Here is a 72089-nt window from a genome sequence, read left to right on the forward strand (position 1 = left end):
CGGCGCCAAGCCTGCTTCACCAGCAAGGGGAAAAGCCCGAGCGCGACACGGGCTTGGTGCCCTGTTTGGGACCTGCCTCAATGCCGGCGCGCGCCGCTTTGTGAGCCGGTTCGAGTGCGCTGGGAAGTGGATCGCCACAGCCCCTCCTATTCACAGCCAATGATTACATGATGTGATGCCATGTTTAAATTTAGAGAAGATTCAATGTTCAATCTCTGAATCTATTCAAGACTTTCAAACATTGTGGGGACCTTTTCTGAATTATTTTCAAAATCTTTGATTTGCTGTTAAAGCACAGATAATGAAAAATTTTTTCCTCCTTTTTTTTCTTTACTAATCAGCTTCGGTCTTGGTTGCGGGTTAGATTTTTTTAATATAATAAAATCACTATATTTTAATGTTACGAGTTAATTAATCTGTATGAATATAGGGTAAGGAGTCTTTATATGCAATTTAGTATAATGTATTGACATATTTTCTTGTCCTCTGTATTCTTATATGTAAATTAATAAAAATATTAGAAAGAGAAAATGTCATGGGATTATATAATACAAGTCTTGCTTTGTCAGCTTTATATCTCAAAAAGGCAGTGTCCATCATTAAGGACCTACATCATCCAAGCCATGGCTTCTTTTCATTTCTATCAACAAGGAGGAGATACAGGAGCCTGAAGACACATACTCAACATTTCAGGAACAACTTCTTCCCCATCACCATCAATTTTCTGAATGGACAATGTACATGTACACTACCTCACTATTTTTCCTTTTACTACTCTCTTCTTGCTCTACTCATTTAATTTAAACATTTTAATATATATTTATTATTGTAATTTATATATTTTTAAATTGTATTGCAATGTATGTCTGCCTCAAAACAAAATATTTTATGACATATGCAGTGATATTAAATCTGATTCAGATTTTGATTCCATTGTTGTACTCATCTGCTCTCTCCCCATAATGGCAGAAAATTTTCCTTAACTAATTCCCTTTTGAAACTTATTCCCAAATCTGGTTCCCTTAGGCAGTGCATTGCAGGCTATAATGATCTGCTGCTTAAAAATGATCTCTTTTAAGGTATACAAAATTATAGGGGTATAGATAGCAGGCATTTTCCACTGAGGTTGAGTGAGATTTGAGGTCATCGGTTAAGGGTGAAAGATGAAATGTTCAATGGAAACATGAGTGGGAACTTCTTCACTCGGAGAATGGTAAGAGCATGGAATGAGCTGCCAGCAGAAATGGTGAATGCGGTTTTGATTTCAACATTTAAGAGAAGTTTGGATACGAGATGGATGGGACTGGTATGGAGAGATATGGTCCAGAGGCAGAATGATGGTTCTCAGGCAGAATAATAGATGGGCTGAAGTGGCTGTTTCTATGCTGTAATGCTTTATAACTATATGGTTCTTCTTAATTACCTTGTCCTTTTTTGACAAGAGTTTAAAATCTATACTTTCTCATTACTGACTCTCCGGATGGTGAAAATATTTTTCCCTCATCTGCATCATCAAAATCCCAAATTATTCACAGAACTTTTGACAAAGAAATGCCAGTATTGTGGTGATTGCACCATCTGCCACACTGGTTCTGTTGTTACAGTTTGTGATTAAAATGCTCAGTAGGGACTCAATTGTATATTAAATAACAGAAGATATCCTAGGCTATACATGTATGCTTGGAATATCACAATCCTTCCCTGGATAAAATTTGTAGTTTTTCAGCAATCATTGCTCAAAAAATTGTTTCCTTATTAAAATTAGATTTGGTTCTTTTTCTATAAAATGTACAACAGAGCTGAAATTGAAAGGAATTTAAGTAAAGCCTGCAGCCAAACATTTTTTAGTCCTTAAAAGTCTCTTCAAATTGTCAGCAGAAAGTGATAAGGTCCAAGGAAAATAATTGCTCAGCATCATAATGCAGCCCTTTTGGATTTGTGAAGCAGTGGGGTCTTCATTAAAAATGTGATTAGTTGTAATTTCCAGCCATAAATGAGCCAATGCATTTTGGAAACAAGCTATCAAATGAGTAGAGATTTGTGCATGTGTTTTTTTTCCAGTGTGCCCATCATTTGCATTGAGTCAATAAAACAAGTAGCTAACGTAAAGGTCAGGAAAAGACAGTTTCGGAATTGAGTTGGAAGGTCTGCAGTACAGTTTAACAGAATGAAATGAGCTATTTTCAGTGTAATACTTACAGAGTTAGCACTCCTGGATGAAACACTCTAGTCATTAACATGAGTATTTTGAGAAGGCATTGAAAATATTCCCTCATTAGAGCTGATTATATTTCCATTTAGCTAACCCCAAAGAATATTATTATCTATTGAATAATGGTAGGGATGCATGATGAGATTCATTTGATTGCAATTTTCTCTCTTGCATTTGGACTTTAGCATATATTATTTACATATCACAAGTACATTACCATCTTCTTTTTATTCATTGCTTATAACCCAATTCAAAAAATAAATACTCAAACAACAAATTAATGATTTAATTTATCCTGACAGCTTTCTCATCACTGATCTATTCTTTATACTTCAATCTATGGCTAAAATCCAGGAAAATGTCAGACAGGCCAACAAATTGGAAATTTAAAATAGAGTCTTGGCACTTGCACAGATGCAGTGGCTCTCCTAAGTTCCTATTTTCATCTCATAAGCAACCATTAGTGCCATGTTTCACAGAAATACTCAGTTTTCTGCCAGACCTTTATCAATCCTTGGTGACTTTGGTACTTCATCTTTTCCATATAAGTCTGAAATTTATAATGTCAGCCTGCTTACAGTTACATCCACCTGTTGCTTTGGTGAGTCTTCACCCAGTGGCGATGACCAGGAGCCTAACTGGATTTCTGAAGATTAGAAATGGACTCTCATTTTAATTTCCACCCAGAACAAATTTTCAAAACAGGTTTGCAGAAACTAGCCAGCAAGATCTGACCTCCAACTTTTCTGTTTCAGTAGGCAATAGCATAAGTTGGAGACTGGTTCACCTATGAGGAAGATATTAATGGCTATTCTCTCTGGGACATGCAGGCTTGATCCAGCACTTTAGTCCACTGCCCCTGCTGTTATAAGATTATTGAACTGACCGCTTGTATGGCAGGATTGAGTATTCACCTCATAATTTACCTAATCATGGCCTTGTATTTTATTGTTTGCCCCCACTGCACTTTCTCTGTAACTGTAATTCTACAGTCAGTGGCCACTTTATTAGATACACTTGTATACCTGATCATTAATGCAAATATCTAAACAGCAAATCATATGGCAGCAACTCCATGCATAAAAGCACGCAAACATGGTCAAGAGTTGTTCCAGCCGAATAACAGAATGGGGAAGAAATGTGATCTAAGTGGCTTTGACCATGGAATGATTATTGGAGACAGACGAGGTGGTTTGAGTATTTCAGAGACTACTGATCTCTTGGGATTTTCACACACAATAGTCTCTAGAGTTTGCAGAGAATGGTTCGAGCAACTGAGAAAAAAACCTCTGGTGAGTGGCAGTTCTGTGGGCAAAAGTGCTTTGTTAATGAGGGAGGTCAGGGGAGAATGGCCAGACTGGTTCAAGGTGATAGGAAGGTGACAGTAACTCAAATAACCATGTGTTGCAACAGTGGTGTGTAGAAGAGTATCTCTGAATGCACAACATGTTGAACCTTGAAGTGGATGGGCTACAACAGCAGAAGATGATGAACATGTACTTGGTGGCCACTTCATTAGCACAGGAGTAATAAACTGGCCACTGAATGTATGTTCTGTATTTTGCCATTGCCCTTCCCATGTATTACCTTGATGTACTAATGTGGTGAAATTATCTATAAGGATGACATGCAAAACAAAGGGTTTTCACTGTATTTCAGATGGGGGAGTCTAAGACCAGGGGACACAGCCTCAGAATAGAGGGGCATCCTTTTAAAATGATGATGAGGAAGATTTAGGGTGCTACTGTAGCATAGTGGTTAGCACAACACATAACTGTATGGATGACCTGGTTTTAATTCCTGCTGGAGTTTGTACTTTCACCCCGTGACCACATGGGTTTCCTCTGGATGCTCCAGTTTCCTCTCACAGCCCAAAGACCCACCGGTTGGTAAGTTAAGTGGACATTGTAAAGTGCCCTGTGATTAGGCTGGATTAAATCAGGGGATTTCTGGGCGGCATGACTCAAAGGGCTAGAAGGGCCTATTTCACAGTGTGTCTCAATAAATAAATTAATTTCTTTAGCCAGACAGTGGTGTATCTGTGGAATTCATTGCTACAGGTGGCTGTGGAGGCCAATTCATTGTGTATATTTAAGGCTCAGGTTGAAAGATTCTTGATTAGTCGGGGCATGAAGGGATATGAGGAGAAGGCAGGAGATTGGAAAAATGGATCAGCCACGAAGAAATGGTGGAACAGACTCAATGGGCCAAATATCTTATGGACCTGGGGTCTTATATGACAATAATTATTATTGATTATGATTAACAAACTTCTGTAATGTTTGTAAATGCAGAAATATCACATTGAACTGGGCTCTCCTGATCTGTCCTGCTTATTACATCATATTTGCCAAACGTGACTTCCCTTTCTGAAAAATTAATTGCTAGGTATATCATGATTTCTAAGTGCCTCACTAATACATTGTTAATAATCAACTCCAGCCTTTCACTGGCAACTATTTTCAATTTAACTGGTCTTTAAATCTGTACATCTCCCTTTCCTTACATGAATGCCAGTGCTTGGTTTACTTCCTTATAATCTGCTAGAAATGGTTTAAAATCTCATCAATCAAAGAAGATCATCACTAAATCATCTGTTATTGTGTAGATGTCTACTGTATCCTTTGTTGCCTTTTAGTTCCCTTAATTCTACCAGAACTATTTCTTTTGTGACATTAATTACATTAAACTCCACTCTATTATTAGACACTTAGTTTCCTATTATTTCTCCTGCAATAGATACAAAACCTTTTAACCATGGTTGTAATTTCTGACCAAAATACCATCATCAAATAAACCTGCTGACAACCATGGTTCTATTGAACCCTACATTGTAGAGGCCAAATGCCATGTTTTAGATGCATAACATGCCTTCCCTTAGGCCGGGGGTCGGCAACCTGCGGCTCCCGAGCCATTTGTGGCTCTTTCACCTCTGTGCTGCGGCTCCCTGTGGCTTTGGGAAATAATTGGTCAGTATTTAATTAAAATGTATTTTATGTTAGTTTGTTAGCTTTTGAAATGTAATTATGGTGATCTTGTACAACCTAAGTGTAGCGACACATTTCCTGCCACATCCGAAACGGCTCACAATTAGCCAGCATTCCGGCTAAGGGAGATAGCCTACGGGGGTTTGTGAGTACGCGTCTTTTGCAGCATCTGCGTCCATGGGGGCTGGGTTGAGGGAGGCTTAAAAGCAAGGCTGTTTAGTTCGAATAAAGCTATCTTTGACTGCAGTTTACTGACACCGCTACAAAGTGTTTTTATCGCTGGCTGTCCAGACGGAAGGTGCTGAAACGCTTTGTCGCGTGTCTGGAAGAAGTGAAAACTTTCCTGGGCAGCAAAGGGCTCACCTTTCCTGAGCTGGAACAGCCAGAGTGGCTGGAAAAGCTACACTTCATGGTAGACATGACAGCGCACCTGAACACGCTGAACACAGCTCTTCAGGGGAAAGGACGTACAGCCCTGCACATGTTGGAGGATGTTTTGGCATTTGAGCGCAAGTTGACAGTGCTTGCCAGAGATTTACAGAAAGGCACTTTGTCTCACTTCCCCAATTTGAGAGAGTTCAAACAAGGTCACGACATGATAATTTCGGAGTATTTACATTCTGCAATCATCGCAATGCAAACATCGTTTGGGAAACGCTTCTGTGAGTTCAGAGAGGAAAAAAACACATTATCCTTCCCGGTCACTCCCTTAAGCATCGATCCTTCCCTACTGAATACGACTGCATTGGCAGGTGTGAGTCAACCTGATCTTGAGATGGAACTGGCCGACATAGCCGACAAAGACATATGGGTGTCCAAGTTTAGACGCTTGACAGCAGACCTTGAAGATGTTGCCCGTCAGAAGGCCGTTCTTGCTCAGAAACACAAATGGAGTGATATTGAAAACCTCACAGATGACAGCTTGCGATCCTGTGTAAAGATGAAGGTGACATCATACAGCCCTGATGTGCAGACGCTGTGCGCTGAGGTCCAGGAGCAGAAATCCCATTAACCAAGTATGATAAATATTTTAATTGCCTATTATTTTACTTATATTCATATTTTTTCATTGTTCAGTGAAATAGTCCTTTCATTTTTCAGGATGACAGCTGGCTGACGTTATTTTTGGTTTGCTGCTGGCGGAAAATTTAAGTTCGGCGTTTTTCATAAATACAAGAAGGACTCAAATAGACATTGAATATTTTACTTAAAAGTAACTTTCAACCCAACGTCTTTTTTTCGGAGTTCAAAATGTTTTTGTTGCATGCAGAAATGTAATTTCGTTTTCTCTGCAGGAGTTCATCAATTTCATAAATGCAACACATTATAGTTTGTTTATACATAGCATAAAGGCAAAAAAAACGTTGTATGCAGTGTTATTTCATTTTAAATGTCAAACGGGTTTTGCGGCTCCCAGTGTTTTCTTTTCTGTGGGAAACGGGTCCAAGTGGCTCTTTCAGTGGTAAAGGTTGCTGACCCCTGCCTTAGGCCAACAAACATCAACATACATCAATCCACAGAACTGTGAACCTCCTTTCCTCAGAATTTTCTTCCACAAACTCCAATCTTATAGTTGGCATATGCATTCATTCAATGCTTAACAATTACAATTTCCCTTTCTTTCCTTCCAATGGACACATTTTCTTCTGCTTTCCAACCTTGCCACATAGTTGTAATAGAAATAAAAAAAAACAGATAGGTTATTTATAAACACATGAGATTCCTGCAGATGCTGGAAATCCAGAGTAACATGCACTTGCAAAGTAACATGTAACATGCAGAGTAAATGCTGGAAGAACTCAGCGGGTCAGACAGCATCTATGGAGAGGAATAAGGACAATGTTTTGGGCTGAACCCCTTCTGTTGCTAATGGGAGCTTTCTCTGTGCAATTTGGCTATTTTAATTTCCAGCAGTCATAGAATGTGCCATTGGTCAGAGTGAGGCCAGTAATATTAAGAGAAAGGTTTTTATAAAATGCTTGAGATTCTGTCAAGGCAACATTCACCTTAGGATTATGTGATTCATTGTTGGATCTACTTATATGAAGGGAAAATATCCATCCAATGTTCACAGTACTGAATCACCCAGTAAATATTACAAAATATTATTGAGCCTTTTGCGGTAAAATTTTCTGTTTTAAGAAAAAGAAGGTAAAGTTCTTACGTTGTGATCCTATGACCTCCACAGAACATGGGCTGAGTATTTTGGCTTTTAAGATCACAGTCTGTGAAGCCTATAAATTTCCAGGCTGCATTGGCTGGAATAGTAGACTATAGTTTCCCTCTCAAGTGTAATATCACCTGGACTTTACAGCTGATTTCTTGAGATGTTTGTCAACTTTGTCGCACCAAGATCCTATCACAAGTTGAAGTGTGTAATATCTCAACACCCTCAACAAGATCTTCCGTTTACTTCCTTTGCACGTACTTTGAAGACCTTGTCTCCTATCAGTTTTTGGGGCTCACTTGGCCTTCCCCTCTTGCTTTATGAGTTGCTTTATCTCCATCAAATTGCTTTTAGATATAAAAAAGCAGGTATGTCAAAAGAAATGATAGATATCATTACTTGTGCAACTTGATGAGAGGAGTCTCAAATGAGAAACTGGGAAATGAGTTACGGTCATCTCATGAAAAGTGATATACCACCTGGCTGACAATGACATTCAATCTGTTATACTTGTAATAGTTTACAACTCAACTGACAAAACAAAAATTAATCAGCGTTTTTGTAGATTTTTTTAAAAGGTCACCAAAAAATCAATTGATATTGTGTTTGTGTAACATTACGCCCGTGGAAATATATCTATATACATATATATAGTATGTCCTTTTGTTATTGCCCGACCATTGTTAGCTCTTGTGGTTAATTTAGCAGCAACATTATCTTTGTAAAGTTTGTATTTAAATTGGAACTCTTTCATGAACGAAGCATCAGTTAAACCCACAACTGAAGAATCTGATCTGGTTTCTAAATAGCTTCCAAACTTTTGCAAAGTATAGTCTGTTTCCTTGTTTTGAGCTTGCAAAAAGAAACCAAAAACAAAGTGTCACAGATGCTGGAATTCCAAAATGAAACAGAAAATGCTGCAAATATTCAGCAGGTCAGGCATCTGTGGTTAAAGACGCAGACGTAGCATTTCAGGACTAAAGGTTTTGCACTGAAGCATTGCAGTAGATTCTGAGAGTTATTTCAGAACTTCTACACAAGCAATTGGGAATAAGAACATGACATCAAGACTGTCCCTCTATTTAACACAATCTAGGCTGATCTACCCTTGGCCTCAACTCCTCTATGGTGCCATATCTCGGTATCCCCTATTCCTCAGTCTATCAACTATTTATCAACCTCCACCTTAAATACTTCTCGTGATCCAGCTTCCACCACCTGCCCGTGTAAAGAATTCTAGAGCTTCATCTCTGGAAGAAATCATTTCTATGTCCTTCAGTTTCAAAAGGTTGTCCTCTTATCTTGTAGTTATATTCTGTGGTTCGAGACTCTCCCACCGGTGGAAACATTGCAAGTCCCCTTAGGATCTGATATGTTTGAATAAGGCCAACTCTCATTCTTCTCAACTCCAAAGAATATAGGCCTAAGATATTTAATATCTCTTTGCAGGACAATCCCCTTATCCCTGGAATTATCCACGGTGAATTTCTTTTGGACTGCCTCCAATGTCTTTTTTTAAGCAAGAGGACCAAAGCTTTTCACAGTATTCCAGGTGAGATTGGATTAGGTTTTACTATTTTACCTAGTCCAATGAAATATCATGGGCTGAAGGGACTATTCCTGTGCTGTATTGAACTTTGTTCTGAAAATGATGGAATGTGTTCACCTCAGCAATCAGTAGCCTGGCCCAGTTTGAGCCTGCATTGCTTTTCAGATTTCCCTCAGAACCGCCTAGGATTTCATTCACTGTAGGAATGGAGAGCTTTTCTCCCTCTCTCCTCCGAGCATTTTGTCCTGTACTGAATGGCATCTCTGCATCTTTCTGGTCATGGTCAATTCACAAGGAAGCCTGCCAGGCCTCCTGGCTGGAAGTTGTGTGCCACAGCACAAACCTTTGAATTCCACAGCCACCACTGAGAAATGTAGGAAGCCTCCAAAAAAGTCAAATTTTCCCATTTTCATCTTTATTTTCGATTTCATCTGAGGCTGTGCTTCTCTGTTTCACTGTATTCCTATAAATCTCTCAGCTGAGTGGCTTCCTTGAGAAAATCCACCACTATGAGCTGACGGCAATCTCTTCTGATATCTTTCTACCCCATTTTCTTCAAAGTACTTCTTAGTCAGTCTATCTGTTTGAATGGATGCTTATCTGTTCTATTTTGTCAGCATGACCAAGAAGCTCATTATTGACTTCAGGAGAAGGAAACCAGAGGTCCATGAGGCATTTGTCATTGGAGGATCTGAGTTGGAGAAGGTTAGCAACTTTAAATTTCTCAGGTTATTATTATGGAGGGCTTGTCCCAGGCCCAGCACAAAAGTGCAATTACGAAGAAAACGGGAAAGCCCCTCTACTTCCTTAGGAGTTTGCAAAGATTTGTCATGACATCTGAAACTTCAACAAACTTCTTCAGATGAGTGGTGGAGTGTATATTGACTGGCTGCATCATGCCCTGGTATGGAAACACCTATGACCTTGAATTGAAAATCCTACAGAAAGTAGTAAATATGGATCAGTCCATCAGGGGTAAAGCCCTCCCCACTATTGAGTACATCGACACAAAGTGTTGTCACAGGAAAGCCACGTTCATCATCAGGGACCCCCTCCACCCAGAACATGCTCTCTTCCCACTGCTGCCATCAGGAAGAAGGTACAGGAGCCTCAAGACTCACACTACCAGGTTCAGGAACAATTATTGATCCTCAACCATCAGGCTCTTGAACCAAAGGGGATAACTTCACTCAACTTCCCTTGCCCCATCATGGAAATGTTCCCAAAGCAATGGACTCACTTTCAGAGGCTCATCATCTCATGTTCTCAATATGATTTATTTATTTTTATTATCATTTATTTCTGTAGTTGGAGTTTGTTGTCTTTTGCACACTGGTTGAACACCCAAGTTGGTGCAGTGTTTCACTGATTATATTATGGTTATCAGTCTATGATGGTTTATTGATGATGCCTGTAAGAAAATGAAGCTCAGGGTTGTATGTGGTGACATATATGTACTTTGATAATAGATTTTCTTTGAACTTTGTGTTTGATAGCACCCCAGTGAAGTGCCTTAGAATGTCTTAGCACATTAATGGCAATGTATAAATGTAAACAATTCCTGCTAAATCCTTTCTGCTCAAAGCACAAACATGTGATTGAGAGTGAACAAAAGCATCATTAAATCAACATTACTAAACACGAAAGGTCAATGCAAAACAAACGTGTACGTTTGTCCCCAGAGCTTCCATCAAGTCCAAACAAGCTCTGAGCAATAGAGCTGTAAGTATATAATCCTTTATGCATATTGCCACAGTCAATATCATAAAAAGTGGACAGTTTGATGCATAATTTATTGAACCATTTGTCTTGCAATAGGACACATTATTACTGTTCCTGAGGTCGAGTGGTTCTATTTCATCCTACAAAACTCACAAGGTTAGAAGTCAGATTTATGTACAAAAAGTCACATGGCTAATGCATTTTGCCAGATAGCCCTGGGTGAGATTTTCATCTGCCTGGGCAGAAAGAACCAGCTGAGAAAGTGGAGGAGAAACTCCAATGGAACTTATCAACCATCTGCTTCTATTTAACAAATGGGCAATGGGGAGGCGGTGTTCATCCTGCCATTTTGCTTCCATTCACCCAGCACCATGTAGAGCATGGATCAGTACATGGAAATACGAAGTTGTGACAAGACTGAAACTTGGTTGCGAGAAGGGCAGGAATGGATGATTAATGTACCAGGTTTTTAAAACTTTAGAGAAGATAGAGAAGGAGGTAAAGGGGGAAGGACAATAATCAGGGACAATATCACAGCTGCATTCGGGAGAAGCAATGGAGGGTCAGACACTGAGTCTATTTGGGTGGAACTCAGGAATAGGAAGGGTGCAATAGGGAGTGAACCCTGAAGAAAGTGGAAAGTTGTGGGAAGTGAGGGAAAGATGTGCTTGGTGGTGGGATCCTGTTGGAGATGGTGGAAGTTATGGAAAATTATGTACTGGATGCAAAGGCTAGTTGGGTGGTAAGTGAGGACAAGAGGAACCCTATCCCTGTTGGGGTGGTGGGAGGATGGGGTGAGAGCAGATGTATGTAAAGTAGAAGAGATGAGGGTGAGGGCAGCATTGATGGTGATGGAAGGAAAGCCTCTTTCTTTGAAGAAGGAGGACACCTCAGTAGTTCTGGAATGAAACGCCTCATGCTGAGCACAGATGCAATGGAAACAAAAGGATTGGACCTGGTGTTGGTAATGAGCCTGGCCAGGTCACTAACCTTTCAGTGAGTGATCAGTTAGGGAACGGTGACCACAACTCCTTGTGGGAGAGGTATGGTCCTTGTGGGAGAGCTTTAAAGGAGGGCAATTTATGAGTGTATTGGGCAGGAACTGAGAAGAGTTAATTGGGAACACCTTTTTTATGGCAAGTCCACATCAGACTTCAAAAGGTATGTTCCTGTTAGAAGGAAGAATGGGGATGGAAAGTGAAGAGAACCTTGGATGTCTGGAGAGGTGATGAATTAAGTTAGGAAGAAAAAGGAAGAATATGTAAAGCTTTGGAATTTGGGATCAAACAAAGCACATGAGGAGTGTACAGAAGCAAGAAAAGAACTAAAGAGGGGAATTAAGAAGCCAGGAGGGGCCAGGAAAAGTCCTTGGCAAATAGGATCAAGGTGAACCCCAAGGAGTTCCATACATTCATCAAGAGCAAGAGGATAACTAGGGAGATGGTATGACCACTCAAGGATAAAGGGGGGAGCATTTGCTTGGATGCAGAGAATGTGTGTGAGGCACTTAATAAGTACTTTACTTCAGTATTTACTAAGGAAAAGGATATGGAAGGCCAGGAGATCAGTGCTGAGTGTATAAATATGTTAGGGCATTTAGAGTTCAAGGAGGAAGAAGTGGTGGGCCTCCTAATATGTATTAAGGTTGGATAAGACCCCAGGGTCTGATGGGGTTTACCCCAGGTTATTGAAGGAGGCAAAAGACAAGATGGCTGGGGCCTTAGCCAGTATCCTCATGTCCTTTCTAGGCACAGGTGAAGTCCTGGAGAACTGGCGAGTGGCTGAAGTTGTACATCTATTTAAGAAGGAAACAAGGGAAAATCCAGGAAACTATAGACCGGTGACTCTCACATCAGTTGTAGGGAAATTACTGGAGAGTATTCTTAGGGATAGGATATATGAGCATTTAGAAACCCATGGCCTAATTAGGATGAGTCATTGTGGCTTTGTGTGGGGCAGGTCATGTCTTGACAACTTGATTGAGTTTTTTGACAAGGTGACGAGGGAGATTGAGGGTAGGGCAGTGGATTTGTCTGCATGGATTTTAGTAAGGCTAATGACAGAGTCCCTCATGTGAGGCTAATCCTGATGATTAGGATGCAAGGGGTCCACGGCAAACTGGCAGGTTGGATTCAGAACTGGCTTGTGCATCGAAGACAGAGGGTAGTGGTTGAAGGAAGTTATTCCAGCTAGATGTCAGTAATTAGTGGTATTCTGCAGGGACCTGTGCAGGGTGCTCTGCTGTTGGTAATGTATATAGATGACCTGGATGAAAACATAGATGGGTGGGTTAGTAAGACTGCGGATGATCCCAAGATTGGTGGAGTTGTGGATATTGTAGAAGACTGGCAAAGAATACAGTGCGAGATAGATCAGTTGCAGATATGGGCAGAGAAATGGCAGATAGAGTTCAACTCAGATAAATGTGAGGTGTTGTATCTTGGGAGGGCAAATGCAAAGAGACAGTACACCGTTAAGAGCAAGATCCTTAACAGTATTGCTGAACAGAGAGATCTTGGGATCCAAGTTCATAGCCCCTAGAACGTGGCTACACAGGTCGATGAGCTGGTTAAAGAGGCTTATGGATAGCTTGTTTTTAGTAGTCGAGACATTGAGTTCAAAAGTCAATAGGCTATGTTGGAACTTCATAAAACTCTGGTTAGGTCACATCTGGAGTATTGTGTACAGTTCTGATCACTCCACTATAGGAATGATGTTGAGGCTTTGGAGAGGGTTCAGAAGAGGTTTACCAGGATGCTGTCTGGTTTAAAGTGTGTGTGCTATCTTCAGAAGCTGGATAAATCTGTTTTGCTTTCTCTGGAGTGGCAGATACTGAGGGAAGATCTGATGGAGGTTTTATAGATTATGAGAGACGTAGATAGAATAGACAGGGAGTATCTGTTTCCCGGGGTTGAAATGTCTAATACCAAAGGGCATGAATTGAAGGTGAGAGGGGATAGGTTCAAAGGGGATGTGAGGTATAAGTATTTTACTCAGAGAGTGATGGATGCCTAGAATGTGAAAGCTGGTATGGTGGTAGAGGCAAATGCATTGGAGGCTTTTAAGAGATGTTTAGATAGGCTCATGGATGTGAGGAAAATGGAGGGGTATGGAATTATGTAGGTAGGAAGGATTTATGTTTGGGGGTTTTGATTTGCTTTTTAGCTGGTTTGGCACAACATTGTGAGCCACAGGGCCTGTTCCTGTGCTGTACTGTTCCAGGTTCTATGGCCACTAATCCTTTGCATCTTGCTCCTGCAGGAAAAAAATACCCCAAATTCTGTTCCTCTTACCTAAAACAAAACCAAGCCACTTTTTCTTATATTAAGCATCCTGTGGTCTTTATTGAAGAAGATACTGTGTTCACAGTTAGGTATTGAAATTTCCGTAATTCTGCCTTGAATATTGAGCAATCTGGTGGAAAATCTGGTGGCAAATTGGAACGCCAAACTGCCCGGTTTGGGGATTATAGAATCTGGGGACAGGATGGAATACTGTAAGTAGGTTTGGGCCGCATATCGAAGGAAGTGTGTGTTGGTCCTGGAGATAGTCCAGAAGAGATTTACAAGAGTGATCCTGGGAATGAAATGTTTAATTTGGTTGCTCTGGGCCTGTACGCGATGAAATCTCATCAAAACCAACTGAATACTGAAAGGCCTCAATTGAGTGGATGTGGAGAGGATATTTTCACTAGTAAGAGGGATTATGACCAGAGGGCTTTAATCTTAGACTGACATATTTTAAAACTGAGATGAGGAGGAATGTATTCAGCCAGAGGAAGATGAATCTATAGAATTTCTTTCCATAGAAGGCAGTGGAGTCCAAGTCATTGGGTGTACTTAAGACAGAGATTGATAGATTCTTGATTGGTAAGGGGGTTAAAGTTTACGGAGAGAAGTCAAGAAAATGAGGTTGAAAAGAAACTCAGGTATGATTGAATGCTGGAGAAGGGTTAATGGGTTTAATGGACTAATTTTGCTCTGATATCATATGTTCTCATGGTCTAACACAGGCATGTATATATGGTGGAATGAGCTGGCTACCATACTGACTAGAGACTGGTAAACACTGGTAAACTGGTAAAATTAATTAAAGCAAGCAGATAATGTTACTCAATGTAAACCACTTGTTTGATATTAGCACTGGCATTTTGCAACTTCCCAGCTATTCTTTGATCATGTACATTGGAACATTAATTAGTAAGAACATCGGCCATGCTGGTTACGATGATTGTCAACTACGTGCATATTAATGTTGAGTTGATCTCTCTTGGTTGCCATAAAGATTCTGTGATTCTTTGATGGTTTTCATTGTCATTTCAAGATGCTTCTCTTGATCCTAAGGCTTTTACTGGAACCAGTTGCTCCAAGACATGAGTTCAGTATAATGTGTGACCTGTACATTTTTTAGATGTGGGAGGAAACCAGATCACCTCGAGGAAGCCCATGTGGTCACAGGGAGAAGGTGGAAACCTATGGGGATGGAATAGGTGCAGTCTTCTCGTAAGTTAGAAGGCAGAATGGATTTAGATGAAGGAGAGTCATAGAAATAGCTGCAAAAGGAGACCATTCTGCCCCTGGTGACTGCTCTGTCGCTTAATGAGATCTAATACTACAGTGCTACTTTCCTACAGCAACCCAATGTCCCTGATTCCCTTCATGACCAAAAACCTATCAATCTACATGAGTAACTAAGTACCACAGCCCCTTTGAGCAGAGAATCCAAATCATTCGACAATCTTTTTGGCTTTTGAGTCGCCAGTCCTTTATCTTGATACTGTAAGAGGCTGAGGATTAGGTACAAGGGCATTGACTTCTATGATTTAAGTCTGCTTTCCACCAGTGGGTATCCCAGTAAAGTCCTATGCTGTATCATCTCTGAGAGCAGAGTGTTAAGATGCTTGGTTGCCTCGGGCTGGTTGCTTCTGCCACCGGTGATACACAACCTTGCCCTTGGAGAGTGAGAGTCATGCCAGTGTGTGCTGTGTAGACTGACAGAGGTCCACGGACAAGCCCTGCCAACAATGATGGAGAAAACAACATCAACTATGTAATAACAGCGAGACTATTTGAGTTCAGTATTATGTTCTTCAAAGTGGTTGTAGATTCCCATAATGGAGAAGGCCTGTGGGTGAATTTGTTTAACGTGGGGAGGCCGATTGCACAGGTAGCTACCACATAGTTCTTGGCAAATTGGGGTTAGGGTTCAGTGGCGTGGCAGGGAAGACGACTGCTTTAGTCTTCCTTCGCCTTCACTGTTGTTCTGATGTGTCATCAGCTTACACTAGCTCGACTGTAGAGGTCTTGGTTGGATCACCCTTTGCCTGTAACCTCCCCTTTACCTTACCACCACGAGCGAGCCCTAGCAGGAGCAAAGCACCAGATCACTGAAGTCCAGACGGCATCACTCTCAGGATCTCGGGAACACACAAGCCTCTCCACCACAACAGGGTAATGATCCTCGGAGATGAATTAGATGATAATTATAGACGGATATCAAGCATCACGTAATCATTTGACTGAGGATGACTTCAGACCCTTCTTTTGCACTCAGCTGCTGACTCTAACTTTGCTGAGGATGGTGATGTCCAAGGAGCCTGTCCTTGCATTTGTTATTGAATATCCACCACCTCTCATGACCACAAATGCAGAGCAGTGATCCAATCTGATGGCCATGAGAGTGCTTACTTATACCTATCAACACTATAGAATGCATCGAGTCTGATGCCAAGTGCTCTATCACTTGGTACCTCTGACCTCAGTACTCCTCACCTAGCCAGGATTGACTCTTGACTTAATTGTACAGTGATAGATGTGCTTGTCCTTGAGATTACAGAGAATAACAAAACGATTTTACCTGCTGCAAGTACTCAGCAGATCAGGCAGCACCTGAGAAGGGAGAATGGAGAACCAGAGTTAGCATTCCAGTCAATCAAATTTTATGCAAACAGAAGCTGGGGGAAGTTGCAGTTATGGAAGTAGGGGAACTTGCACAGAGTTGTGAAAGAAGATGCTGAACAGTGATGTTAATATTTGTGTTTAGCGATGTGAGTAATACAGTACGGAGGAAGAGGAGGTTGCTGGGAATTATGTAATGATTGACAAGCACAGCAATGACCAAGATAAGTGAGAAGAAGTTTTAGGGCAATTATATAGCAAGGGAATCTCAAACCAAATTCAATAACTCAGGCTTGTGGTAAGAGAGAGGTATATGCTGTACCTCTGTCTCAGGATATTCATTGTCTATATTCTTTCTCAGTAAAAAATGTGTATTCCTTGGAAGCAGACCAGTCATTATGCTACTAGTATGATATTACAAGGCCTCAATTGATGATCTAAGAACATTCCAACCAGAGAATTTACATTCCAAGCATTTTCTAGAATAAAATATTATGGCATCAATGATAACAATAACTACATTATTATAAAAACATAAACACAAGAGATTCTGTAGATGCTGGTAATATACACAAAATGCTGGAACAACTCAGAAGGGCAAACAGCATCTATGGAGAGAAATAAAGAGTTAACATTTCAGGCTGAAATTCTTCATCAGGACTGGAAAGATACATCTTCGCCCTTCTTTTCCCAAACTGATGGCCTGAAACATCAACTCTTTAATCCTTTCCATAGATGCTGCTTGACCTGTTGACTTCCTCCAGCATATTGTGTGTATTATTATAAAATATATCTGGTTTATTAATATCCTTTAGGAAAGAAACCTGGCATCCCAACCCACTCCGGCTAATATTTGACTCCACATTCAAAGTAACATGTAGTTAACCCCCATGTTCTCTGCTACTCAAAACTAACTGGGCTTCTCTCTTTCTCAGTTACTAGCAAAGTGTCCTCACCCTGATGCATTAACTTTTGTTTCTCTTTCCACAGACACTCCCTGTTCTGTTGGGTATTTTCCTTTTTTTTTATTTTGTATCTCGAGTGCATGTAGTTTCTTTTTATTTTCACTTGCAGTTAACTGTGATTTAATTGGCCAAGCAAGTCATGTGATTCTCCTAAATCGTACCTCAGGATTCTCAGGATTAACCAATATCTGGCATGTGTAGGAAAAAGGCTCATCCTCACCCGCAGCCTCCCCAATCAACTCTGCAGAGGCTTCTCTATCCGGGGACAAGTGCTAACTGTGGGAGTGCTATACCATGCACTAATGAAGCAATAACTCCACCGTCTGTCATATAACATCATATTTTACATCTGGAATGATGAGTAGGTGTGTCCTGTCCCACCAGGAGGGTAAATTCACCCAGGTGGTGAAAAGTGATAAGCATGTCCCAGGAATCCTTAACACTGATGCAGGCTGTGGCAAAAGGAGATCACTGGAAAGGAGTAAATATGTTCAAGACTTACATGAAGCTGTTGTAAATGGTGAAGGTATAAAGTGATACAGCACAAAAGGCAGGCCCTTTGGACTACTGTGTCCATGCTTATCAATACTAACCTCATTTACCAACACTTGGTTCATAGCCTTCCATGCCTTAGTGGTTTAGTTTCTTGTCTACATGTTTCTTAAACATCATAAGAATAAACAGGGAGAAAAATCCAAGCATCTGAGATGCAAAGGGACTTGGGAGTCCTTGTGCAGAACACCCTAAAGGCTAACTTGCAGTGTTGAGGAAGGCAAATCCAATGTTGTCAATCATTTCAAGAAGTCTAGAATATAAGAGCAGGGATGCCATGCTGAAGCTTTATAAGGCACTGGTGAGGCCTCATCTTGAGCATTCTGAACAGCTTTGGGCTCCTTATGTGCTGGCATTGGAGAGGGTGCAGAGGAGGTTCACAAGGATGGTTCTGGGAATGAAAGAAACATAGAAACATAGAAAGCCTACAGCACAATACAGGCCCTTTGGCCCACAAAATTGTGGCAAACGTGTCCCTACCTTAGAAATTACTAGGGTTACCCGTAGCCCTCTATTTTACTAAGCTCCATGTACCTATCCAAAAGTCTCTTAAAAGACCCTATCGTATCTGCCTCCAGCACCATTGCTGGCAGGCCATTTGACGCACTCACCACTCTGTGAGTAAAAAAAGTTACCCCTGACACCTCCTCTGCACCTACTCCCCAGCACCTTAAACCTGTGTCCTTTAGTAGCAAACATTTCAGCCCTGGGAAAAAGCCTCTGATTTTCCACACGATCAATGCCTCTCATCATCTTATACACCTTTACCAGGTCACCTATCATCCTCTGTCACTCCAAAGAGAAAAGGCTGAGTTCACTCAACCTATTCTCATAAGGCATTCTCCCCAATCCAGGCAACATCCTTGTAAATCCCCTCTGCACTCTTTCTATGGTTTCCACAAATTATCTCTTGGCTCCTAAATTCAATTCCACGATTGATGAAGGCCAATACACCTTACGACTTCTTAACCACAGAGTCAACCTGCACAACTGCTTTGAGTGTCCTATGGACTTGGACTCCAAAATCCCTCTGATCCTCCACACTGCCAAGAGTTTTACCATTAATATATTCTGCCATCATATTTGACCTACCAAAATGAACCACCTCACACTTAACTGGGTTGAACTCCATCTGCCACTTCTCAGCCCAGTTTTGCATCCTATCAATGTCCTGCTATAACCTCTGACAGCCCTCCACACTATCCACAACACCCCCAAACTTGGTGTCATCAGCAAACTTACTAACCCATTCCTCCACTTCCTCATCCAGGTTATTAATAAAAATCATGAAAAGTAAGGGTCCCAGAACAAATCCCTGAGGCACTCCACTGGTCACTGACCTCCATGCAGAATATGACCCGTCTACAACCACTCTTTGCTTTCTGTGGGCAAGCCAGTTCTGGATCCACAAAGCAATGTCCCCTTGGATCCCATGCTCCTTACCTTCTCAGTAAGCCTCGCATGGGGTACCTTATCAAATAGCTTGCTGAAATCCATATACACTACCTCTACGGCTCTACCTTCATCAATGTGCTTAGTCACATCCTCAAAAAATTCAATCGGGCTCATAAGGCATGACCTGCCCTTGGCAAAGCCATGCTGACTATTCTCAATCATATTATACCTCTCCAAATGTTCATAAATCCTTCCTCTCAGGATCTTCTCCATCAACTTACCAACCACTGAAGTAAGACTCGCTGGTCTATAATTTCCTGGGCTATCTCTACTCCCTTGCTTGAATAAAGGAACAACATCCGCAACCCTGCAATCCTCCGGAACCTCTCCCGTCTCCATTGATGATGCAAGGATCATCTCTAGAGGCTCAGCAATCTCCTCCCTCACCTCCCACAGTAGCCTGGGGTACATCTCATCTGGTCCCAGTGACTTATCCAACTTGATGTTGTCCAGAAGCTCCAGCACATCCTTTTTCTTAATATCTACATGCTCAAGCTTTTCAGTCTGCTGCAAGTCATCACTACAATCACCAAGATCCTTTTCCATAGTGAATACTGAAGTAAAGTATTCATTAAGTACCTCTGCTACTTCCTCCGGTTTCATACACACTTTCTCACTGTCACACTTGATATGTCCTATTCTTTCACGTCTTATCCTCTTGCTCTTCACATACTTGTAGAATGCCTTGGGGTTTTCCTTAATCCCTCTGGCTCTCCTAATTTCCTTCTTAAGCACCTTCCTATTAGCCTTATAATCTTCTAGATCTCTAACATTACCTAGCTCTCTGAACCTTTTGTAAGCTTTTCTTTTCATCGTGACTAGATTTATAACAGCCTTTGTACACCACGGTTCCCGTACCCTACCATAACTGCCCTGTCTCATTTGAACGTACCTATGCAGAACTCCACAGAAATATCCCCTGAACATTTGCCACATTTCTTCTGTACTTTTCCCTGTGAACATCTATTTCCAATTTAAGCTTCCAATTTCCTGCCTGATAGCCTCATAATTCCCCTTTTTCCAATTAAACGCTTTTCCAACTTGCTTGTTCCTATCTCTCTCCAATGCTATTGTAAATTAGATAGAATTATGCTCACTATCTCCAAAATGCTCTCCCACTGAGAGATCTGACACCTGAGCAGGTTCATTTTCCAATACCAAATCAAGTCCAGCCTCTCCTCTTGTAGGCTTATCAACATATTGTGTCAAGAAACCTTCCTGAACACACCTAACAAACTCCACCCCATCTAAACCCTTTGCTTGAGGGAGATGCCAATTGATATTTGGGAAATTAAAAACTCCCATCACGACAACTCTGTTATTATTACATCTTTCCAGTATCTCTTTCCCTATCTGCTCCTCAATATCCCTGTTACTATTGGGCGGGCTATAAAAAACACCCAGTAAAGTTATTGACCCCTTCCTGTTCCTAACCTCCATCCACAGATTCCATAGACAATCCCTCCATGGTGTTCACCTTTTCTGCAGCCGTGACACTATCTCTGATCACCAGTGCCATATCCCTACCTCTTTTTCCTCCCATCTGTCCTTTCTGAAACATCTAAAACCTGGCACTTGAAGTAACCATTCCAGTCCCTGAGCCATCCAGGTCTCTGTAATGGCCACCACATCATAGCTCCATGTACTGATCCACGCTCTAAGCACATCAGCTTTGTTCACAACACGCCTTGCGTTAAAATAGACACATCTCAAACCTTCTGTCAGAGCACGTCCCTTCTCTATCACCTGCCTATCCTCCCTCTCACACTGTCTACAAGCTTTCTATATTTGTGAGCCAACCTCCTCTTCCCCAGTCTCTTCAGCTCGGTTCCCACCCCCCCAACAATTTTAGTTTAAACTCTCCCCAGTAGTCTTAGCAAACCTCCCCACCAGGATATAGGTCCCCCCACCCCCGGATTCAAGTGCAACCCGTCCTTTTTGTACAGGTCACACCTGCCCCAAAAGGGGTCCCAATGATCCAGAAATCTTAATCCCTGCCCCCGCTCCAATCCCTCAGCTATACATTTATCCTCCACCTCATTCTATTCCTATTCTTACTGTCGCATGGCACAGGCTGTAATCCTGAGATTACTACCTTTGCGGTCCTGCTTCTCAACTTCCTTCCTTACACCCTGTAGTCTTTTTTCGCACCTCTTCCCTTTTCCTACCTATGTCATTGGTACCAATATTTACCACAACCTCTGGCTGTTCTCCCTCCCACAGCAGGATATCTTGGACACGATCTGAAACATCCCAGACCCTGGCACCTGGGAGGCAAACTACCATCCGAGTTTCTTTCCTGCGTCCACAGAACCACCTGTCTGACCCCCTAACTATAGAGTCCCCTATCACTACTGCCTTCCTCTTCCTTTCCCTACCCTTCTGAGCCACAGGGTTGGACTCTGTGCCAGAGGCACGACCACTGTTGCTTCCCCAGTAGTACTCAAACAGGAGTACCTATAACCAAAGGATTATCATATGATGAACGTCTGATGGCTCTGGGCCTGTACCTGCTGTAATTTAAAAGGATGAGGGGGGATTTCATTGAAACCTTTTGAATGTTGAAAGGCCAATACAGAGTAAATGTGAAAAATATGTTTCCCATGGTGGGGAAGTTCAGGAGAAGAAGGCACAACCTCAGGATAGAGAGGTGTCCATTTGAAACAGAGATGCGGAGTAATTTCTTTTACCAGAGGGTATTGAATTTGGTACCACAGGCAGATGTGGAGGCCAGGTTGTTAGGTGTATTTAAGGCAAAGTTTGATAGGCTCTTGAATGGCCACACCATCAAAATTTATGGGGAGAAAGCCAGGGAGTGGAGCTGAGGAGGGGAAAAAGCATTAGTCATGATTGAATGGGGGAGCAAACTAGATGGGCCAAATGAGCTAATTCTGCTCCTTAGCCTAATGATCTTATGGTCTAACTCATTTTACCACCTTCTTAGGCAGTAAGTCCAGTTTCCAACACACAGTGTGTGGTGGATAATTTACCCCTCACATCTCATCTAAACCTCATAATTCTCCTGTTATACACATCCTTCTTGACTTGCGCACACCCACTGTAGGAAAAAGATAACTGACTAGTTTACGGCAATTCCCTAAGATTTTTCCAGGTGAAGTGTCAGACACCATTTGATTGTGGTTTCCTGCCAGCAGGTGTGTACAAGAAGTGTTAGTTTTTTTTCTGGCTTTATTTTAATGCTTCTGGTTCCTTAATGGTCTTCCTTTTTATTTTTAAAATTAGTTTAAAGAATTGGTAGCTAATTATTGTATAAAAAAATACCCTTTCAGTATTAACCAGAGGGAAAGCTGTGCCCCTACCCTGTCAAGGACTTTCAGGATAACTTGACCACAGCACACTCTGCTACATGCCTCAAGGGTCAACTTGTCAACAATCTAACTTCATTCTGGGCTGTCTTATTGACTGGTTGGTATGGGTCAAATCAAGCTTGATCTAGCCCAGAGACTCTGAAGCTCAAGTGACCTCCATGGTGTTAGGTCAAACATGGGGTTAAACATCTTCCTCTAATTGTCAACTGCCTCAACTCTTCAGCTATTTATTTGTTCTATGTGCTTCAACACTGTAACACTGAATGTATGTGAAATCCTGAAGAGAAAGTGTGGATAAATTCCACACCTGAAAACCTTTATAAAAGAAACCAGGATTGCTCAGAAATAGGAGGTGCAAAGGGACTTGAAAGTCCAAGTGCAGAATTCCCAAAAAGTTAACCTGCAGTTTGGGTTGGTAGTAAGGAAGGCAAATGCAATATTGGCATTCATTGAGAGGACTAGAATATAAAAGCAAGGATGTAATGCTGAGGCTTTAAAAGATGTTGCTCAGACCATATTTGGAGTCCTGCGAACAGTTTTGCACTCCATAACTGAGGAAAGACGCGTTGGCATTGAAGACAGTACAGACGGCATTTACTGGAATGATCCTGGGAATGAAAGAAAATCATGTATAAAGAGCATATGAGGGCCCTGAGCCTGTACTTGATGGAGCTTATAAGAATTGAGGGGGGGCCACGAGGATTGGGTTTTATTGAAGCCTACTGAATATTGAAAGGCCTGGATAGAATGGACATGGAGAGGCATGCATCATTAAGGACTCCCATCACCCAGGACATGCCTACTTTTCATTGCTACCATCAAGGAGGTGATACAGTAGCCTGAAGACACAGAGTGAACATTTCACGAACAGCATCTTCCCCTCCATATCAGATTTCTAAATGGACAGTAAACTCATGAACTCTACCTCTCTATTTCTTCCACACTTTTTAAACTACTTATTTAATTTTATATAATTAAATGGTTCCATTTAATATCAGAGAATGTATACTTTACATCTTGAAATTCTTGTTCTTCACGGACATCCACGAAACAGAAGAGAAACACAAAGAATGAATAACAGTAAAATGCTAGAACACCAAAGTTCCCACTCTCTCCCTCCCAGCAGCAGCAATGCATCAACCCTCCCCCCTCCCTCCCCCACTTATTTCAGTGGGAAGCATCAGCACCCACCATCCACCAACCATGCAATAGCAAAGCCTCCAAAGAGAGACAATGATCGGCAGTCCAAAAAACTATAGTTTACCTGGTAATTCGACATGTCACAGTCTCTTTCTCTCCCTAACAAGGGACAGAGAGGTGTCACCCCTTTAGCACAGTGAGAGGGGAGACCAACAAAACAACCTGCTGATTGCAAAGTTACCATCTGCTGCATCACATTTAGTCTTAATTCTCTGATTCAAGAATCAACAGCAAACTCTCTCCCATCATCGAGAAAAAGAGGGAGAGAGAGGAAGCAATCATCCAAGTGAATCCCCTACAACCAACCTCCACTGGGAGACAGCTCGCTCTCCATCCAGCCTGCTGGCAGTTGCTAACCAGTCCTGCATACTTCGATAGCTTCCTTTCAAAGGCCTCTTCCAAGCGATCTTCCCATGGGACTGTCAGCTCCAGCATCAACACCTGCTTAGTGGACTCTGACACAAGGACAATGTCTGGTCGCAGGGTGCTGGCTGCGATATTGTTCGGGAACTTCAGCTGCCTTTCGAGGTCCACCAACAGCTGCCAGTCCCTTGCAGAGGTCAAGATGCCTGCAGATGTTCTGCAGGCAGAAATTAAGCAGTTTCACAGGTGAACTTGAAGGTTATGGTGTGAAGTCACAAGAATGGAGCTGACAGGGAAAACAAACCAGTCACCATTTAGCAGTGGATCAACTCGATGGGCTGACTGGCCAAATCCTACTCCTATGTCTTACCATGACATCTTTGTGTGAACTGGAATATTCGTTTTAGACGCCTCTTCTTAATCAATATTTCCTCATGTGAAATGAGAGGATGATTCCACTAGCAAATTTCTCTTCTCTTCCTTTTTCCCAGCTAGTCTTTTACCAAAGGCACATTGACCTAGAGGGTAATGAAAACCAAAGCAAACTGTAGATGCTGGAGATTTGAAGTAATATAGAAAAAAAGTGCAGACCAGATACTATCAAATTGAAACAAAGATAACTTTTCAAAACAGAAGCACCTCCTCAGAATTGAAATTTTCCAGCATTTTCTGGTCTGTTTTGGGCTCGGAAGGTGCAGTGCACAAATTTACTACGTTCTCTGTTTTGAAGCGTTTCGCACACTGTGACTCTAGTGAACAGGAGGGTCTTTGATGTGGCCACTTTATAACAATGCAACATAGACTGGAAAATTAATTTGTAGTAGCAAACTCCACACTTATACAGGCTGTGTTCTACCTCATTAAACACCCCACAGATCTCCTGATGTAAGCATGGTGAACATCTAATACATTTGCAAAAATGTTACAAATGTCTAATGTGCTATCCTTTTCTCTGAGTCCTTCTACTCAGCTGACTTCTAATACATGATAATTTTTTTCTTTAAGAAGTAATGAGCCATTGGAGGTGAATTTCTTTGCACCTCTGACAAGATATCATTGAGCATTGATTACATAATAAACTTGTTCTCTGAACAATTTATGAAGGGATTTACAAAGTACACTGTTGCCACTTGCTGGAAGCAAGCAGTATTACAGCAAAGTATTCTGAGTTTATTAAGCCCTTCTGGTCCAACGAGCTGCACCACCCAGCAGCTCACCTACCATATTTAACCCTAGTCTAATCACGGGACAATTTATATTGACCAATTAACCCACCAACCAGTCTGTCTTTGGAATATGGGAGGAAACCCACATGTTCACGGGGAGGAAAGTAACAGTTTCTTACAAACAGCATCGGAATTGAACTCTGACCTCTGACATCCCAGGCTATTATAGAGTCGTGCTAAGCATTACACTACTATAGTGCCCCTAACTTTGTCTCAGTTGTCTCAAACCTTTCCAGGCAAACATTGAAACTTCATCTCCAGGTAGTGCGTGGCAATACAATTCATCTCCCTTTTACTTCATTCATTCTTTTGGGATCATGGAAGTTGTAGGTGAGCTTCCCCCTTCCATTACCGAAGATGTCCTTGTGAAGACCTCCTAGAGTGTTGTGAAGGTGTAGTTCCATGATTTAGATTTAGTTCTTCTACCTTTTTAAACAGCTCAACTAATCAAAAAGCTCTTTTATTTCTGAATGAACTTATATAGGGCACAAACTACATTTGGAATATTGTTTACAGGTCTTGTCTAGCAAACTTTGTGATACAGGGAATGCAAAGAAAGCTCCTGAGATGTTTAGCATATTCAAGGGGAAGATTAAACAGACTGAACCAATGATTAGCAGAATTCAGAAGAATATGAATGGTGACCCCCCCCAAAGTGTTGGATTGGGCTGTAGAATTGGCATTTTTCTTGTAGTTTAACTACAATTACTTGCTTGTAATTTTATATGATCCCCTATGTGCATACATTGCACAGAGAATATTCTGGTAATTATGGCACATTTCTTCTTTATTTTTCTGGAAACTTACTTTATTGAGAAAGAGGTGTTACACCACTTGAATCTGACTATTTTATAGGTTAATTGTTATTGGGACTACCTTTTCCTTTGTCTTTCCCTGTTGTTGATTCATCTAACACAATGAAATTGCTGGCAATAATATTTATGCTCCATTCTTGACTCCCAAAGAACCTCTGGATCACAAAAGCAAAAGGATCTAACAAAAGCTTGACAGGTTTAGTGCAGAATTTATGTTTCCACTGGCCGGAGTGCCCAGAAACAGGCCTCGCATTCTCCTCATGTGGAACTGACCATTCAGGATTGAGAAGACATTTCTTCACCCAAAGGGCAGCAAGTCATTGAAATTCTTTGCCCAAGAGAACAGTGAAGGCTCAGTTGCTGAATATATTGATAGATTTTTGGATACAAGGATCATGTTGCAAAATGGTGCCAAAGTAAAAGATTAACTATTATCTTCCTGAATGACAGCATTGATATAAGGGGATTAGATAGTCTGTTTCAGCTTCTATTTCTTACATTCAGAATCTTGTTTAGAATCAGATTTGTTATCACTGACATACATCATAAAATCTGTTGCTTTGCAGCAGCAGTACATAAAATATGCTATAAGAAATATACAGATAATTGAATCGAATTGACTTTATTACTTACATCCTTCACATACATGAGTAAAACACTGTGCATTACATCTCCATCTGAGTGTGCAATGTGCAATTTATAGTAACTTGTAATAAATAGTATGTACAATAGGACTGCCAATATAGCATAGAAATATAATTGCATCAGCAAGAATTAATCAGTCTGATGGTGTCACAAGGGGACAGGAGGCCAGATCCAAGTGCAGGACGCAGACACTGAAGTACCAGGGGCAGGACAGGAATAACTAAAGGATAGAACCAGATGGGAACACCAGGGCATATGAAAGAGACAGGGCATGCTAGGTTATCCTGGGGTTCAGAGAGAGTTCATGGCCAGGCTGGAGAGCCCCCCTAGGCAGCCACATAACTTCTGGGCAGGGCCACCTCCCAGGCAAGACACAGGACACCTGGGCAGGTAGCAGGCACAATCCATCAGAGGTGAGGGGTAGGAAGGGGACAGAGTCCCCCCCACCAGGCAACAGCAGTCCAGCCTGCTACCCGACAGAGGCAAGGGATCAGAAGGGAACTTGGTCCAGGGTGACTCCAAGGCTGACTCACAGAACTTGGGGATGAAGCCATGGGCCTTCCAAGCCAGGACAACCAGAGCCAATCAGCCAGAACACCTCAGAACATGGCAAACCAGCTCATACAAGACAATCCCCCAACAAGGCTCAGTCCCAGAGTCCCTTATATCCACCTGCCAGCTGATAGGCAACAGGTGCACCTTCTTAAGCCAAGATGATCCTATTTGGCTTAAGGGTGACAGGAGAGACGGCTGCAAGACCCAGAGTCCAGGGACTAGATCAAGACCTGGAATGCGGGCTCTGGACCGGACCATAACAGATGGCCTGGTGGAAAAAGCTGTCCGGGAGCCTGTTGGTCCTGGCTTTTATGCTGCGGCACAGTTTCCTGGATGGTAGCAGCTGGAACAGTTTGTGGTTGGGGTGACTCGGGTCCCCAATGATCCTTCGGGTTCTTTTTACGCACCTGTCTCTGTAAATGTCCTGAATAGTGGGAAGTTCACATCTACAGATGTGCTGGGCTGTCTGCATCACTCTCTATAGAGTCCTGCGATTTAAGGAAGTACAGTTCCCATACCAGGCTGTCATACAGCCATTCGGGATGCTCTCAGTTGTGTCCCTATAGGAAGTTCTTAGGATTTTGGGGCCCATACCAAACTTCTTCGACCATCCCAGGTGAAAGAGGTGCTGTTGTTCCTTTTTCACCACATAACCAATATGTACAGACCAGGTGAGATCCTCAGTGATGTGGATGCTGAGGAACTTAAAGCTGTTCACTCTCTCAACCCCAGATCCATTGATGTCAGTAGGGGTGAGCCTGTCTCCATTCCTCCTGTAGTCCACAACCAGCTCCTCTGTTTCTGCAACATTGAGGGATAAAATAAATAGGTTGTGCAATCAGAGAGCAAAAATTGTGTTTTGGTATTCATGGATTTATGGACCTTTCAGAAATCTGATGGAGGAGGAGAAGGGGGTTTTCTCAAAACATTGAGTAAGTGTTGTCAGGCTCCTGTGCCTCTTCCCTGATGGTAGCAATGAGAAGGTGGCAAGTCCTGGGTGGTGGGGGTTGTTGACGATGGATGCCAACTTTTTGAGACATTGTCTTTTGAAGATCTCTTTGATAGTAGGAAGACTAGTGTCCATTGCGGAGCTGGCTGAGGTTACATTCCTTTGCAGCTTTTTCCAATCCTGTGCAATGGCCCCTCTATACCAGTCAGTGAAGCAACTGGATAGAATGCTTTTCATTGTATATTTGTAGAAACTTGCTAGAGTCTTTGGTGACATACTAAATCTTCTTAAACTCCTAATGAAATATAGCCATTGGTGTTACTTCTTTGTAATTGCTTCATCGTTTCTCAGTTTTGTTCCTTTAGTTCAGAACATAGTCTAACTCTATGGGAGAACTAGTTATACCAACATTATAGCATATCAGAATTCTCTCTCACTATCACTAATTTTTCACTATCTTTCTCAAATCCCTCTATGTCATCCCAAAAGTACCAGTAGGAAAATTCCTGTGAACAACCCACCCTCATTACACAATCTTACAGCCACACATTAAACAAATATTTGGATGTTACTTCACTTTAATATTGCAGAGACTGGTAAGTCATACCTGACAGAATATTTCATTTGTAATCCATTTTTAAATAATAGCTTGCAAAAACTTAAGGCTCAGTCAAGATTAGACTAAACATGGTTTGACTAAATTTATCTCTTCAATGAGCTTATTTGTGTGTCTGTTATAGAACCTGTCTTAACTTGGGATGCCATCAGTATCAAGCCAAACAGTGAAATGCAACTTCTTGTAAAACCGTCATTAGTGTGGAAGATTATAACTATTATTAATTGCCAAACAAGTTAATGGGCTAGATGAGATATAACAAGGAGGCCAAAAGCTGTAACAAAGCATAAACAAGCAAATAATCTATTCCAAAGAAAAGCAATCAAGAAATGAGCATGAATATAAATGACCTTAAGACTGTAAGACATAGGAGCAGTTTTAGGACATTCAACCCATTGAGTCTACACTACCATTCTATCATGGTTGCTTTATTATTCTTCCCATTCCATTCTCCTGCCTTCTCTCTGTAACTTTTGGTGCACTGAGAAAGCAAGAACCAATCAACCTCTGCCTTAAATACACTCAGTTACACGGCCTCCTCAGCTGTCCATAGTAATGAATTCCTCAGATTCACATCCCTCTAGCACCCACCTGATTTTCCCAATCTACTTACATATTGAAATCCCCCATGACTCTTGTAACATTACCCTTATTTTATGCCTTTTCTATTTATATTCCACATCCTGGCTATTGTTCGGGGGCCTGTATATAACTCCCATCATAGCCTTTTTTATGCTTGCAGTTTCTTAACTCTATCCACAAGGAATCTGCATCTTCTAATCCTAGGATTTCATTTTTTTTTTACCAACTGAGCCACCCTACACCCTCTGCTTACCTACTTTTCCTTCCAATGCAAGGAGTATCCTTGGATGTTAAGCTCCCAACTATGATCTTCTTTCAGCTACCACTTAGCGATACCCATAATGTCATACCTGCTAATCTCTAACTGAGTTACAAGATCATCTACCTTATGACATATACTGTGTGCATTCAATTATAACACTTCCAGTTCTGTATTCATCATCCTTTTCAATTTTGTCCCCATGTTACACTTCCACTCATCCCACACACTCCAATTTTGCCCCATCATCTGCCTGTCCTTCCTGATAGTCTTACTTCTCACTGCCTCAACTTGTATATCAACTGTTCCATCCTTAGTCCCAGCACTCCAGTTCCCACCCCGTGCAAACCTTCTTGAACATCTCAAAGAGATTTGCCTGCAAGAGTATTGGTGCCCCTTGGGTTTAGGTGTAGTCCATCCCTTTTATACAGGTGAAACCCTGTAGCCTGCACCACTTCCTCCATAGCTCATTCATTATACTATCATCCTTTTCCAGTCTTGACTAGTACGGGGAACTTGGAGTAATCAAGAGATTACTAGCTTGGGTGAGCTGCTCCTCAGCCTCTTCCTATGCTTATTATCGCAGGGTAATGATGCAGCTCTATAAAAATCTGGTTCGGCCACACTTGGAGTACTGTGTCCAGTTCTTGTCGCCTCACTATAGGAAAGATGAAGAAGCATTGGAAAGGGTACAGAGAGTATGGATTATGATCAGAGATTAAGGGAGCTAGGGGTTTACTCTTTGGAGAGAAGGAGGATCGGAGGAGACATGATAGAGGTGTAGTGTACAAGATATTAAGAGGAATAGATAAAGTGGACAGCCAGCGCCTCCTCCCCAGGGCACCACTGCTCAGTACAAGAGGACATGGCTTTAAGGTAAGGGGTGGGAAGTTCAAGGGGGATATTAGAGGAAGGTTTTTTACTCAGAGAGTGGTTTGTGCGTGGAATGCACTACCGGAGTCAGTGGTGGATGCAGATACACTAGTGAAATTTAAGAGACTACTAGACAGGCATATGGAGGAATTTAGATTGGGGGGATGTGGTGAACTACGTGTGCCTGTCTGGACATGTCCCCTGCTGACTACTCCTGTGGCTCCTCCCACAGACCCCTGTATAAAGGCGATCTGAGGCCTATGCTCTCTCTCAGTCTCCAAGACGTAGTATGATGGTCACTCACTCCTAGTTCCTTCTTCCAGTCAATAAAAGCTGATATCTCGCCTTACATCTCAGAGTGAGTTATTGATGGTGCATCAATTTTATTGACTGAAGGTTTTAAAACATGGAAACTGTTTTATGTCCGGAAAGGTTGGATTTGGACCCTCAAGACCCTGAAGCAGCTCTTGCTTTTGAACACTGGCTTGCATGCTTCCAATCATACTTGGAGGAGGTTCGTGCAACTGAACCCACCGTTATGCACAGAATTCTCCTCTCGAGGGTCACCCCAAAAGTTTACTCCATTATCCGGGACCTGCCGACCTACGACGGGGCACTGGACGCCCTCAAAACACAGTACCTGCGGCCGGTGAACACCGTCTACGCAAGACATCGTTTAGCTACTCAGCAACAGCGGCCTGGCGAATCGTGCGCTGAGTTTCTCCGAGCACTACAGACACTCGTCCGAACTTGTGACTGCAAGACGCTCACGGCAGACCAGCATGCGGAGCTGCTAGTGCGAGACGCCTTTGTGATGGGACTGAGGTCAGTGTACATGCGCCAGCGGCTGCTGGAAAATGCCGATCTTACCTTATGCTCGGCGATCGAGACGGCCAACATGCTGGAAGCTGCTCTGCACAACGCTGACGCTGTCCAGTCGCGCAATTCCCTGTCGGTTCCGTGGACGCCTCAGACCCCGCCACCGCTGGCTCCCGGGAGTGAATTCGCCAACGCCGCTGCCAGTCGTGATTCCATGAGCTCCCCGAACCTGACCACGGCTGCGGCCCGTCAGAAGCCCGTGCTTTGTTATTTCTGTGGCCACAAAAAGCACCCCCAAAAACGCTGCCCAGCGCGAGAAACGACCTGCTCCTGCTGCGGAAAGCGGGGCCATTTCGCCAAGGTCTGTAAGTCTCAACTACGAGCGGAGTGCAGCGCTGCGGGTGAAACGTGGAAGCCACCATCTTGCATGCCCGGATGTGGGCGGCCATCTTTGTCGGCGTCAGCACGCCCCGCCCCCGACCCTCCGATGCTTACAGGGTACCCCGGATGTGAGCGGCCATCTTTGTCGGCATCAGCATGCACCGCCCCCGACCCTCCGATGCTGACCGGGTACCCCGGATGTGAGCAGCCATCTTTGTCGACGTCAGCATGCCCCGCCCCTGGCCCTCCGATGCTTACCGGGTACCCTGACGGTGATTCAACTCTGGCCACTGTAACTCTCGACCAAAGCGCCCCACACCAGCTTGCAAGGTCAATGATGGACATCCTGGTGGAGGGGCACAGGACTAGATGCCTGTTTGACATAGGCAGCACTGAGAGTTTTATTCACTCGGACACAGTGCAACGCTGTGGACTTGCAACGCGGCCGGTAAGTCGGAGGATCAATTTGGCTTCTGGGTCGCAGTCCGCAGACATCCGGGCGGGTTGTGTAGCGACATTGGTGGTGCAAGGCACAGAATATCGGAACTTTGCGCTACTGGTCATGCCTAAACTGTGCACACCTGTGCTATTGGGGCTGGACTTCCAGAGCCATCTCGAAAGTGTGACTATGGTATATGACGGGCCCCTCTCAGCACTGACTGTCAGGAATAATCAGTTTTGTGGGACTTCTTCACATACCCCGCTACTGACTACACACACACGGGCCCACACATCCCATCCAGAACCAGGCCGACAGCTGCGCTACTGACACCCCTTGCAGCCTCTCCACCCTCAAGGTCCCTCCTCCACCGCTGTTCGCCAACCTGACCCCTGACTGTAAGCCTGTGGCAACTAAAAGCAGGAGGTACAGCGCGGGGGACAGGGCCTTCATTCAGTCAGAGGTGCAGCGGCTGCTCAGGGAGGGGATCATTGAGCCAAGCACAAGCCCTTGGAGGGCCCAGGTGGTTGTTGTTCGGACTGGGCAGAAAAATAGGATGGTGGTGGACTATAGTCAAACCATCAATAGGTTCACGCAGCTTGACACGTACCCCCTACCCCGCATCGCGGATATGGTCAACCAGATAGCTCAGTACAAGGTGTACTCGACCATAGATCTGAAATCCGCTTATCACCAGCTCCCCATCCGCCCGGAGGACTGCCCCTACACTGCCTTCGAGGCAGGCGGCAGGCTGTATCACTTCCTGCGCGTCCCTTTCGGTGTCACGAATGGTGTCTCTGTCTTCCAGAGGGAAATGGAACGGATAGTGGACCAGTACCAACTGCAGGCCACATTTCCCTATCTGGATAACATCACCATCTGTGGTCACGACTGGCCAGATCATGACGCCAACCTCCAACGATTTCTCCAAGTGGCCGCAGCTCTGAACCTTACTTATAACAGGGACAAGTGTGTGTTTGGAACCACCCACCTTGCTATACTTGGGTATGTCGTGGAAAACGGGGTTATTGGCCTTGATCCCGACCGTATGCACCCCCTGTTAGAACTCCCTCTTCCCACCACTCTCAAAGCCCTCAGACGGTGCCTGGGTTTTTTTTCCTATTACGCCCAATGGGTCCCCCATTACGCAGACAAGGCACGCCCCCTGGTCAAGTCTACCACTTTTCCCCTCTCTGCTGAGGCCTGCGCGGCCTTCAGCTGCATTAAAGAGGACATTGCCAAAGCTACGATGCATGCGGTGGACGAGACCGCTCCCTTCCAAGTGGAGTGTGACGCCTCCGATTTTGCTCTGGCTGCTACCCTCAATCAGGAAGGCAGACCAGTAGCATTCTTTTCTCACACCCTCCAAGGCTCCGAAATTCGGCACTCTGCGGTGGAGAAAGAAGCCCAGGCCATAGTGGAGGCAGTTAGGCATGGACGCACTATCTCGCTGGCAAAAGGTTCACCTTGCTGACCGACCAGCGCTCGGTTGCGTTCCTGTTCAGCAACCAACAGCGGGGCAAAATCAAAAATGATAAGATTTTGCGGTGGAGAATAGAACTCTATGATATCCACAACTATGATATCCTGTACCGGCCTGGCAGACTCAATGAGCCCCCTGATGTCCTATCCCGGGGAACATGTGTTAGCACACAGCTCGACCAGCTGTACGCCCTTCATGCACAACATTGCCATCTGGGGGTCACCCGATTTTACCATTTTGAGAAAGCTCGGAACCTGCCGTACTCCCTGGAGGACATCAGGATGATGACCAGGGACTGCCAAATTTGCGCTGAGTGCAAACTGCACTTCTACCGTCCTGACACGGCGCAACTTGTCAAGGCCACCCGCCCTTTTGAGCGACTGAGTGTTGACTTTAAGGGCCCCCTTCCCTCCACTGACCGCAATGTCTATTTTCTCAGTGTTATCACGGTTCCCCTTTGCCATCCCCTGCCCCGACACCACTGCCACGTACGTCATAAAAGCCCTGCACCAGCTCTTCACTCTGTTCGGGTATCCCTGCTATATCCACAGCGATAGAGGGTCCTCCTTTCTGAGTGACGAGCTGCGCCAGTACCTGCTAGCTAGGGGCATTGCTACTAGTCGGACCACGAGTTATAATCCCCGGGGTAATGGACAGGTGGAGCGGGAGAATGCCACGGTGTGGAAGGCCACACTTTTAGCCCTTAAGTCAAAAGGGTTGCCAGTCTCTCGATGGCAGGAGGTCCTCCCTGAGGCACTGCACTCTATCCGCTCTCTGTTATGTACGTCCACCAATGCCACCCCTCATGAACGCCTATTCTCTTTTACCAGGAAGTCTGTCACTGGGACCACCCTACCAGTTTGGCTGACGTCCCCGGGGCCAGTGCTGCTCCGGAAACATGTGAGGAGCAATAAATACTCCCCGCTGGTCGAGAGGGTTTACCTTCTACAAGCGAACCCCTAGTATGCCTACGCGGTCTTACCTGATGGGCGGAGGACACGGTCTCCATCCGCGACCTGGCACCCGCAGGTGCAGCAGACCACTACCCTGAAGGCTCTCCGGTAACTATGAACCCTGCACCTGAGGTGACACCGTGCTCACCAGGCCCTACACAGACTCCTCACGACACTTATATACTGGGCATTTCGAATTCATTTATACCAGGCGCCTCGCACATGCGTGAGGGATCACTGGCGCCTAGTGGGCTGGAACCAGCACAACCTCCGTCTCCTGTGCAATCACCAATGTTGCCGGCGTCTGTGCCATCACAGCTGGTGCTACGTAGATCGCAGCGACAGATTCGACCACCTGATAGACTTGACTTGTAAGAAACTTCACCACATGGGGACTCTTTTAAACAAAGGGGGGGTGAATGTGGTGAACTACATATTCCTGTCTGGACACGCCCCCTGCTGACTGCTCCTGTGGCTCCTCCCACAGACCCCTGTATAAAGGCGATCTGAGGCCTATGCTCGGCCTCGGTCTCCAGGACGTAGTATGATGGTCACTCACTCCTGGTTCCTTCTTCCAGTCAATAAAAGCCAATATCTCACCTTACGTCTTAGAGTGAGTTATTGATGGTGCAGCAGGGGATATATGGCAGGCAGGGTTTAAGGGTTGGCACAACATTGTGGGTCGAAGGACCTGTACTGTGGTTTACTATTCTATGTTCTATTACGTAGGAATCTTCCCCCTTTCTACCTGTGTCATTGGTGCTAATGTGACCCATGACCTGTGGCTGCTCACCCTCCCACTTGAGCATATTCTGCAACCACTCTGAGCCATCCAGGACCCTAGCACATACAACCTTGACTTCTTTTGCAGCCACAGAATCTTCTGTCCTCCCCCTACCCATCACTACCACTCTGTCAGATGTTACCCTTCCCTGCTGTGTGCCAGAGCTGGCCACAATGCCACTGGCCTGGCTGCTGCTGTTGCTCCCTGATAGGACATCCCCACCCCCCAGTAACATTCAAAGGGTAAAGTTCCCCTTGGATAGGCTATCAAGTTCCCCTTAGATATTAACTTCCCAGCTCTTTACTTTATTCACCCCCTTCCTCCCTCCAAGTTTCACCTATAACCAGCCACCTTGTACTTCCTCCCCTCCCTCCACCTTCTTACCCTGACTTCTGCCCTTCCTTTCCAGTACTGAGGAAGAGTCTCAGCCTGGACCATCGACTGTTTTCTCTTTCCCAGATGCAGCTGGGCCTGGTGAGTTCCTCCATCATTTTGTGTGTGCCACCTTGGACTTCTAGCATTTGCAGATATTCTTGTGTTTGTCAGCGCCAATGTGAACCTCCACTCAATACCAGTATAGGCCTCGCTCTAATGCCAACCTTATTTAGTTTAGGTCTCACTCCTGTCTTTTGCCACCTTGACAAAAATGCACTGCCAGTTAGGTTTTTAATATATATCAAGGCAAAAAAAAAATTCTGACACTCAGGCAGCATTGCTGCAGAAATCATCCTGAAAACGAAATGCACACAAAATGCTGGAGGAACTCAGCTGGCTGGTCAGCATCAGTGGAAATAAGTACAGTCAACGTTTCTGGTCGAGACCCTGCCCCATAATGCTGATCTTTCTGTGCCGTGATGGAGTCCTTAATGTATGGAAGTTCTCTGCTGCAGTAGGCTTATTGAACATCATGACTATACTTCTTAGGCTAACTGTGAACAATCTGGGACACATTGAAGATACAAATAGTGAAATACAGATGCTTGGTCTTTGTTTCAATTCTATTGTTCATCGCCGGGTTAAAAAATGGTTGTCTACAACATGATTGCAAATATGTGCTTTGCAATTTGATTCTTAAAAGCAGGATTAACTCAGTTTACCTTGTCTACAACCCGTTGACCACAGTCAACAGAAACCAAGCTGCAAATAATTTCTCCCCCAAATTCTCCAAAAGCTCTCCTACTATGAAATTATTCTAAGCTGCCGTATCCCAAGGTAAATATTGCTTGAAGCTTTGGCTGTGTCAGTGAGTGAAGTGAGTAAATGAAAGGGCAAAGATAAAGGAGAAAATGCTCCTTTGCTTGGAGTCTCTGGTGGCATTCTTACGGAGTGAGATCATGGAATCCGATTTTACATGTCAAAGGATTCATAAATGTTTTGAAGTATCTGAAGTCACTCTTTAATAAATGGGCAACGGTTCTGAGCAACAATGCCAATGGATTTATCCAAAGGTTTCATTAACACTGACACTGTAACCTATGGAGATAATTTCAAAAATGAATGCCATGTCTGTTGCTTGCCATCCAGTTACCATTTATGGTCTTCAGAAGTCAAATTCAGCATTTAGTCCGGTTTTGCCGAAGAGAGGATAAGGAAGACAAATAAAACTGTCTCTCTTCATGTGGGGATTGAGAGGCAATAATTTAGTTGTTATATTTTCTTCTTGCCAAGCTTATTTTTATTCATGTCTGAGTTAGTTATTTCTGCCTCGTAGATTTGCCACCAGCAAAGTGTTCCTGATCCATTCTTCAATTCAGAAGTGTCATGTACAGTCTCTGTGCTTCCCGGTTTCTGATTCCTTTTCCAGACTCCTGCCCCACTCTGTCACTCCCTCCTCAGCAAATTTATTCCCAAGGTATTGTTTCAATTCAATGAAAAGGCTCTCAAAAGGAGACGGTACTTCACTACGGGCAACACTTGGAGAGAATGAGCTCCCTGGACTATTTAGTTGCTAAACTCTCAAATAAATTGGTCACTGTAAATTCCCTTTAAAGTGCACATTTTGAGTGGCAGAACGTGAGGTATGTGGGGTAAATTAGGAAGAGGGGTGAGATGATGGAACAACTCCCCAGTGGTGCTTTCACATTATTAGACTCTGAATTCCACATAAAGTCAAAATCCAGTTTATTGTCATATGCACAAGTACATGTATCTTCATTTTATTTAGTGATACAGTGCAGAACAGGCCCTTCTTGCCTTTCAAGCCATGCGGCCCCAGCACCCCACAAGCCCAGTTAACCCTATCCTAATCACGGCACTATTCACAATGACCAATTAACCAGCCTGGTACGGCTTTGAACTCTGGGAGGAAATCAGAGCACTGGGGAAAACCCATACATCCCACGTGGAGGAAGCACAGTATTCCTTACAGAACGGTGCCAGAATTGAACTCCAAGCTCCGGACCGCCCCGAGTTGTAATAGCATTACACTACACTTCTGCCGCACCCATGGTGTATGCACGGGTGTAATGAAAACCTTACTTGTAACACCAGCACTTGGTTATTCCATTACTGTCAATTTAGCATTTCTGTTTGGACTACTTCAGAACCCACTATTATCTTAGTACCATTCTGTTTTTTTTGTGTGCTTATCACTGTACTTACTGTTGTATTTATTGTTACCGTGTATAATGTTTACTCTATTAGCCTTATGAGACCAAGAATTTCATTGCACCCTGATGTATGCGGCAATAAATTTGAATCTGAATAGTATAAATGAGGCCTGATAATGGGTCTCTATTCAACATGTCAACTGTTTATTCCCTTCCGCAGATACTGCCTGACATGCTGAGTTCCTGCAGCATTTGCTCTAGTGTAAATACAAGCACAGTGTCAGGGGGGAAGGGGCTGCTCCCCTGTGTATGATTCGATGACCTCTATATCTAATGTTAACTGCCAGAAGTTTGTTGCAAATAAGCAGATATCACTTCCACTGCAAACTTAACTATTTCTGACTTTAGTGGGTAACATTTTAGTGCTACTTCCTGTGGATACCTCAAGCAGGTGGGAATCTCATCAGTTAATGCAAACAGGTGTTTCATTACATCAGCAGGACCTTACATCGGCAGTTCAGCAGCCACTATAGGTTCCCTTGCGTAGAATATCCAGCCTATTCTGGCAGGTCAAAAAAATATCTATTGGTGGGCAGGAGAACAAAAGCTCTTTACCAGGTGTTTTGGAGAATGTTATGGCCTCCCCTGTCCTCACTGCAATCCTCCCCACAACTCATCTGGAACTTGGGTTTTCAACCACCTGGTCTTTGCCTGCAATCCAAGGCCAGTCAAGGAATGGACCACTTTTACCATCAATGCTCTTCACTTACCCTTTCCCACTGGTTCCCTTTCCTGCAGCAATTCCCTCCCTCCACACTGCTTGAAGACTAAACTGGCATTTGAATGCCTGAGTTCTCACTCTAGCCAGCCAGACAGTAGGAATGGAAACCTGGCAGCAGTCTTGGTCTAAATGTGGACATTAAATCTTGTGTTATAAGCAGACATGTTAAAGCTTGGAAAAGTTGTTATTCAGCCAGAATAAGTGCAGATTCTTTAAAAGCAGGACTGGTAAATCAGATGTGACTTGAGCTTTCTGACTATCAGCATCTCTTGCTTTTCCCCGTGATTTACAAGCTCAGAGTCAGTCATCCATATAGAGTAAATTGGCTTTGTCACTGTGCTGAAGATGCAGTCAGGATAACTTAACATTCTTTGGCTGTGTAATCTCACTTGTCTCCCAGTTCACCAATTATTCAACAGAGATACAAGAGACTTCAGATGCAGGAATCTGGACCAACAAACAATCTGCTCTAACTCAGCAGGGTGAGCAGCATCAGTGGAAAGAAAGGAACTGTTGATGCTTCAGGCCAAACCCCTGGCTTTCACCTCTCCACTCTTAGTCCTGATATAGGGTTTTGACCTGAAGCATAGACAGCTCTTTTTTTCACACATATGCTGCTTGATCCATGAGTTCCTCCAGCAGATTGTTTGCTGCTTTCCCAATTATTCAAGTTAATGTTTAAACATCACTTCATTCACATCTCTCCTTCCCAACTCGACCTTATTCTGTCCCAACATATTCCCAAATTCTTTGTTCCTCAAACATCTCTCCCAACACTTGATTTCATTGATTTGAAATAACAGTAGCCTGGGTGTCCACAACTACCTACATCTGTTAATCTTGTACTTCCCACTACCATTCATTCCTCTATAATAACTTTTGTTATAGGTAGCATGGTGGATTAACTAGTACAGTTGCTGCTTCACATCTCTAGTGACCTGGCAGTTCGTTCCACACTCTCTTGACCCTCTGGGTGAAAAAGTTTCCCTTCATGTTCTCCTTAAACTTTTCACATTTTACCCTTTTCTTCAGAAAGTGTAGATGTTGCTGAGCCTTCTTGTCTAGTGAGGAGGTGCTGTGGGTCCAGGTCAGCATGGACTCAGTGGGCTGAAGGGCCTGTCTCTATGCTGTGTGGTTCTGTGACTTTAAAAATCGTCTCTTTGACCATTTGATTGATTACCTTTCTTTGGCTGGGAGTCCTGCCCTTTCCTGCAGCCTTGTGCCTTTTGGATAAACTCTAGTTCTAATTGACGCTGAGGTGCTGTGGGTCCAGGTCAGCATGGACTCAGTGGGCTGAAGGGCCTGTCTCTATGCTGTGTGATTCTGTGACTTTAAAAATCATCTCTTTGATTGATTACCTTTCTTTGGCTGGGAGTCCTGCCCTTTCTCTGCAGCCTTGTGCCTTTTGGATAAACTCTAGTTCTAATTGACGCTGAGGTAAAACTGACCAGCAGATGGGTTCTCATTCACTTTGACTTCCACTGACATTGATGCAGCTAGCAGTGGAGACATCAATCTGTTGTTGCAGGAATCTTAATTTCACCCTTTCATGTTGCTATGCGGAGGTCTATAGCTCTCTATTCAGTTGGGAAACATCAGTTGACAGGAGCAGTTTGATGGATGGTCAGTGTTCTCCATAGACCAAGCTGTTTGAATTAGCTGTCTAACTTTCTTGACTCATATTGCTACAGTTCAGTGGAACTTCCAAAAGAGCAACATCCTCTGACTCTGATCCATTCAAAGCTGAAGCAGAGAGACTGGAGCTGGCTCGGTGATAACTGTCTTTGAGATTTTGACAATTAGCCAGATTGGGAATATCTCCAACTTGTACTTCAGAGGGTAAGAAATTTCTGTAATGACTCTTGATAGGAAGGTGAGATTCCTTTTTCTTTGAGGGGGGGAGGTGCCTTGCCAACTGCTCTCATCAAGCAAACTGTCCCATTGTCTGCATATTATTTGGGAAGTTAGTTTAAGTCTTTGTGGGATGAAAAACGTAAGAAACAAATGGAGTAGGTTTCTCCCCCTCTGGCTGCCCTCCCATTCAATTAGATCACGACAGATCATTTGCCTCATACCACTTTCCTGCATTAACCCCACATTCCTCGAGTCTCTTGCCATTTCAAGTCAATCAGTCTCTGTCTTGAACATACTCAGCTCCTCAGCTCTCTGGGGTGGACAGCTCTCCCTTTCTAAGTGAATAAATTTCTGGATATTTCTGTCCTGGCTGTCTTTACACTGAGACTGTGGCTCCTGAATCTAGACACACCAGCCTGTGGAAGCATTCTCCCTTCTCTCTCCATCTCTGATTGAATTAGCACAAGATCATGTATCCTTTTCTCACCAATGACACTGCAGTCTTTTGTGGTAACATCCCCAATGAAACCAGACAAGCATCTAAGTATCTTCAGCCAGACTACTTGATGGTAGAAGGGAGCCACTGGCTGCTGGTATGAGGAAGACCACACAGACTGGTGGCCTGAAGGTACAACAGGGAACAGTACAGTACAGCAAGGAACAGCCCTCCAGCCCTTCAGCCCAGGATGTTAAGACAATGCTCCTGCTAGATTATGAATCCCTTATGACTGCACATGATACAAGACACTCAACAGGTTAGGGAGCATCTGTGGATAAAGAAACGGAGTGGATGATTCAGGTTGATGGCCTCTCCATAGAACCTCTCAACTACATCCTGATGAAGCTTCATCAGTATGAAACCTTAACTCGCTTTCTCTTTCAACAGCTATTGCTTGACCTGCTAGGTATCTCCATCGGTCCCATTTTGTTTTATTTTCAGATTTCTAGCAGCTGCAAGATTTTTCTTTGCTTTTTGAACAACAGGCCCATCTTTATCCTGTCTTTCATAACCAGTTATTAAAATTAAATATCCATAGAGTGGATAAATAATGGCATTCAGTTTATTTATCAGAAGATTCACAATGCATTAATTTTCAGGTACAAAATAATTTACTATCTGAAGGATATTTCTCTTGCGGAATATTTCTTCAAAGAAACATTCATTAAAGAATACGGTGCGGCAGTGCAGCACCTAGTGCCTCTGCCAGCAGCTTCAGAGATTCAGTCTTCACCTCAGAAGTCGTCTGTGTACAATTTCCACAGTGCTACTGGTATTAGCTTATCATTGTCACATTGACCAGAAATACAGTAAAAAGCTTTTGTTTGCATTCTATCCAAACAGAGCACGCCATACAAAATTACACTGAGGCAGTGACAAAGAAAAGTGAGGGCAGAACATAGCATTGACGTTACAGACAAAGTGCAGTACAAGTAGACAATGCATTACAAGGGCCACCCACAAGATATATTGGGAGATCAAGAGTTCATCCATTCAGTTATTCCTGGTGGTGGGAAGACTACCAGACCTAGAAGAGTACATCAAAGCAACAGGCCCTTTGGCCCGCAATGTTGTGGTAAACTAATTTAACTAGTTGCATAAACTCTTCTCGGGCTTCCAGCTGGGTACAGGTATTGATGAAGATGGCAGAGTTTGCCATTGAAACATCATTTATAATTGATACCTATACCCAGCTGGAAGCCCGAGAAGAGTTTATCCATCATATATGCCAGGAAAGCACTAGATCCTACTTTAACTAGTAATTAAAAGCAACTTAAATTAGTGGTGCAAAACAGAGGCATAGTGGTTAGTGTAACCAATAACCTATTTCAAATCCTGCCACTGGCGGTAGGGAATTTGTGTGTCCCACATTCCAAAAACATACAGGTTAGTAGCTTAACTGGTCACAGGGGCCTCAAGGACCTGTTAGTATGCTGTGTCTCTAACGATTTATCTAACTCCCTCTGCCTACACAGGCCAATATCTCCCCATTCTTGTATGTCTAACAGCCTCATAGATATCTCCATCGCATTTGCCACCAGTACCAGCCCTGGCAGCATCTCTCTCTGTAAGAAAAATTTGCTCTGCTCATTTCCTTTGAGCTTACCCCCTCTCCCCTTAAATGCATATGCCCTCTAGTATTAGGAATTGGTCTTGTAAGTAGATTTAAGAGAACATTCTTCTGGCATTTAAAATGAAATTTAAAAGAGTAGAATGATTACAATAAAGGAAATGAATGGATCCAGTGAAGCCATGTTGCAAAGAGTCACCATGAGTTCTTGGATAAAGCATTCTCTCTGTGATTGTGTGTGCTTCTTCCAGGAGTTCTGGTTGCTTTGCACGTCCCAAAAACATGCTTGTAGGCTATTTATCTCCTATAAGTAATCATTTGGTATAAATTAAAGGCAAAATGATTCAAGGGAGAGTTCATAGGCATTTGTGAGAGGGAATTGGTTGCCAGAAGTCCAGGAAGATAAGAAGAGGGGAAATGGGATTGCTCCCCAACAACAGGCAATGGGACCAAATGGCCTCATCAGTATTAGTATTTACATACCGGGAGACATACGAGTCGACTTGTGATGGATGATAATTGTAATTCCTCTGTCACGATTTATTCTGCACAGAATACAGGTGATCCCAATGGCATAAGATATTATGGTTTAATATGGTGTGAGAGGTTATAATACTCAGCCTCTGTCTCACTTAAAAATATTGACTGTGAGTTGGATGATCTATTCAAATATCAGCACAGCAGTTCTGTTAGAACCATCATCTGCTATAACATAGCTCTGGGAAAAAATATGCTCTTTGTGTTTCAGTAAAATGGGTTTGTCCTGTCACCTATCAACATTTCTTACTGAGGTTTGAAACTAATAGAGTCCAGATTGCTTCCACAGCTGAAGTTTAATGATTATGGTAAAAGACTAAAAGTTCAGAGAAGGTAAATTTAACTCCCACCATGGCAACTGTGTTTGAAAACAGCTTAATACCAATATAGAAATAGGAATTACTATAACTAAAAATGACTATGAAACTGTCAGATTGTCATAGAAAGCAATTGGTTCACAAATGTCTTTATATCTTCAGCCTGTCCAGATAATATGTGACTTCAATCCCATAACAACACAGTTTATTCTGAAATAGCCTGTAAGATGGCCTAGCAAGCTCTTCAGTAGCAATAATGTGCTTTTCTAAATGGCCAGCAGCTTGAGAACAAGTTACAGAAGACTGCATGTGACACCTGTAGCAAGTAACACGCATAAAATGCTGGAGGAACTCAGCAGGTTAGGCAGCACAGTAACACACAATGCTTTGCAGTAACACACAATGCTTTGCAGTAACACACAATGCTTTGCAGTACAGGTGACCTGGGGTTCAATTCCTGTCACTGTCTGTAAGGAGCTTGTATGTTCTCCCCGTGACCACATGGGTCTCCAGTTTCCTCCCACAGTCCAAAGACACACTGATTGTTAGGTCAATTGGTCATTGTAAATTGTCCTATGATTTGGTGAGGATTAAGTCAGGGAACTACTGGACAGCATGCCTTGAAAGGCCAGAAGTGCCCCATTTCACACTGTATCTCTAAATTAATTAATTAATTTATGAAAATTAGTAAACAGTCATGTTTCAGGCTGGGACACTTCTTCAGGACTGAAAAGAAAGGGGGAAGACATCAGAATCAAGAAAGAAGTGTTTGCTCATTTAAACCTTTGTCAGGATCTTTGGTCAGAAATGAAGTCCTTCGCCCACTGTTGGACAGCAACTTCCATTGCTTTGCCAGTATGTTGTCCTGCCAAAATGTGAGCTGAATACTTGAGGGTGTCAGTCTGAACTTTGATTGAACAACCCTTCTAGTACAACAATGAAGGAAGAGGTTTCAATCCCATCCTTGCATTGCCAGCATGTCACATAACCAGCATTTGACAGACAGTAGGGGTTGACCCTCATCCTTGAAACTTTGAGTAGTTCTTTATTTGTATCCAAAAGATTAGCTGAAGAGTAAATTTTTGGAGATTTTATTTCAAATCATTGCTGAATTAATAGAGTGGCACACAACTGTACTTAGCTACAAAAATAGAAAATGTGCACAATAATAGAACCAGAGTATGGGAATAAGTAACAGCTGTATTATGCACCCTCTGACTGGAAAAGTTTTAAAACAAAATAATCACCCTTGAAATATTTCTGAAACTTAACAATTTTATATACTAAAACTTGACAAATGCGCTAAGATAATCCGAGCTAATAATTCACTGCCGTTGTGTATCCTAATAATAAACATCAAGAAACCAAATAGCATGATTGCTCTATTTATTTTTGTTGAAGTTTAAACATTTGTAGAAAGCACACAAAAATAAGCCCTGACTGATAATCAGAAATGTGTTGGGTACTTGGCAAAGGCTGGTGGTTTGAAAAGGGAAATTGAAGACTAGGCCTTATTCACCTGGTTGACCTTCCTTACAGGAATAGTAAACTAAACTCCCTTCCATACCCAGGAACAAAGAATCCTGATTTTCACCTTCTGGATTCCTGCTGAATCTTTCTTTGGACTTGCCATAGCACTTAGCCAGTACTCAACAATTTCAATTTATCCTGATCCCAAAGTTCCGCTCATGGTTCTATGCATTGAAATTAGAACATCCATGATGTGCTTCAGTATCAGCCTACTCATCTCAGTGTTATCAGATATTGTATCCTATTCCTGGAGTGAAGTGTGGAATACTCTTCAATGTTAGAAAATCTGAGAAGACCTGCTCTTCACAGTGTCAGACCTTACCTTCCCAATAGACAACTGCAAGATCTTGAGCTTGCTGCCAGCAAGGGGCTTAAGAGTACTTGATGAGTAACAATCAGTGATTACCTGGCTTACTTTCTACCATCTGATAGTTAACTTGTGCAAATGGGTCTGCTAATTTATGCAATCTCAATCAACTGGTTTACAATAAAGATAAAGAGAGAAAAAGATTACCACATGTACATCGAAAGGTACAGTGAAAGAGAAAGAGAGAGAGAGAGTGCCTGTGGTATGTTGAATTGTTCGGTAAATGATTAGTTTTTGTTGTACTGCATATCATGGTCTTTATTGGAAGTTTTGCTATCGCTTGCTTGGTAGTGGAGGGTGCTGATGCTTTTTGCTGAAGTAAGTGGGGAAAGGGGAGGGCCATTGCTTTGCTGTGGGGTTTAATGTTTTTACTGTCACATTCTTTGGGGCACTCTTCTGTTTTCATGGATGGCTGTGAAGAACAAGAACAAGTCAGGTTGAAAATTGTGTACGTTCTCTGATATTAGATGGAACTTTTGAACTATTGAATGGTACATCCAAAACCATCTACCAAGCATGCAACACTTACCATATGTCCCATTTCTGATTCCTCTGTATCCTTAACATTACCAATGTGAGCAACACAATGGGAAAAAGGAAGTATATCCTTATGAAATGCAAAATCAATATTCTATTCAAAAGCTTCATGCTAAATCTGACACCTTGATATTATAAGTGGATTTCCTGCTAATTTTATTCATTATTCATCTCAGTATTGGAATCCTAATTGTTTTTCCTCATTGTTGTTTGAAGGTGGTTGTGAGCTATTTTTTTAAATCTTTGCAGTCATTCTGGAGAAAGTGCACCCATTCTGATGAAGGTGCTCCCATTCTGGAGAAGGTTCACACATTCTGGAGAAGGTGCTCCCATTCTGGAGAAGGTTCACCCAGTTTAGTGAAGGTGCTCCCATTCTGGTGAAGGTGCTCCCATTCTGGTGTAGGTTCACCCATTCTGGAGAAGGTTCACCCATTCTGGTGAAAGTGCTCTCATTCTGGAGAAGGTTCAACCATTCTGGTGAAGGTTCACCCATTCTGGTGAAGGTGCTCCCATTCTGGAGAGGGTTCACCCATTCTGGTGAAGGTGCACCCATTCTGGAGAAATGCTCCCATTCTGGTGAAGGTGCTCCCATTCTGGAGAAGGTGCTCTCATTCTGGTGAAGGTTCACCCATTCTGGTGAAGGTGCACCCATTCTGGTGAAGGTGCACCCATTCTGGAGAAATGCTCCCATTCTGGTGAAGGTGCTCCCATTCCGGAGAAGATGCTCTCATTCTGGTGAAGGTGCACCCATTCTGGAGAAATACTCCCATTCTGGTGAAAGTGCTCCCATTCTGGAGAAGGTGCTCCCATTCTGGTGAAGGTGCTCCCATTCTGGTGAAGGTGCTCCCATTCTGGAGAAGTTTCACCCATTCTGGTGAAGGTGCTCCCATTCTGGAGAAGTTTCACCCATTCTGGTGAAGGTGCACCCATTCTGGAGAAGGTGCTCCCATTCTGGAGAAATGCTCCCATTCTGGTGAAGGTGCTCCCATTCCGGAGAAGGTGCTCTCATTCTGGTGAAGGTTCACCCATTCTGGTGAAGGTGCACCCATTCCAGAGAAGGTTCACCCATTCTGGTGAAGGTGCTCCCATTCTGGAGAAGGTTCACACATTCTGGAGAAGGTTCACCCAGTTTAGTGAAGGTGCTCCCATTCTGGTGAAAGTGCTCCCATTCTGGAGAAGGTTCACACATTCTGGAGAAGGTTCACCCAGTTTAGTGAAGGTGCTCCCATTCTGGTGAAAGTGCTCCCATTCTGGAGAAGGTGCTCCCATTCTGGAGAAGGTTCACTCAGTTTAGTGAAGGTGCTCCCATTCTGGTGAAAGTGCTCCCATTCTGGAGAAGGTGCTCCCATTCTGGAGAAGGTTCACCCAGTTTAGTGAAGGTGCTCCCATTCTGGTGAAAGTGCTCCCATTCTGGAGAAGGTGCTCCCATTCTGGAGAAGGTTCACCCAGTTTAGTGAAGATGCTCCCATTCTGGTGAAGGTGCTCCCATACTGGAGAAGGTGCTCTCATTCTGGTGAAGGTTCACCCATTCTGGTGAAGGTGCTCCCATTCTGGAGAAGTTTCACCCACTCTGGTGAAGGTGCACCCATTCTGGTGAAGGTGCTCCCATTCTGGAGAAATGCTCCCATTCTGGTGAGTGTGCTCCCATTCCGGAGAAGGTTCACCCATTCTGGTGAAGGTTCACACATTCTGGAGAAGGTGCTCCCATTCTGGAGAAGGTTCACACATTCTGGAGAAGGTGCTCCCATTCTGGAGAAGGTTCACACATTCTGGAGAAGGTTCACCCAGTTTAGTGAAGGTGCTCCCATTCAGGTGAAAGTGCTCCCATTCTGGAGAAGGTGCTCCCATTCTGGTGAAGGTGCTCCCATTCTGGAGAAGGTTCACATATTCTGGAGAAGGTTCACCCAGTTTAGTGAAGGTGCTCCCATTCAGGTGAAAGTGCTCCCATTCTGGAGAAGGTTCACCCATTCTGGTGAAGGTGCTCCCATTCTGGAGAAGGTTCACACATTCTGGAGAAGGTTCACCCAGTTTAGTGAAGGTGCTCCCATTCTGGTGAAGGTTCTCCCATTCTGGAGAAGTTTCACCCATTCTGGTGAAGGTGCACCCATTCTGGTGAAAGTGCTCCCATTCTGGAGAAATGCTCCCATTCTGGTGAAGGTGCTCCCATTCTGGAGAAGGTGCACCCATTCTGGAGAAATGCTCCCATTCTGGTGAAGGTGCACCCATTCTGGTGAAAGTGCTCCCATTCTGGAGAAATGCTCCCATTCTGGTGAGTGTGCTCCCATTCTGGTGAAGGTGCTCCCATTCCAGAGAAGGTTCACCCATTCTGGTGAAGGTGCTCCCATTCTGGAGAAGGTTCACACATTCTGGAGAAGGTTCACCCAGTTTAGTGAAGGTGCTCCCATTCTGGTGTAAGTGCTCCCATTCTGGAGAAGGTGCTCCCATTCTGGAGAAGGTTCACCCAGTTTAGTGAAGGTGCTCCCATTCTGGTGAAAGTGCTCCCATTCTGGAGAAGGTGCTCCCATTCTGGTGAAGGTGCTCCCATTCTGGAGAAGGTGCTCCCATTCTGGAGAAGTTTCACTCATTCTGGTGAAGGTGCTCCCATTCTGGAGAAGATTCACCCATTCTGGTGAAGGTGCTCCCATTCTGGAGAAGGTTCACACATTCTGGTGAAGGTGCTCCCATTCTGGAGAAGGTTCAACCAGTTTAGTGAAGGTGCTCCCATTCTGGTGAAAGTGCTCCCATTCTGGTGAAGGTGCTCCCATTCTGGAGAAGGTTCACCCAGTTTAGTGAAGGTGCTCCCATTCTGGTGAAAGTGCTCCCATTCTGGAGAAGGTGCTCCCATTCTGGTGAAGGTGCTCCCATTCTGGAGAAGGTGCTCCCATTCTGGAGAAGTTTCACTCATTCTGGTGAAGGTGCACCCATTCTGGTGAAAGTGCTCCCATTCTGGAGAAATGCTCCCATTCTGAAGAAGGTGCTCCCATTCTGGAGAAGTTTCACCCATTCTGGAGAAGGTTCACCCAGTTTAGTGAAGGTGCTCCCATTCTGGAGAAGGTGCTCCCATTCTGGAGAAGTTTCACTCATTCTGGTGAAGGTGCACCCATTCTGGTGAAAGTGCTCCCATTCTGGTGAAGGTGCTCCCATTCTGGAGAAGGTTCAACCAGTTTAGTGAAGGTGCTCCCATTCTGGTGAAAGTGCTCCCATTCTGGAGAAGGTGCTCCCATTCTGGAGAAGGTTCACCCAGTTTAGTGAAGGTGCTCCCATTCTGGTGAAAGTGCTCCCATTCTGGAGAAGGTGCTCCCATTCTGGAGAAGGTTCACCCAGTTTAGTGAAGGTGCTCCCATTCTGGTGAAAGTGCTCCCATTCTGGAGAAGGTGCTCCCATTCTGGTGAAGGTGCTCCCATTCTGGAGAAGGTGCTCCCATTCTGGAGAAGTTTCACTCATTCTGGTGAAGGTGCTCCCATTCTGGAGAAGATTCACCCATTCTGGTGAAAGTGCTCCCATTCTGGAGAAATGCTCCCATTCTGAAGAAGGTGCTCCCATTCTGGAGAAGTTTCACCCATTCTGGAGAAGGTTCACCCAGTTTAGTGAAGGTGCTCCCATTCTGGAGAAGGTGCTCCCATTCTGGAGAAGTTTCACTCATTCTGGTGAAGGTGCACCCATTCTGGTGAAAGTGCTCCCATTCTGGTGAAGGTGCTCCCATTCTGGAGAAGGTTCAACCAGTTTAGTGAAGGTGCTCCCATTCTGGTGAAAGTGCTCCCATTCTGGAGAAGGTGCTCCCATTCTGGAGAAGGTTCACCCAGTTTAGTGAAGGTGCTCCCATTCTGGTGAAAGTGCTCCCATTCTGGAGAAGGTGCTCCCATTCTGGAGAAGGTTCACCCAGTTTAGTGAAGGTGCTCCCATTCTGGTGAAAGTGCTCCCATTCTGGAGAAGGTGCTCCCATTCTGGTGAAGGTGCTCCCATTCTGGAGAAGGTGCTCCCATTCTGGAGAAGTTTCACTCATTCTGGTGAAGGTGCTCCCATTCTGGAGAAGATTCACCCATTCTGGTGAAGGTGCTCCCATTCTGGAGAAGGTTCACACATTCTGGAGAAGGTGCTCTCATTCTGGTGAAGGTTCACCCATTCTGGTGAAGGTGCTCCCATTCTGGAGAAGTTTCACCCATTCTGGAGAAGGTTCACCCAGTTTAGTGAAGGTGCTCCCATTCTGGAGAAGGTGCTCCCATTCTGGAGAAGTTTCACTCATTCTGGTGAAGGTGCACCCATTCTGGTGAAAGTGCTCCCATTCTGGTGAAGGTGCACCCATTCAGGTGAAGGTGCTCCCATTCTGGTGAAGGTGCACCCATTCTGGTGAAGGTGCTCCCATTCTGGTGAAAGTGCACCCATTCTGGAGAAGGTTCACCCATCCTGGAGAAGGTTCACCCATTCTGGAGAAGGTTCACCCATTCTGGTGAAGGTTCACCCATTCTGGAGAAGGTTCACCCATTCTGGTGAAGGTGCTCCCATTCTGGAGAAGGTTCACCCATTCTTGTGAAGTTGCTCCCATTCTGGTGAAGGTGCACCCATTCTGGTGAAGGTGCTCCCATTCTGGTGAAGGTGCTCCCATTCTGGAGAGGGTTCACCAATTCTGGAGAAGGTTCACCCATTCTGGTGGAGGTGCTCCCATTCTGGAGAAGGTGCTCCCATTTTGGTGAAGGTGCACCCATTCTGGTGAAGGTGCTCCCATTCTGGTGAAGGTGCTCCCATTCTGGTGAAGGTGCACCCATTCTGGTGAAGGTGCTCCCATTCTGGTGAAGGTGCTCCCATTCTGGAGAAGTTTCACCCATTCTGGTGAAGGTGCTCCCATTCTGGTGAAGGTGCACCCATTCTGGTGAAGGTGCACCCATTCTGGTGAAGGTGCTCCCATTCTGGTGAAGGTGCACCCATTCTGGTGAAGGTGCTCCCATTCTGGTGAAAGTGCACCCATTCCGGAGAAGGTTCACCCATCCTGGAGAAGGTTCACCCATTCTGGTGAAGGTGCACCCATTCTGGTGAAGGTGCACCCATTCTGGTGAAGGTGCACCCATTCTGGAGAGGGTTCACCAATTCTGGAGAAGGTTCACCCATTCTGGTGGAGGTGCTCCCATTCTGGAGAAGGTGCTCCCATTCTGGTGAAAGTGCTCCCATTCTGTTGAAGGTGCACCCATTCTGGAGAAGGTTCACCCATTCTGGTGAAGGTGCTCCCATTCTGGTGAAGGTGCACCCATTCTGGTGAAGGTGCTCCCATTCTGGTGAAGGTGCTCCCATTCTGGAGAAGTTTCACCCATTCTGGAGAAGGTGCTCCCATTCTGGTGAAGGTGCACCCATTCTGGTGAAGGTGCTCCCATTCTGGTGAAGGTGCTCCCATTCTGGTGAAGGTGCTCCCATTCTGGAGAAGTTTCACCCATTCTGGTGAAGGTGCTCCCATTCTGGTGAAGGTGCTCCCATTCTGGTGAAAGTGCTCCCATTCTGGAGAAGATACTCCCATTCTGGAGAAGGTGCCCCCATTCCGGAGAAGGTTCACCCATTCTGGTGAAAGTGCACCCATTCTGGAGAAGATGCTCCCATTCTGGTGAAGTGCTCCCATTCTGGTGAAAGTGCTCCCATTCTGGAGAAGATGCTCCCATTCTGGAGAAGGTGCTCCCATTCTGGTGAAGGTGCTCCCATTCTGGAGAAGGTTCACCCATTCTGGTGAAAGTGCACCCATTCTGGTGAAGGTGCTCCCATTCTGGTGAAGGTGCACCCATTCTGGTGAAGGTGCTCCCATTCTGGTGAAAGTGCACCCATTCTGGAGAAGGTTCACCCATCCTGGAGAAGGTTCACCCATTCTGGAGAAGGTTCACCCATTCTGGTGAAGGTTCACCCATTCTGGAGAAGGTTCACCCATTCTGGTGAAGGTGCTCCCATTCTGGAGAAGGTTCACCCATTCTGGTGAAGTTGCTCCCATTCTGGTGAAGGTGCACCCATTCTGGTGAAGGTGCTCCCATTCTGGTGAAGGTGCTCCCATTCTGGAGAAGGTTCACCAATTCTGGAGAAGGTTCACCCATTCTGGTGGAGGTGCTCCCATTCTGGAGAAGGTGCTCCCATTCTGGTGAAGGTGCACCCATTCTGGTGAAGGTGCTCCCATTCTGGTGAAGGTGCACCCATTCTGGTGAAGGTGCACCCATTCTGGTGAAGGTGCACCCATTCTGGTGAAGGTGCTCCCATTCTGGTGAAGGTGCACCCATTCTGGTGAAGGTGCTCCCATTCTGGTGAAAGTGCACCCATTCCGGAGAAGGTTCACCCATCCTGGAGAAGGTTCACCCATTCTGGAGAAGGTTCACCCATTCTGGTGAAGGTTCACCCATTCTGGAGAAGGTTCACCCATTCTGGTGAAGGTGCTCCCATTCTGGAGAAGGTTCACCCATTCTGGTGAAGTTGCTCCCATTCTGGTGAAGGTGCACCCATTCTGGTGAAGGTGCTCCCATTCTGGTGAAAGTGCACCCATTCTGGAGAAGGTTCACCCATCCTGGAAAAGGTTCACCCATTCTGGAGAAGGTTCACCCATTCTGGTGAAGGTTCACCCATTCTGGAGAAGGTTCACCCATTCTGGTGAAGGTGCTCCCATTCTGGAGAAGGTTCACCCATTCTGGTGAAGTTGCTCCCATTCTGGTGAAGGTGCTCCCATTCTGGAGAAGTTTCACTCATTCTGGTGAAGTGCTCCCATTCTGGTGAAAGTGCTCCCATTCTGGAGAAATGCTCCCATTCTGAAGAAAGTGCTCCCATTCTGGAGAAGGTGCACCCATTCTGGTGAAGGTGCTCCCATTCTGGAGAAGTTTCACCCATTCTGGTGAAGGTGCTCCCATTCTGGTGAAGGTGCTCCCATTCTGGTGAAGTGCTCCCATTCTGGTGAAAGTGCTCCCATTCTGGAGAAGATGCTCCCATTCTGGAGAAGGTGCTCCCATTCTGGAGAAGATGCTCCCATTCTGGTGAAGTGCTCCCATTCTGGAGAAGGTGCTCCCATTCTGGAGAAGATGCTCCCATTCTGGAGAAGGTTCACCCATTCTGGTGAAAGTGCACCCATTCTGGTGAAGGTGCTCCCATTCTGGTGAAGGTGCACCCATTCTGGTGAAGGTGCTCCCATTCTGGTGAAAGTGCACCCATTCTGGAGAAGGTTCACCCATCCTGGAGAAGGTTCACCCATTCTGGAGAAGGTTCACCCATTCTGGTGAAGGTTCACCCATTCTGGAGAAGGTTCACCCATTCTGGTGAAGGTGCTCCCATTCTGGAGAAGGTTCACCCATTCTGGTGAAGTTGCTCCCATTCTGGTGAAGGTGCACCCATTCTGGTGAAGGTGCACCCATTCTGGTGAAGGTGCTCCCATTCTGGTGAAGGTGCTCCCATTCTGGAGAGGGTTCACCAATTCTGGAGAAGGTTCACCCATTCTGGTGGAGGTGCTCCCATTCTGGAGAAGGTGCTCCCATTCTGGTGAAGGTGCACCCATTCTGGTGAAGGTGCTCCCATTCTGGTGAAGGTTCACCCATCCTGGTGAAGGTGCACCCATTCTGGTGAAGGTGCACCCATCCTGGTGAAGGTGCACCCATTCTGGTGAAGGTGCACCCATTCTGGAGAAGTTTCACTCATTCTGGTGAAAGTGCACCCATTCTGGTGAAGGTGCTCCCATTCTGGTGAAGGTGCACCCATCCTGGTGAAGGTGCTCCCATTCTGGAGAAGTTTCACTCATTCTGGTGAAGGTGCACCCATCCTGGTGAAGGTGCACCCATTCTGGTGAGGGTGCACCCATTCTGGTGAAGGTGCACCCATCCTGGTGAAGGTGCACCCATTCTGGTGAAGGTGCACCCATTCTGGTGAAGGTGCACCCATCCTGGTGAAGGTGCACCCATTCTGGTGAAGGTGCACCCATCCTGGTGAAGGTGCACCCATTCTGGTGAAGGTGCACCCATTCTGGTGAAGGTGCTCCCATTCTGGTGAAGGTGCACCCATTCTGGTGAAGGTGCTCCCATTCTGGTGAAAGTGCACCCATTCTGGAGAAGGTTCACCCATCCTGGAGAAGGTTCACCCATTCTGGAGAAGGTTCACCCATTCTGGTGAAGGTTCACCCATTCTGGAGAAGGTTCACCCATTCTGGTGAAGGTGCTCCCATTCTGGAGAAGGTTCACCCATTCTGGTGAAGTTGCTCCCATTCTGGTGAAGGTGCACCCATTCTGGTGAAGGTGCTCCCATTCTGGAGAAGTTTCACTCATTCTGGTGAAGGTGCACCCATTCTGGTGAAAGTGCTCCCATTCTGGAGAAATGCTCCCATTCTGAAGAAGGTGCTCCCATTCTGGAGAAGGTGCACCCATTCTGGTGAAGGTGCTCCCATTCTGGTGAAGGTGCTCCCATTCTGGAGAAGTTTCACCCATTCTGGTGAAGGTGCTCCCATTCTGGTGAAGGTGCTCCCATTCTGGTGAAAGTGCTCCCATTCTGGAGAAGATGCTCCCATTCTGGAGAAGGTGCTCCCATTCTGGTGAAGGTGCTCCCATTCTGGAGAAGGTTCACCCATTCTGGTGAAAGTGCACCCATTCTGGTGAAGGTGCTCCCATTCTGGAGAAATACTCCCATTCTGGTGAAGGTGCTCCCATTCTGGTGAAGGTGCTCCCATTCTGGAGAAGGTGCACCCATTCTGGAGAAGGTTCACCCATTCTGGTGAAGGTTCACCCATTCTGGAGAAGGTTCACCCATTCTGGTGAAGGTTCACCCATTCTGGAGAAGGTTCACCCATTCTGGTGAAGGTTCACCCATTCTGGAGAAGGTTCACCCATTCTGGTGAAGGTTCACCCATTCTGGAGAAGGTTCACCCAGTTTAGTGAAGGTTCACCCATTCTGGTGAAAGTGCTCTCATTCTGGAGAAGGTTCAACCATTCTGGAGAAGCTACACCCATTTTGGTGAAGGTGCTTCAATTAGGTTTCAGATCCAGATGATAATGAGGGGCCATGGACATAATTTCCAGTCTGTATGATGTGAAACCTGGAAACATAAAAAACCTACAGCACACTACAGGCCCTTCGGCCCACAAAGCTGTACTGAACATGTCCCTACCTTAGAACTACCTAGACTTACCCATAGCCCTCTATTTTTCTAAGCTCCATGTATCCATCCAGCAGTCTCTTAAAAGATCCTATCATTTCCGCCTACACCACTGCCTCTGGCAGCCCATTCCATGCACTCACCACTCTCTGCATAAAAAAACTTACCCCTGACATCTCTGTACCTACTTCCAAGCACCTTAAAAATATGCCCTCTTGTGCTACCCATTTTATCTCTGGGAAAAAGCCTCTGACTATCCACACAATCAAAGCCTCTTATTATCTTGTACACCGCTATCAGGTCACCACTCATCCTCCGTCACTCCGAGGAGAAAAGGCCGAGTTCACTCAATCTATTCTCATAAGGGATGTTCCCTAATCCAGGCAACATCCTTGTAAATCTCCTCTGCACCGTTTCTATGGTTTCCACATACTGCTCTCAGTATTTATTTATCCATTATTACTTTTATGTATTTGCATAGTTGTCTTGGGTTGCACATTGGTTGTCAGTTTTTCTTTGTGTGTAAATCTTCATTGATTCTACTGTATTGTATTTTTTGTTCTACTGTGAACGCCTACAAGAAAATGAATCTTAAGGTAGTATACGGTGACACATATATACTTTTAATTATAATTTACTTTTAACTTTTGAACTTAAAACTTTTAGGGGAACCAGTAGGTAGTGATGCACCATTGCTACTTGTGGCTTTGCCCTTTTTGTTGAAGCGGCTGCAGATTTAGAAGGTGCTTTTGGAATAACGTGGCTAAGTGATGATAGTGCATTTTATTGATGGCACACATAACCGCCATTTTGCGCTGGTAATGGAGAGAGTGAATGTTTAAAGTGTAAGATTTACACATGCAAGGCTCATTGTGATGAAGAGCAAACACGAGGAAATCTGCAGATGCTGGAAATTCAAAAAACAACACACACAAAATGCTGGTGGAACACAGCAGACCCAGCAGTATCTATAGGGAGAAGCGCTGTTGACGTTTCGGGCCGAGACCCTTCGTCAGGACTAACTCCCTATAGATGCTGTCTGGTCTGCTGTGTTCCACCAGCATTTTGTTTGTGTTGTTGTTCATTGTGATGAACGTGGATTCAGTGAAGTAGCCCCTTCTATAACTACACCTTTTGTGCAAGATAGAAGTTCAAATAATAATAAGTACCAGTGTGATCCAAGAGTACTAGCTAATCCCATTTTCAGCTTTCTACTCGGATGGGCAGATCGATGCTCCTATTAATTTTCGGTACTTAGAATGTAACTTGTAAACTTTCTCTGACAGTACAGGAGTTATGAGCTAATTAATAACTCTGAACAAAGCCTCAAGTGGTGTTGTTTTTCAGATTTTAATTAGGAGCATGGAATACAGTGCTCTGCTGGGAGTCGGCGCCACTTGCCAAACAATAATAAACTATCTTCAAATGAATATTCATTTAATGGTGTAGCAGGCTGGATGATAATTAGTAACTAGAAAATCAGTTGTCTGATTTTTTTTGCTTCAATTTGGTTGGCAGGATCGCTACAGGGATAAACTGAGGCTGCTATTTCGGAGCAGGGTCAACCTGAACCCGGATAAATTCAAATGCCATTGGCAGCTGGACTCCTGCTGACCAACTGCCCATCTTCCAAGGATATGTCTGTGCCAAAGTGTCCCTGGGAGGGAGTATGCAGTGTCTGTTGGCATCTTGGAGACCTTCTGGGACTGGTGGGCTCGAAAGAGATGGATGTGTCCTAGACAGGGATGGCAATATCTTTATTTGAGAACCTTGCAAATATTCTGATGAAAGTAATATAAATGTATATCTGTTAATAAGTTACTTTTTTATATTAAAAACGAGCACATTAAAAAATAGACATCTAAGCAAATAAGCTGGACCGCCCTAAGTCCATGTGTTCTTTCTATAGGTAAATAAAGGCGATTGAGAATCTGAGCCCATAGTAAATGAAGTGCATTGATAAAGTCACCTACAAGAATGCTTTGGAGAACCATCAAAGCTGAACAGGCAATAGTAAACAAGGATTGACTAAGTTCTTCGGAAGCAGAACATCAAGATGTACAGACTTCTCGGTAACACACAGAAATGCTGGAGAAACTCAGCAAGTCAGGTATCATCTACAGAGGGAAATAAATGGGTCTTGGCCTGAAATGTTGACTGTTCATTTCCCTCTATAGATGCCTCCTGACCTATTGAGTTCCTCCAGCATTTTGTCTGTAGTGCTCATGATTTCCAGCGTTTCCACCCTTTCTGCTGTCATAGACTTCAGGGTGATAGGGTAGTCAGTAGATTAATAGTAAGTGTCATAGGTGTAATGTGTGGATTATTTCTTTCAGAGCAATAACCCTCCTGAGCACTATATATGGATTGTAGTCTAAGCAAGTGTATAGATCTGTTTACGCATGTGTATTGTTCTTCTCCCCCCCCCCCATTGCAATGTGAATACACCAGTTAAGGTCATCTCCTGTGTGCTTGCTTTTATTTAATATACAAACCCCATTTCCAGAAAAGTTGGGATATTTTCCAAAATGCAATAAAAACAAAAATCTGTGATATATTAATTCATGTGAACCTTTATTTAACTGACAAAAGTACAAAGAAAAGATTTTCAATAGTTTTACTGACCAACTTAATTGTATTTTGTAAATATACACAAATTTAGAATTTGATGGGTGCAACACACTCAACAAAAGTTGGGACAGAGGCATGTTTACCATTGTGTTATATCACCTTTCCTTTTAATAACACTTTTTAATTGTTTTGGAACTGAGGATACTAATTGTAGTAGATTTGCAATTGGAAATTTTGTCCATTCTTGCTTAATATAAGACTTCAGCTGCTGAACAGTCCATGGTCTCTGTTGTCTGATTCTCCTCTCCATGATGCACCATACATTTTCAATAGGAGATAGATCTGGACTGGCAGCAGGCCAGTCAAGCACAGGCACTCTGTGTCTACAAAGCCACGCTGTTGTAGCCCCTGTGGTCTGGCATTGTCCTGCTGAAATAAGCATGGACGTCTCAGGAAGAGATGTCACCTTGATGGCAACATATGTCTCTCTAAAATCCTAATATACACCTCAGAGTGAATGGTACCTTCACATACATGCAACTCACCCATGCCGTGGGCACTGATGCACCCCCGTACCATCACAGATGCTGGCTTTTGCACCTTTCGCTGATAACAATCAGGATGATTGTTTTCATCTTTGGCACGGAGAACTCGACCCCCGTTTTTTCTGAAAACTAGCTGAAATGTGGACTCATCTGACCACAGCACACGGTTCCACTGTCTTTCGGTCCATCTGAGATGAGCTTGGGCTCAGAGAACTCGCCAGTGTTTCTGCATAGAGTTGATGTATGGCTTCCTCCTTGCATAATACAGTTTCAAGTTGCATTTCTGGATGCAGCGACTGACTGTGTTAAGTAACGATGGTTTTCCGAAGTACTCCCGAGCCCAGGTGGCTATAATTGTCACAGTAGCATGACGGTTTCTTAGGCAGTGCCGCCTGAGGGCTCAAAGATCACGCACATTCAACAGTGGTTTCCGACCTTGCCCTTTACACACTGAGATGTCTCCGAATTCTCTGAATTTTTTCACAATATTATGTACTGTAGATGTTGAAAGACCTAAATTCTCAGCAATCTTGCATTGGGAAATGTTCCTTTTGAACTGACTAACAATTCTCTCATGAATTTTGGCACAAAGGGGTGAGTCATGACCCATCCTTGCTTGCAAAGGCTGAGCCTTTGATGGATTCTACTTTTATACCCAGTCATGATATCTCACCTGCTACCAATTAGCCTGCTTAATATGGAGTCTTGAATATTCTGTGCACTTTTCAATCTTATTTTAACTCTGCCCCAACTTTTGTTGAGTGTGTTGCAGCCATCAAATTCTAAATTTGTGTATATTTACAAAATACAATTAAGTTGGTCAGTAAAACTATTGAAAATCTTTTCTTTGTACTTTTGTCAGTTAAATAAAGGTTCACATGAATTAACATATCACAGATTTTCGTTTTTATTGCATTTTGGAAAATATCCCAACTTTTCTGGAAATGGGGTTTGTATATAAGTAGATCTGCACAGACACAACAGCAGGGCTTTCAGTAGGAAGTGGCTCATAAATTATCATATCAACTGATGGCTGCTAATAGTGCCTGGTCACCAGGGTATCCTGTCTGGATGTGACTACATCAGTTTAGATTGGCTAGAGCTTTCTCTGTAAACTTGGACTACTGATTTGTACAATAACTCTGCTATGCAAATGCAATAGGGGAGATTAATAAACTGGTGTGTTTTGTGCAGAGTTTCTTTCACCGGAATTACATTTAGAAAATCTGTGAAGATCAGTATGCCCTGCAGCCTTCTTTTAAAGCATGAGTTATCAAAGTGACCTTACCGTAGGGAAGTTTGCATTCCAACTATTCTATAATCAATATTGTGTGTTTTGAAACTTTGTGTCCATTTATCCATGCAAGGATGTGACGATGAAAGGAGATGGGAGGATAATGTGTATCTTTCGACTGGAAAGCCTTATCCAAGTAGTCATTACATTACTAAACTGGAAAGACCATTTATTTAGCTAAGAGTTTGCTGTGTTAAAATGATGCTTGTTCTCTGGTTAGATTCTGATGTCAAAACTCCAAATGCTCTACAGCTTATGTAAAATTACCCTTTGCTTATTTGCATGTTAACGTGTGTGCTGAATTTCAAATGTACTTGAAAGCAAAAGATTGGGTTTAGAAGTAGTTTGCTCCATTTGAAGAGCTTGCACAAGCACAGATGTTAATGGGCCAAATGGGCCCCACCTTTCTGTATTCTTGGTGACCCTGACACACTTAGTATCTATGTATTGTACTTTATATTATTACCTGAATTTTCCACAGTTCCATGCAGTCTATTAACTGTGTGGAGGTTTGGGATTCCTGTTCGACATGTTTGAACATCTAAGTCCCAAACTGCTGCATGGCTGTCAAACTCACTGCTCTCTGAAACAGGGACTCTTCCAGCCGCAGAAGGCTTATTTTCCATTTTTCCACCTTTGCACTTTGGAGTCTGATGATTGACCCTGTGCCACTGGAGAGGAATAACCATAAGGGAGAGAGGTCCATTAATTTAAGTGATTGAATTGAGTTATCTTCACTAAGTTTAATTATGTATTTAATTAATAAACAAGGAAAATTTGATATCTCTGGGCCTGTAGTATTGTTCTGTAGTTCAGAAGAATGGTGGAGATTTGATTGAAAGCAACCCGATACTGAAAGGCCTAAATGGAGTTGACATGGAGAGAAAGTATCTCTGTGTAGGAGAGTCCCAAATCCAAGGGCACAGCCTCAGAATAAAGGAACGTCCTTCTAAAAGCAAGGTGAAGAGAAATTTCTTCAGCAAATGGTCGTGAATCTTTGGAATTTGTTGCCACAGAGGGCTGTGGAGGCCAAGTCCTTGGATGTATTTAACACAGAGCTTGATAGGTTCTTGATTAGTAAAGGAGTTAATTTAAGGGAAGAAGGCAGGAGAATGTGGTTGGGAAAAAAAATCAGGCATGACTGAATTGCAGAGCAGACTTGATGAGCCGAATAACCTTGATGGGCCGAATAGCCTAATTCTCGTTCTATATCTTATAGTCTTAACTGTGCGCAGCAATTTTAATTTTTACAATCTGTTTTAACATTATTATTAAAATATGTTGTAACCCATTTAATTTTCAATAGTTCCTGAATGTTTATGAATGTGAGGTATGCAGAAATTTCAAGCTTTGACTTTAGGTTAAGATGGCGCCAGGGAACAATGATTCCTAGGGTGCTATCTTCCATGTAGCCAATCTCTTCAATTATTTCACTTTTTCTACACCTTCTGCTTGTTCTTTTTGTCTTGATTGTGTTTTGGAAACTGTTGGAGCCTTTGATAAGCAGTTCGGAATTTGATCTAGTGACTTGGCGCTCTGCTGTCTATGAAGGGGGCTGTGAGCATGGACTGCCTTGTGCAGAAGACCAGGGACAGGGTGATCGACTCCATTTTGAAGCATCAAGGAAGACTGAGGCACTGAGGTGAATGCAGAGGAGGTCAATGGTTCCTCTTCATGGAGGCCATGGGATGACGGCTGTTGGTAGCTAGGTCAGTGGCATTTGGTAGGCCGCAAGTCAGAGGCGTGGTGATTGGAAGGCCACAGTTCAGTGTGGTCAGAAGGCCGCAGGTCAGCAGCACAGTGGTCACTCTTTGCTGAGGGACTGAGTTTGAGCAGTCACTCTCCTTGGTTCTGGTGGGAGGATGTTTTTGAAATTCTGAGATTTATGTGATTTTTGGACTGGGTATTGGTCTCCCTCAGTCTTTGTGTTTTCTTTCTTGTTGCTGATTGGTGGGTTTGGGTTCTGAGTGGGTGATGTGTTAGTTCTTGTGTGAGAGAGGGGTTGTGGATTTGAGGGTCTGATATTCTTGTTTTTTCTGTGTGTTTAATCTGTTAGTTTTTGTGTGTGGGAGAGGAGGTGGCGGTTTGGTGCTGTTAGCTCTGTTCTTTTTTGTGAGGAAGGGGCTTGGGGCTTGAGGGTTTGATGTTGTTGCTGCCTTTTTTTGCAGGGCAGGGGGCTAGGATTTGGGGTTTTAGATGTCCTGGCTGTCATCTTCCAGGTCAGCAAAATGTTGGTTTTTGTGCAAGGGAGAGGTTGGGGCTTGTGACTATTGTTTCTTTTTCCTTTTTGTGCATGAAAGGGTGTTGATGCCTTTCCTTTCAACTTCTCCCATGGTTTTTTTTCCGTATTTCATAGCTATCTGTAGAAGACAAATATCAGAGTTATACTCTGACAATAAAATGAACCTTTGAACCTGCTTACCCCAGGGTAATGTGTGTGAAAATAATTGCTTTATTATTGTCATGTGTACTGAGATACAGTGAAAAGTTCTGCACTATGTGCTATCTGCACAAATCATTCCAAATATAAATACTTCAAGGTAGTATGAAAGTAAAAACAAGAACAGAATGTAGAATATAGATTTAATTATTATAGTGATTATCCTAATGCCCTTCTCTTGGACAACATCGGTAGCGTGGAGAGGGGAGACTTGCAGCTTGTGCAACTGCCGGTCTTCCATTAAAAAAAACCCTGCCCAGGCTTGCGCCCTGGAGACTTTCCAAGGTGCAAATCCATGGTCTATCAAGACTAATGGAGGCCTATCCTATTATATAGTGACTATTATAAGCTACATGTAAAGATAGACGGATAAGGTGCAAGGGCTACTATGAAGTTATTGGAGAAATCAAGGGTTTGCCTTTATCATAAAAGTTGTCCATTCCAGAGTCTGATAACAATGGGACTGAGCTGTCCCTGAGCCTAAGGTACATGCTTTCAGCCTTTTTGTATCTTCTGCCCGATGGAAAAGGGAGAAGAGAGAATGACTGAGGTGAGACGGGCTTTGATTGTGTTGGCTGCTTTCCCGAGGCTGCGGGAAGTGTGGACAGGATCAATGGAGGGAGGCTGGTTTTCACGATAGACGGAGTTGTGCTCATACCTGAGATTTCTTGTGGTCATGGGCTTAGTAGTTGCCATACAAAGCTGAAATGCATTGGTATATGATACTTGCTATGGTGCATCTGTAAAAATCAGTGATCGTCATTGGGGACATACTAAACTTCCTCAGTCATTTTCTGAGTGTTCCATGAGGGTTAACCAGTATTGCCAATCATCTTAGGGTGGCTTCTTTGCAATGTTTATACTAGGGTCCATTCCATTTCAGATAGGATTTAGCAGGCAGGAGAGCAGAGACTACAATGAGCAAACAGCTGAGTTCAATCCTCACTATATAAATATCAAATGTAGAAACTGAGATTCAAAGCAATGCACACAAAATGCTGGAGAAACTCAGCAGGCCAGGCAACATCCATGGAAATAAACAGTCGATGTTCTGCAAGACAGCAAAGGAAGGGGGCAAACAGCAGAATAAAAAGGTGTGGGGGGGGGTGGGAAAGAAAAAAAAAGCAAGAAGGTGACTGATGAAGCCAGGTGGGTGGGGAAGGTAAATGACTGGTGATTGAGGAATCTGATAGGAGAGGAGAGTGGACCATTGGAGAAGGTGAAGGAGGATGGGCTCCGGGGAAGCTGATAGGTAAGTAGTCAAGAGATAACAAGCCAGAGTGGGGAATAGATGAGAGGAGGGGAGGGCTTTTTTTACTGGAAGGAGAAATCAATACCCATGTCATCGGGTTGGAGTCTACTCAGGCAGAATATAAGGTGTTGCTCTTCCACCCTGAGGGTGGCTTTATCATGGCACGAGAGGCTATGGACCAACATGTTAGAAGGAAATGGGAATTGGAAGTAAAACGTTGGGCCACTAGGAAGTTCTGCTTTTGGCAGATGGAGCAGAGGTGCTCGATGAAACGGTCCCCCAGTTTATGACAGGTCTCATCAAGGCTGCGTTGGGAGGACCGGATATAATAGACAACCCCAGCAGATTTGCAGGCCTCACCTGGCTAGACTTGTTTGCAACTCTGAATGTTGCTGAAGGAGGAGGTGAATGGGCAAGTGTAACACTTTGGCCACTTGCAGGAATAAGTGCTGGGAGGAAGATTAGTGTGGAGAGATGAATGGATAAGGAATCACGAAGGAAGTGATCCCTGCGGAATGTGAAGAATGGGGGTGTGGGATGTAAAGAAATGTTTGGTAGCAGGATCCCTTTGGAGTTGGTGGAAGTTGTAGAGAATGATGTGTCAGATGCCAGGCTCCTGTGTTGGTAAGCTAAGGACAAGAGGAACTCTGTCACTGTTAGGGCAGCAGGAAGATGGGTTAAGTGCAGATATCTGAGGAATAGAGGAGATGCAGTTGAGGTTAGCATCAATTGTGGAGGAAGGGAAACCTCTCTCTTTGAAGAGAACATAACAGGAGAAGCAGTACAGAATCACAGTGAATGAGGTAGAAAGATTAATAACATATACTTATGATGCATTGCATATTTGTTGCAGTTTATCATCAGTACGCCATTTTTGAATGTATTAATTGTGTTATTTTCTTACATTTTGGGTTAGTCGATAACAATCCATTTACTTTGTCAAGGCAAAGGTGTCATTAGTCTCTGTGGAAGGTCAGTGTGATATTGATGTAAAGATCTACCCTGATACACACATTTAATAAAAATAGTTAACCAAGTGTAATTTGGAAGAATTATTTAACAATCATAATTTAACTAACATATATTTTCAGTGTGCTAAATTGTTTAGTAACTATTTCAGACATTTTCCTGAGCATTGCTGGATTCTATTTCTTGCTCTAATCTATTTTCCCTGCTCTGTTGATGTTATTGCTGTGTTTGGACATAATTTATCACTAATAAATACTTTGAAGTTTGTAATTTTTGATATTTCCAGAGTTCTTGGAGGTCAGAATATATGTATCTATACTAATTATCTTTTTAACTTCATTCATGAAGATTTTTAAAGTTACCTTTATGAATGAAGGGTTGAAATTGTTTCCAGCTTTGCATTTGAAGCATTACTACTACCCAAATCCTAAATCCAGTGAAAGTAAGAAATAAATGAATTTTCTTTCAAAGGAACAAGTAGGATCAATAGATAGGAAGAGTGAAGAGGAAAACAAATCCTCCAGTGGACAGGAGTTACTGTGCAAACTTTCTCAAAACTTTTTAGAAGTTTAGAACATACTTGCATGAACTCTCACACCACCTCAAGTCTGTTTCATTGTATGGGTAATAATGAAGATGGATGAAAAACCAAAGTTTTTTTTACTACAGACAATTAAGTTCTGTATGCACTAGGCAATCTCAAATTAAAGGAATATCAAAGCAAAGATATTGCCAAATGCTCTTCAAGCTTTATGTAAATGTCACAGCACTAGATTCTTCATAAACACAAGAAATTCTGCAGATGCTGGAAATATAGAGCAACACACACAAAAGGCTGGAGGAACTCAGCAGGTTAGGACACATCAATGGAGAAGAATACACAGCCAACATTTTGGACAGAGACACATCATTGGGACTTTATTCCTCTCTATAGATGCTGTCTGACCTGCTGAGATCCCCCAGTATTCTGCATGTACGGCATTAGATTCCTCATCTATGTTGACCTAGCAGTCAGGTACAATATATCAACAACAATGGACTTACTTTAGTGCACTTGTATATAAGATGATTCCCACAAAATATAACACAGAGGTAAGAGCAAACTTGTATTTCTAAAGCACATCAACTATTTTGCATTTTCTTGCAACTTTCCTATAGTGAATGCAGTTGCAAAAGTGTTTTTAATATTGGCATACAGTTGCATTGCCAACTGCACTTAGGTGTAATCCTGGAGACTTTGGCAGATAAACTGCCACCTCCTAATGATTGCTGGCTGAATAACCATTCCTCATTATATCCAATGTTTAAATGATTATTGAACAACAGTGATAAGAATATACTGACATAAAAAATAATCTTCAATCTCATGAGACTAAGCTTGTTATAATCTACTTTGGAAATTTGGCTCTATTGGTTTTAGTTAGTCCAGCTGAACACTACTTTGCAAAGAAGATTGTGTGAATTTTCAGCAAAAGACTTTAAAGTGCCCTATAATTTCATAACCCTCCCATCCCCCAGGTGAATTGCTTGCAGCAATATCCATGGGATTAATGATAAATTCCCAAAGACAATAGAGCAGCCTTGGACAGCTGGCCAACCCTGCAAAATAGGCAGAAGCACCAGCTAATGTACTCAGTTTTATTTGAAGAAAATGGAAGAAAGAACCAATTGCTTAAGGGAAGAAGTTAGGCCAAGGAATTGAGAATACAAATCCACCAACCCTTTGTTCATTGCTCCAGATTACAACATTTGCAGTCTCTTGTATCTTAACTCAAGCGAAGGATTTACATAATGCTTCATCATTTTTACAATCACCTAAATGGTCAGATTTTGTCCTTGAATTAAACTTCCTGCTTTGGGATCTTTAACCCCTATCGATACTGTGTAGATGTTCTGCTGTTTCAGGAGGCTGAGTATATATCCACCTCGTCTAGAGGCAAAACTGCATCTATCTGAGTGAAGGTAAGATTTAAATAAATCAAAATGAAATGCTGAAGGGAATGTTTCTGCATCTTTGCTAAAATTAAATAGACAGGGGACAAATAAACACACTGCTTATAATTAAGAAAGATATTGAAATTGGGAAGATGGATGTTGCAAGTAAGTTCAGGATATTGCCATTGCATGTGTGATTATATCTATATATGTCCATTTTTCTTGATTTGATACAAATCAGTATTTGACCATGTATTTGTTAGTTTAAGTGGATCTTAATTTGCTTTTTCAGTTCTAAATGCCAAGAATTTCACAATCTACATTTAACCATTCAGTCCTGGAACTGTCTCTTTCCTGATAACAGGGTCACAACGTTTTATTTGACTTTGAAGCTCTAACTTTAGCTTTCCTGAAATAGATTTTCCCATATCACTGACCATCCCAGTACAAAAACAACAGACTAATATTAAGTGTTTGGAACATAGTGGCAGCAAAAAAAAATCAGGTAATGGGAAAATCAATGTATGATTATGAAGTGTTTCATATTTCAACATGATTAAGTCAATAAACCAAATCAGCAACAACACTGTCAAAATATTGTGTGATGTTAACAGACTTACTTACTGCCTTTTACGCCGCTGGTGTTTTGGGCAGCAATGAAGGTCCTCTATCTCTGGTGGTGATCAGGGCCTCTTTATCATGTCAAATGTTTCCTCTTGGTTTTCACAACTGCCAGTCATGAAAGTCCAGGGTGTAGGTTCAAGAACACTGTCACACTCAGACGTAGAAGGATTCTTCATTGCTGTTTCCGTAACAATTTTGTTTTACCAGTCAGGCTTGTTAGCCCTGAGCTGAACCCCTGAACCTGGAGGACCAGTGGACCACTCTTAGCCTGGCCTCCACCCTTTGATCTGTTTGGTTTGGGTGACCAAAGCATAACGCCCCTGACTCCAGCCAGCATAGCTCTCTGGGTCACTGAGTCATGCAAGCCTCCAAACCATGATCAAGTTGCTGTCCTCTTGCAAGGGATGTTAACAGAAGCTGAGTGACTAAAAACAGTGAACACTACAACAATGCTGTTTCCCCAAAACATATTCTTTAAAACTTTATTTCAACAGCTTTTCTCAGAAATAAATTATGCTCTCCCCCCCCCCCCCCCCCCCAGTATCATGAGTCTGTTTGCACATGTAAATAGGTTTGTATATTTCTGGACTACAACGGTGTATGTGGTGGATCACATTCATCGAAGTACTCTTCCTTGGTTTCTCAAAGTTTCCTTTGTCTGAACCCATGCTTTAATTAGCTTCCTCCATCTCCCATCCTGCATCTCCAAGTTCTTCCTATGGGTATGGGCCATGTCCTGTTCCTTTGACTTCATCCACATGGAGATTCCTGATGATCTGGCATTTTTCCTTTCCCTGCTCTGGCTGATCTGGATTCTACTCAACAAGTAATGTACTTCTCCATTTCAGTTATCGGTGTGCCTTTCCAGGAAACTTACAGTCCTGTTGTCCTGTGGTAGCATAGTGATTAGTACGATGCTTTACAGTGCGCCAGCTGTAAGATCAGGTTTGATTCCTGTCGCTATCTGTAAGGTATTGTTCTTTCTCCCTGGGACATATATGGGCTGACAGAAACAACATATTTCACTGTATGCCTCAATGTATATGTGACAAATAAAGCTAATCTTACTATCCTGTCCATCTCCAGCTTTGTTATGTTCACCTACCTCATAACAGCCAAACTGCCAAGAAACACTGCTGGACTTCTATATATATAGGAAGATGGCACCCAATTCTGCATGTCCACCAACTGTCTTGGCAATTCTACATCCTTCATGTTGTTAGATTGCTTGCACAGGGTTAGGTCCTGAATTTCATGATTTAGTTTTCTAATTAAGCCTAGTTCTCTTGTCACAATTTCCAGTACTCTCCCTAACACTTGTTTCAACATGATGACCACTCCAGTACAAAGATCCGCCACTTAACCTCATGAATACTTGTCATTCCCAAACTGCAGTGCTCCAATGTCTACTCTACCCTCTGTCTTTTACATGTTTCCCTTCATCTGTCACTCCTAAATTCAAAGGGAAATTTTAAAAAAGAAATATAAGAGAGATCTGATGGGTAATTTTTTTTCACACAGAGTGGTGAATATCTAGAATAAGCTGCTAGAGAAGCCAGTGGAGGCAGATATAACTACATTGTGTAAAATGTATTTTATCAGGTACTTGGATAGAATAGGTAGAGGGATATACAGCTCCAATGAGGGTACATGCAATTAGCATAGATAGGTGTCATGGTCCTTAAGGATGAGTTGGGCCAAAAGAGACTGTTTCTGTTTTGTACAGCTCTATAACTTTATATAACATGCTGACTTACAGTATATAAAATTATTTTAGCCCCAGTCATTAAACTTTAAATTCCCATCCTCATGCTTGAATTCCATCCAGATCTCAGCATCTCTGTGACTTCACCAACCACCATTTCCCAGTAAAATCCTTGTTATTCCGACTCAGATGATGCCTGTGTATCACTCTCCTTGATGGCAGCCACATTTTCAGCTATATGCCTTTCAAATTTCTACATCCTTTAAACCCTTTTCCATTGGTAAGGCATTTGGGGATTTATTATTTCTTTATTATTCACTTTGTGGAGATTAATAAATCCATCACATTGTCATCACCACATTTATTAGGATGAGCAATGAGCAACACATTTAATCACCAGAGGGAGCACATTGAAACTAAGTGACCTCATCGCTAAAGAAGGCATTTTTCAAAACAAAATTAATATTCTCATGAAAAAATAATTCATGAGAATTATGACAGTATGAAGGAATAAAATTGCTCAAATTTCTTATTTTCCTATCCAAGTTATACACTATACTTAATACATTATTATTTGGTAGTTTATGAGCAGAGTATTTTACTTTGTGCTAAGATGAGTTAGCTGCTGCAGAATTAAATTAGATACAATTATATTTCAAACTAACAATACTTACTTTAATCACCTCAGTACCACTATAGTTGGCTTTTGAGTGAATAGAACACATTAGATTTTGAATATTTTTGTTCTTTTACGTGTATCAAGAAATGAATATATCAAAGACACATTTCTGAACAAGCAGAGGGGATTTTGCAACTCACAATGGAAGGGCATCTCTGAAACCTTGAATCTCTGAATGTGTTTCCTGTCTGGTTCCTTAAGGTTTTTTTTAAGCTGCGGGTGTTAGTGGAGATAAGCTCCCACTACCCACTAAATGCTCCCAATGGTGTTTGTCTCAAATAGCCTCTGACAACCAAGTCCAGCTCCTGGCCTTCATGAGTGGCTTAGCTCCTAAGCCCAGCAGGACCATTCCCAATGACAGGAGAAGAGGCAAAGGCTGGTTACTGGCACTTTAAAACTAGTTGCTTCAGGCAGCTGGGGCTCATCAGCCATGGTTGGCAACTGATCTAGGAGAAGGAAAACTTTGATTTCTAACCCCCAGCGCTTTGTGGCTATACCCACTCATGGTGAAGATTTCAGGAGTAAACCCTGAGGAAAATTCTGGAATTTGAAGTTGAATTTAATGCTGACTGGCAACTCCTACGAGACCATTGGTGTCAAACTGCTTCAGTCTGTGCTGGTCATTTGGATTCATCAACTGTGTGCAGAGGGTGAAACTGCTACATGGGCTACTTTACACTCCATATCATACCACCTTGGCTTGCGTATCACGTAGACAGTTGGGCCCAACATCCATGGTCAACCCCAACCAACAGAGGGCCTCGAGGTCCCTCCTTGTATCTTTCTTTTGGAGATAGTTGATCTCAAATCAAGTCAAGTCACTTGTATTGTCATTTCGACCATAACTGCTGGTACAATACATAGTAAAAATGAGACAACATTTTTCAGGACCACGGTGTTACATGACACAGTTCAAAAACTAGAATGAACTATGTAAAAAACAACACAGAGAGAAAAAAAACACACAACAACTACACTAGACTACAGACCTACCCAGGACTGCGTAAAGTGCACAAAATAGTACAGGCATTACAATAAATAATAAACAGGATAATAGGGCAAGGTGTCCGTCCAGGCTCTGGGTATTGAGAAGTCTGATAGCTTGGGGAAAGAAACTGTAACATAGTCTGGTCGTGAGAGCCCGAATGCTTCAGTACCTTTTCCTAGACGGCAGGCGGGAGAAGAGTTTGTATGAGGGGTGCATGGGGTCCTTCATAATGCTGTTTCCTTTGCGGCTGCAGCGTGTGGTGTAAATGTCTGTGATGGTGGGAAGAGAGACCCCGATGATCTTCTCAGATGACCTCTCTATCCACTGCAGGATAGAGAGGTCTTACGATCCGAGATGGTACAATCTCCGAACCAGGCAGTGATGCAGCTGCTCAGGATGCTCTCAATACAACCCCTGTAGAATGTGGTGAGGATGGGGGAGGGGGGCGCGGGAGATGGACTTTCCTCAGCCTTCATAGAAAGTAGAGACACTGCTGGGCCTTCTTTGCTGGTGGAGTTGGTGTTGAGGGACCAGGTGAGATTCTCCGCCAGGTGAACACCAATAAATTTGGTGCTCTTAACAATCTCTACCGAGGAGCCAAGGATCTCCTTATATAGTCACTTGGATAGGAAAGGGTGGCACAGCAGCATAACACTATGGTAGCATCAGCAACCCTGGGCCAATTCTGCTGCCACCTGTACATTCTTTCTATGACCATGTGGGTTTACTCCAGGCGCTCCAGCTCCCTTGCACATTCCAAAGACATATAGATTAGTAGGTTCATTGGTCATGGGTATAATTCAGCAGTGCAGGCTCAGTGGGCCAGTAGGGCCTGTTACCGTGTTGTACCTCTAAAATAAAAAAAACAAACTATATACGTTCATGTACAGAGTAAAGTTCCCCACGGGACCAGCCTGTGAAACCTGAATACTCAGACAGTAGGTTTTGTTAGGAATTCTATGTGGCTTCATTTGTTCAGTGACACAGCGGCATACCCTCGAGAGCTGCGACCTGACAGTTCTGTGACACGAGTTCAATCCTGAGCACCAGTACCGTCAGAGTGGACTGTACACATTTTGTGTGACCATGTGGCTTTCCTGCCACATACCAAGAATGTATGGTGTCTAGGTGAGTGTTAGGAGTTGGGAAGAATTAATAGGAATATGGGGATGATAAAATGGGATTAGATTAAATGGGTGGGCTGAAAGGACTGTTTCTATGTTTTAAGCCCAAAGTTCAAAAAGTAACTTTATTATCAGAGTGCATACAGGTTACCGTATACGACACCGGGATTCATTTTCTTGCAGGCATTTAAAGAACAATCAAGAAATACAAAAGAATTTATGACAAAACTATAAATAACAAAGGCTGACAAACATCCAATGTACAAAAGAGAACAAATTAGGCAAATAATAAATAAAAATGTAAATAAATAATACTGAGTTGTAGAGTCTTTGAAAGTGAACCTATAGGTTGTGGAATTGAGACGAGTGAAGTTATCCACATTGGTTCAGGAGCCTGGTGGTTGTAGGACTGTTCCTGAACCTGGTGGTGTGGGACATAAGACGACTGTATCTCCTGCCCGATGTGAGCAGCGAGAAGGGAGCATGGCCTGGATGGTAGGTTCCTTGATGATGGATGCTGCCTTCTTATAGCAGCACTACTTGCAGCTGTGCTCAGTGAGAGG

This window comes from Hypanus sabinus, chromosome 13 (assembly GCF_030144855.1).
Source record: "Hypanus sabinus isolate sHypSab1 chromosome 13, sHypSab1.hap1, whole genome shotgun sequence".
Classification (NCBI taxonomy): Eukaryota; Metazoa; Chordata; class Chondrichthyes; order Myliobatiformes; family Dasyatidae; genus Hypanus; species Hypanus sabinus.